Source organism: Ranitomeya variabilis, chromosome 1, assembly GCF_051348905.1.
Source record: "Ranitomeya variabilis isolate aRanVar5 chromosome 1, aRanVar5.hap1, whole genome shotgun sequence".
Lineage (NCBI taxonomy): Eukaryota > Metazoa > Chordata > Amphibia > Anura > Dendrobatidae > Ranitomeya > Ranitomeya variabilis.
The window spans coordinates 245,211,893-245,283,981 of record NC_135232.1 but is presented as its reverse complement, the minus strand read 5'-3'; positions in this window follow the sequence as shown (position 1 = coordinate 245,283,981).

Below are 72,089 nucleotides of genomic sequence, written 5' to 3'. Positions count from 1 at the left end.
GCCGCCGTACAGTGAGAGCAGAGCGCAGCGGTGATGTCACTGCTGTGCTCTCACTTTACGGCGGCTCAGTCAGAGCAGGAAGCGGACGCCAAGGGACCTGACGGGCAACAGATGGTGAGTATGTACTGTTTGGTTTTTTTTACATTTACGCTGGTAACCAGGGTAAACATCGGGTTACTAAGCGTGGCCCTGCGCTTAGTAACCCGATGTTTACCCTGGTTACCAGTGAAGACATCGCTGGATCGGTGTCACACACACCGATTCAGCGATGTCAGCGGGACCTCAACGACCAAAAAAAGGTCCAGGCCATTCCGACACGACCAGCGATCTCGCAGCAGGGGCCTGATCGCTGGTACGTGTCACACATAGCAAGATCGCTACTGAGGTCGCTGTTGCGTCACAAAACTTGTGACTCAGCAGCGATCTCGCTATGTGAGACGGGGCCTTAATACTATAAAGGAAAATCGCAGTCCAGCTACATGCCAGGCTAATTTAATTCTGTTTTCACTGTATGTATTTATGCATAATATTGTACTTGTTGTCCCATGAACTAAATACATTTTATTCACTAGATTTGGAATAAAAAATAAGTTCCACAATTGGATGTGTAAAAAAATGTTCCTGTGCTGAGATAATCTTATAAATGTGCCCCTTCTATATACTGTGTAATGGTTGTGTCTGATGATGCAGGTGCATGGTCTGACCATGCCACAACTCCTGGACGCAAAAGAAAGAATGCAAAAATTACAGCATGGGATCACAGTTAATTCTTTTTGTGAGGTAAAATATTTCACCTCTTGTTTTTAAGCCATGCCACAAAGAATCATCTGCCATCAGGTGGTGTAATATCTGTACACTCCTTTGCATCCTCCCCTGCCCAGGAGCTGTGGTATGTTCAGACCATGTTCTTGTAAGTAAAGTATATACACCAGAGGTTCCCAACCTTTCTGACCTTGAGAGCCACATCCAGCTATGAAAGAGGGTCGCGAGCCACATTCAGCTCTGAGAGAGGGTCGCGAGCCACAACCAGCTCCTTCCCCACTCACAGTAGTGATACCGAGAGCCTCCATTACCGGTATTATGATAACCAAAGCTTTTCCACTGAAATCACACAAAGGCAGTATGCCAAGCTCCACAGTTTCCTATCTCACCCCCATTCAGATCTGCTCTTCCATACAGGGCAACACAAAAAAAGTCACCATTTAGACATCTGCTCTTAGTAGTTCTATATACCTGGTGCTATTGGACCAAGCTGGCAGGCAGCCGCGAGCCACACATCATGGGCCCGCGAGCCACATGTGGCTCCCGAGCTACAGGTTGGGGACCCCTGATATACACGTTCCGATGGCAACATGTAAACATCGCTTGGCTAGGACACGCAGCATCAGCAAGCGCTTTCCCTTCTGCGCATGCGCCGGTGGTGTCGGTCACTTCCGGTCACCTGACCGGCCAGCGCTACATACAGCAGGGTACACCAGCCATTATACCTTCTCCTCCTTTGGGCGCAGCCGTGCCAGCCCTCCCACTCAACCACCAACATCAGCTGTTCCAGCCACGGATTCTCTGACACTGCCGGACGTCCAGATGTAAGCCTTTCTTCGATATAGATAAGCACCAGCCTATAGACCACCACAATACTTACCGTTACTTTTGCCCTACAGTTTGAATAGCGCATATCATTAACAGGACTGCGGTTACTACATTACCCTTATTTAAACGTGGTAAATGTGGATTTCCTTTTTATGCACATCTATGCAGACATCGTTATATTCCCCTTATTTTCCCTCTTAGTCACACTACCACAGAGCATATCTATTGTGCAACTCCAGCACATCCATTGTGGTAAACTTTGCCTCCCTTGCCTTAGATATAACTAAATTATTAATCCCTTTCCTTCCCATCACTGTACAGACTATATAGATTGCTTTACCCTATATGCCATTACCTCACATCCCACCACTGTCAATTTGCCACAATTATTTTCCTGTTTTGCATGTTATGCCTATTTCACCATACCATTCAGTATCCATTATAAATAAAACCATCTACAGGATAGGGGTTTACGATACTCTATTATTTCTAACAGGACATACCTACCACTATATCTCTTCCCAAAGGGGATGTACAAATACGATTCATTGGTGCACCACTAGAATGGTATGTCGACCTCTTTCATCTCTATAGTTCTTATAGTTTGTATCTTTCCATCTCACTACGTTAGACTACCACAACTTCATTGTTACTCAGCCTCTGATTGTTGTCCCTACACCAATGATACGTGGTCCTCTATCCAACTATAGTTAGTCAATAACCCTACTTATTCGTTTTTCTACCTGACATGTTTTCAATTTCCTTTGTAAATATGTAAATATGATTCACTGTATATATTGTACATTATATATATATTTTTTTTCATTTTTTCAGCGACATTGTGATCAAGGCCACATTGTGGCCGAAACGTCAATATTGCCTGTCGCTCATCACCTTTAAATAAAATATTCACTCAAAGCAAATCCACTGGTATGAGTGCAGTGATTATAGACTTTACTTATATGGGGGATCTTTGATTCCGTTCACTAGCACCATACATCCAAGTATTTGTCGTGTGCTAGCCATTTGTTTCTTCTGCATGTTCTTGTAAGGTCATACAACCCATACAGGAGACCCCCGAGGTTGTAATTGCCAATATGCTATGAGCGCCACCATGGATGACGTTCATAGCAGATGATCAAATCTGCTACACATAGCTGGACTGAAGCCTTGATTTGTTTATCACAAGCGATCAGAAGATCACAGCTTCAAGTCTCCTAAGGAGACTATTGAAGCTGGTAAAGCGTAAAAAAATGTTTTTAAAATATTAAAAAATATAAAAGTTCAAATCACACCCCTTTTGCCACATTCAAAATAAAGCAATAAAAAATATGAGATACACATATTTGGTTTCGCTGAGTTCAGAATCACCCGATCTATCAAAATATAAAACAAATAATCCGATCGGTAAACGGAGTAATAAGAAAAAAAAATTTAAACTTCTGAATTACGTTTTGTAGGTCATCGCAACATTGCAATAAAATGCAAAGGCAGGCGATCAAAAGATTGCATCCACCCCAAAATGGTATTGATAAAAAAATAAACCCCAAATCCTGAAAAAAGGAAATGCTAATGGTCTTGGAAAATAGCGCCTTTTTTTGTAGACACTTAAATAGAAAAGAATATATAGTATTGATTATTTGCGCTATGGAAAAATGTGCAGGAATGGTGGATTATAGAAAAGAAGAGGAGGAGGAAGGGTTAACATTAACAGCTCAGGTAATAACACCAAGGTATAAGGCAGGATTGGGAATAAACCTATAGATCGCACTACATTAACCATTAAATTAACCGAGGGTTACCGTGTGTTGTTGTGAGAAAGTCAGTGCCTACTTAAGGATTCTTGTGAAATCATCAATGGTGATTCCTTAGATAAACTGTAAGGTTGAAGAAATAGCAGGCGGGCAGCTACACTGCAAGATAAATAGACTGTAGAAGGTTGGAGTCTGTCCCGGCCGGTGACAAGCGCTCATGCACAAAATCCAGTGGTTCCTGTGTGTAGGCTTCGGTACTTGCAGGACCTGTGTGATCTCTTCAGTCACATGACCCTTGCGGTGTGATAAATAATGCAAACCTGCTAGATATAGAGGGCATTCAATAGTATATTATTGCATGGTGTCAATACTCAGCAGCTGGTGGGTGGGTACGCAGGCTGCCTATGTTACAGAAAGTAACTACAGTCAAATAGTTTGCTGCAAACTCAAAAAATAATAAAGCTTGATATGTTCAAATATTGGCAAAAATCCTCTAGAGCCTCACTTAAGTTTTGCCTGTTGTGCAATTGACAATACACAGTGCCAAGTCTTGGATGGGCATTGTTGCTCTTTGATACTTGTGTTTGTGATATGCTGATCTAGAAACTGTGTTAGCTACAAATTCTTTTCTATATTAAAAAATGAACACTGAACAGTGCTCATGCATCATTGGGCATGAATAATAAAATAACATAGTACTCAGGGAAAAACTGTTCAAAGTTCCACCTTTGCATTCACAAGAATCCATTTCCCTTCATTTACACTTCAAACAGGCTCATGGGACGTCATTAATTCTACATTTCAAATTCTGGATATTTTTGCCAGCAAAACCCATGCTGAACATAAGTGAATTTCCAAAAGGTTTCTATTAGCGCACAATTACAGGGTTAGATGTTTTAATAGGGGTTACATGAACAATAGCAGCTTTTGGGAAAAAAAATCTATTAGAAAATTGGAATATTTTGATATCGGTGAATTAACCTTTCACTTTTTTACAGATGCATTATGAAGACCTAAATACAAATTTAGCTAGGTGCTGTAATTTGGATAATTATAATATATCCAACACCCTACCTAATGACATATTTGATTCAAGAAATACACTTTTGTTATATGTGTATCAAAAAGTTAAGTTCTACATCATAGCAGATAATTTTTAATAGTATCGAGAATACAATTGTCATAAACAGCCGACTTCAAGGCTGCAAGAATAAGCTCATAGCTGCCATAAAATATCTATTTTTTTTCCAGAATTTAGTTAACAAAATATTGTCCAAGGCAATAAAAAGTATTTAGTCACATTCACATTATGTTAGTTGGCTACTTACTGTTAAGTGAACATTGCTGTGAAACTAATTTGATTTTTTGATAGAATGGAGCATAAGGGAGAGAAGCAGCTTGAAACCCTGCCCCTCACCCCAAAATTCTATGTTCAGTTTATAATACCGGTATCTTCTTGGATGGCAGAAGGTCTTTTGCAGTCCCCATGACACCACTGCCAGGGTATAACTAATACCAATGTAAAGAATTAACACCGTAACGTCCAATGACGGATATATCCGACATTGGATGCCTTCCCTTGTTTAGAGCAGGCTCCAGCTTTGAGCCCGCACCTTTTGTGGCCCATGATAGCTGATCTGATTAGCTGACATGTGCCCCTAACAGTCACGGGTGGAGTAACGATCCACCCATGGCTGTTAATATGTTAGTTGCTGCTGACAAACTCTGACAGTGGATTTTTACATGCATGCGCAGGAAGCGCATCATTAACCCCGCCCATCAGCACCGGTGCCACATGACCATGGGCCACCGATGGGTTGGCATGGCAACCAGGGGTCTGCAGGAGACCCCTGTGGCTGTCATTGATGGATTGCAATGAGCGCCACCCAGCGGTTGTTGCTCGTAGCAAGTGAACATTTCTGCTACATAGAGCAGGGCTGCGGATGATCGCAGCTTCTAGTCTCCCCCTGGAGACTATTGAAGCAAGTAAAAAGTAAAAAAAAAGTTTATAAAATATTTAAAAAAATTAAAAAATATAAACGTTCACATGATCCCATCTGCACCATTCAAAATAAAACAATTTAAAAAATTTAAAATACACATATTTGGCATCACCGCGTTCAAAATCGCCCAATCTATCAATAAATAAAAATTATTAATCTGATCGGTAAACGGCTTTGTGAGAAAAAAAATCAAAACACCAGAATAAAATTTTTTTTTGTTGCTGCAACATTGCAATAAAATACAATAACAGATGATCAAAAGATCTTATCTACACCAAAATGGTATAACTAAAAACATCAGATTGGCACATAAAAAATAAGCCCTCGCTACGGGTCTTGAAAAAGTGGTCTTTTCACCACTTAAATAAAACGGAACCTTCACATATTTGGTATCTACAAACTCATAATGACCTGGAGAATCATAATAGCAGGTCAGTTTTTGCATTTAGTGGACATGGCTAAAAAAATCCCCAAAACAATTGTGGAATTGCACTTTTTTGCAATTTCAATGAACTTTCAATTTGTTTCCTGGTTTCCAGTACACGATATGGTAAAATTAATGGTGCTGTCAGTGGCGTATCCAGGGGGGCAGCCGGGGCATGTGCCCTGGGCGCAGCCAACAGGGGGCACCAGCGGGCTGCCTGATGATGCGGCGGTCCAAGGAGGCTCCTCGTTGAGTCATACCCAGGGGTGATTCGGCAGGGGAGGGGGAGCGGGGGCTGTCTAATTATACTCACCTGCTCCTGGCCCTGGCTCCCCGGCGCCCCAGCTTCTTCCTGTACTGAGCGGTCACATGGTACCTCTCATTACAGTAATGAATATGTGGCTCCACCTCCCATAGGGGTGGAGCCGCATATTCATTACTGTAATGAGCGGTAATGGTGACCGCTCAGTACAGGAAGCAGCAGCATCGGGAAGCAGGGACTGCACCGCACCAGGAGCAGGTGAGTATAACGGGGAGGGGAGCGTAGCGCAATATTCACCTGCTCCTCGTTCCAGCCACCACTCGCATGGAGAAGGGGACGTAGAGTCTGACAGCATGGACCTCAAAGGAAGGGAATACAAGTGAGGGTACTTGGGGGATAACTTGGAAGGTACATTTGGGTGAAAGGAGCAGACCAACGCCTCCACCTGCTCTGTTGTCTGATCTTGGGGTATGAGAAAAGTGTAGTCCACCATATGAAAGAGCAGCAGCAGCGGTGGTGTCTGACTGCTGGATCCAGGTTTCAGTAAGAGCCAGGAGATTAAGAGAATTAGAAAGGAAGAAGTCATGAATGAAGGAGAGTTTATTACACACAGAGCGAGAATTCCAAAGGGCACAATTGAAAGAGACAGAAGGCATGCATGGAATATTAATAAGGTTAGAGGGGTTTCTGGGTGTAGCAATTGGGAGGTTTGACTGGCTATAACATGGGGGGCCGGGGTTTGGAGAGATGTCTCCAGCGACTAGAAGAAGGAGGATAGAAAGAGTGAGCAGATGGTTAAGTGATTTGTGAGAGCGTCTCTTGTGTTGGATGGTGGGACTGAATGGATTTGCGCTGTTAAGCAATGTGAACAGAGCATGAGTGCTATACATATTAGAGGCAAGGACAGAGGGGCCGATATGGATGGAGTGTATGGAGTTCATGCAAGGGCGGTGAATGTGAGTGAATGCAGCAGCCAGGATATAGATTATACAATTACATATGGTGAATATTTGTTCTGTTCCAAATGAATAGGGAATAGGTTTAGATTGTCTTACCTGTCTCCTGCCCTGTCTCACTGCCATGTTATAACTGCTGAATACTTAGAAAAAAATACTTTGAATAAAAGTACACGAATAATAGTGCACGAATGCACCCCTGCATGAATGCATCCCCAAGCTATGTCTACATTTATTGAAAGCTAGCTCTTAGATCTCACTTTTTTTTTTTTTTTCGTTACCAATCAATCTAACTCAGTTGAGACAGCAGGACACAATAAATGTAGTGATCAGATAAACAAATGTCCAGGTCTACATGGATCATAAACCCCTTTGAAACAGTTATGTGATCTCTCTACATAGGGACAAGCAAAAGTGAGTTAAATATCTATAAACACAAACAAATGCATAATAAGATGACTAACATATATAGATATATGCAGGATTCAATGCCGAAGATAGAATGACTCAGATACCATTCAAGCCGCTTGCTGTCAGGGAATGGAGCAATAGACATGCAGGATATTTCAGTTCAGGGAATGAATATGTTTACCATTCAAGCCGCTTGCTGTCAGGGAATGGAGCAATAGACATGCAGGATATTTCAGTTCAGGGAATGAATGATATGTTTACCTGTATGAAGAGAAGAGAGATGCTTGTTATATTCTGCCATGTTATAAATGCTGAATACCTAGAAAAAAATACTTTGAATAAAAGTACACGAATAATAGTGCACGAATGCACCCCTGCCCTTAAGGGGTTAATCCTACAGAGGGGTTGTTGCATGGCATAACAATACAAGGGGGAAAATGCCAGAAATACAGTAGCTGTGGACTAACTGTGTATAACAGAAGGAAGTCTTACTGATAATGTTTTATTTTTAGACTAATTTCTGATAATGCAAAAGCATAACAGATTTTCTACATTGCATTCCTTTGTGGAAAATACAATCTACGAACATGCTGTTAAATATATCTGCAGTGTAAATTGATAGGTGCTGCTAATTTGAGATCTGCAGTAGTTACATTTTTGCCTTGGATGTAGCTGCACACTTCAACCTTTGCAATGCAAGGGAGTAAATAAAGTGGCATGTAAATATTTGGGCACCTATGATCAAAATTACTGTTATTATGAACCATTAAGCAAGTCAAAGACGAAATGATCTCTAAAAGGGCTAAAGTTAAAGATTACACATTTCTTTTGTATTTTAGGCAAGATATATTTTTTCATCTTTTACATTTTAAAAATTTAAAAAAGAAGCTAAACAGATGCAAAAGTTTCAGCTGCCTGCATGGTCAGTACCTAGTAGAACCCCCTTTTGAAAGTATCATAGCTTGTAAACACTTTTTGCAGAAAGCCAAGAGTCTTTCGATTTTTGTTTGAAGGATTTTCATCCGACCTTGAGCATCCTTTTGGAAAAGGACTGCTCCAGCATCAACGGATGAGGCATCCACATCCATTATAAATGGCTTATCTACATCGGGGCGATGTAGGATGGGAGCGCTAGCGAAGTGTGACTTAATGGAGTGAAAGGCCTTGGAGACCTCCTCAGACCACAATTTGGGATTTGCTCCCGTCTTGGTGAGGGCAACCAAGGGAGCTACCAAAGTTGAGAAGTGTGGAATGAACTGGTGATAGTAATTAATGAAACCCATAAAGTGCTGCACCGCTTTAAGAGAATGGGTTTCTTGCCAGTCCATCACAGCCTGTAGTTTGGCAGGATCCATAGCTAATCCCTGGGCGGAGATAATATAGCCCAGGAAAGGTAAGGCCTTCTGCTCAAACACACATTTCTCCAACTGTGTGTAGAGGGAATTTGCCCGTAAGAGGTTGAAGACAACGGAGTACTCTGCACCGCATGATCGCCACGCTCCCACAGCGGCGTAGCCCACTCCAATGCCCTGTCCTACAGGAGAAACACAATAAATCCCACTTTAGCCCGCTCTGTGGAGAAACATGCAGCCAGAAGCTCGAGATGTATAGAGCACTGGCTCACGAAACCCCTACAAGATTTACTATCATCAGAAAATTTTTCTGGCAGCGTGAGGCAAGATAGAGTCGGAACAGGGGTGGCAGTGGACAAGGTTGCTGCAGCCATGCTAGCAGCCTGAAGAGGTTACATCCACAGCTAAGGTTGTGCACTCGAGAGCCGCCAACCTACCCTCCAGCTGCTGGATGTACCGCAAGGATTGCTGTTTGTCAGTCATCACTAGCCAGACCCTGGCACTAGAGTAATGTTAGGGCTAGCCGAATGCACCAAATAATTAGAAAGATAGAGTAAGGTGCGTTCGCAGCCCGGGGTCCACCGTGCAGAGATGGAACCTGCTGCTAAGTAATGACGGACTAAATGTAGGTACAATATGGATTCACACACGGGTTAACTTCACCCAGTATGAAGAAAGTGAACCCTGCTGCATCACAGTGCCGCGTTACCGCACAAAGAGCGCAAGCAAGGAGTCTCAGAACTCTACCCCTAGACTCGGGATTAGAGTACAACTAGACCTCTTGCGTTCGACACCGCAACCGGGGTTGTCAGCATAACCAAAATAATAATTTAGATGCATGGGAGTGTGTGCGGTGCCGCTCTGGCGGACACCACTAACCACCCAAGCTTGGGTAAGGAAAGCGCTGTGAGAGCGCATGGCGCCGCACTGGCGGTCACAGCAAATTGATGCTGTTTTGTGTGTCACATAGCTAAGTTGGGTGCTAGATAGCAATCATCCACCTTACGCGAGCAGTCATACACAAGGGAGGGGATAATTAATGAGCAACTTTCACACATCAACATGTACACTAGCGCATGGCTGAGCGGCCATGCGAACCTTTTATAGCGGCAGTGCTACGAGACCTTCCAGATGGACCAATAGGAGCCACAACAGGACCTGAGCATGTGACCCCCGACCTCCAGTGGGAGGTCATCCCGTAGGCATGCTCAGTAAGGGAAAAACAGGACTTAGTCTCAGAAAGACCTGCTCTCTGCTGAACATTGCTGGCTACAAGGACAGAGCCTGGAAAGGAAACAGTTGTCCAGTATCAGCCTGAGCTAGAGGCTGGGACAGACATCTCTGCTGAGCAGACTCCACTGCGGCTGGAGAAGAATGGGAGACCGCAGCAGAGATGGTTCGAGATTCTCCCTGTTCAGAGGCGGGAACTCAACACCTAACATACACTATGCTGTAATGTGGAGTACATTTCTGTAATCTCTAAAACTGAGAAAAAGGTTTTAAAAATTTTACAGGCTTCCATTTTTTTTAACCATACAGTGTTACATGGTCTGTGGGCATTTCTGAAATTAAGAAAAAGCTTTTAAAAAGTTTGAAGGTTTCCTTTTTTTCAGCCATACAGTGTTATGTGGTCTGTGAATATTTATGTGATCTCTTAAACTGATAAAAAGATTTTAAAAAATGTTGCAGGCTTAAATTTCTCACCAATACAGTGTTGTGTGGCTGTTAACATTTCGGTGATCTCTGAAACTGATAAAAAAAACTTTAAAACATTTTGCTGGCTTCCATTTCTCAAAGTGTTAGGTGGTCTGTAAATATATCTGTGATCTCTAAAACTGAGAGAAAATATTGAAACATTTTTGGGGTTGCTGCCATTTTGAGAAAGAATTTTTTCAGAATCAATGTAAATGACTAAATAAAACAATTTAATGCACATTATACATGCGCTCAGGCTGCAGCACAGGCGCCACCACCAGCACCTGCCTGCTGAAAGTGTTTTTTTAATACATACAATAATCAGTATGTAAAATAGGAGGCAGGTCACTGAGAGATCAGTGATCTGTCATAATCCATCAGTATGAATACTTAAGTAGAACATCACATGAAGGCCACCGCGAACCACAAGCATATCATTAACTCAAAACTGAAAATAAAGATTAAACAACAACCACAAGATGGATTTCATCAGCAAACATATCATTTTAATCAGTATAACGGCGCCAACCTGACACTGTCTGTAGGTTTCTCAGCACAACTGACAAGTCCCCATTAAGGTAGACAGATTGTAGTCAGAAAACAGAATGCAAACTCCAAGAGAAAAGGCATGTCTCCTGTTACATATAACACTATTATAGACATGAGAGTAGTGTTGAGCATTCCGATACCGCAAGTATCGGGTATCGGCCGATACTTGCGGTATCGGAATTCCGATACCGAGATCCGATACTTTTGTGGTATCGGGAATCGGAATCGGAAGTTCCCAGTGTATGGTTCCCAGGGTCTGAAGGAGAGGAAACTCTCCTTCAGGCCCTGGGATCCATATCCATGTAAAAAATAAAGAATTAAAATAAAAAATAGGGATATACTCACCCTCTGATGCGCCCTGGTAGTAACCGGCAGCCTGCCTTGCCTAAAATGAGCGCGTTCAGCACCTTCCATGATGTCACGGCTTCTGATTGGTCGCGTGCCGCTCATGTGACCGCCACACGACCAATCACAAGCCGCGACGTCATCCCTCAGGTCCTAAATTCCCTTCTAGGAATTTAGGACCTGAGGGATGACGTCACACCTTCTGATTGGTCGCGTGGCGGTCACATGAGCGGCACGCGACCAATCAGAAGCCGTGACGTCATGGAAGGTACTGAACGTGCTCATTTTAAGCAAAGAAGGCTGCCGGTTCACAGCGGTAAGGTCCAGGCTGCGTCGGAGAGGTGAGTATATCAATTTTTTTTATTTTAATTCTTTATTTTACATATTCATATGGATCCCAGGGCCTGAAGGAGAGTTTCCTCTCCTTCAGACCCTGGGAACCATCAGGGATACCTTCCAATACTTGAGTCCCATTGACTTGTATTGGTATCGGGTATCGGTATCGGCGAGATACGATACTTTGCCGGTATCAGCCGATACTTTCCGATACAGATACTTTCAAGTATCGGACGGTATCGCTCAACACTACATGAGAGTAGAGTAGAAGAATTTATTTTTACACACGGTATTATCACAGACACAGGTGCAGAAGAGTAGAAAAAATTGTTTTACGCACATTACTCACACAGACATAGTTGCAGAGAGAAAACCAATTTATTTATGTACTAATATCACAAGAAGAAAATAAATGTTTTTTACCCACAGTAATTTACTAGACATGCGTGCACAGTTTATATATTTGTTTTTATGCACAGTACTAACAGTACTATCACAGACATGGATGCAGAGTACAAAAAAAAGGTTTTAGACACTCTACTCCCAGAGACAGGGGTGCACAGTTTACACAGAAAAGCTCTTTGAAAAACTGAGCACACACAAAACCCAGTACTGCTCCTCACTCTAGGTGCATCCTTTCACTATGCTAAGCAAAGCAGAATGATGGCGGCACTTGTGATGCGGCATTTATGCAGCCCGAGTCAAGTGGTGTGCTGGCCAATCACAACCATACCAATACTTTACATGGTTGTGATGGTTTTGGAAGTGCCCACAGCCTAAAAGCTTGTTGATTGGCTGCACTGTATCCTTTCAACAAACTTTATATGGCATCCAAACCCAAACAGTAAACTGAACTTCCAGTAAAAAGTCCGTGTTCGGGGTTCAGTACAGGACCCTAGTTGTCTGGTACAAACCCCAAACTTTAACATTCGCAGATTCCTTTTCATGAGTAGTTTAGATGTGTTTGTAGAGCATTTCCACACTGGAAAGACACAAAAAATGCATACGCTTTTTTACCTATGAATATTTTGCATCTAATGCATTTCTATGGAGAAAACCCACACCTAAAACTCAGGGAAGTTTCTGCAGCATAAGGCTATGTTCACACGATGCGGTCTTCGCTGCGGATCCGCAGCGGATTTGCAGCTGCGGATCCGCAGACGTTTTCCATGCAGGGTACAGTACAATGTTACCCTATGGAAAACGAAATCCGCTGTTCCCACGTTCCTTTTTTCAGCAGGAAAATCCACGCTGATTTTCTGCGGAAAAAAAGAAGTACCATGTCAATTCTTTCCGCTGCTGTTTTCCACCTGCACCAATAGGAAAAAGCAGCTGGAAACCCGCAGTGGAATCCGCAGTAGAAAAAGGACTGAAAACCGTAGTGAAAACCACCGCAGGTTTTGCACTGCGGTTTTCACAAATCAGGACCTGAAAAATCCGCAGCGAAAAAAGGATCGTGTGAACAAGCCCTTAAACAGAAAAGTGGGCATGAGATTTCTATTAATCTCTTTCATTTAGCTGGAATGCAGTAAAAATATGCAGTGTCAAAAACTCACCAAAAACCTATTGTGGCAAATTAGCCTAATAGTCGCCATTTGTTGCAGTTTTTATATACCGTATTTTTCCGACTATAAGACGCACTTTTTTCCTCCAAATTTGGGAGGAAAGTGTGGGTGCGTCTTATAGTACGGATATAGCATGTGGGGAGGGGGGCAGCAGCCAGTGGGATCGCAATGATATCCCACTTCAGGATGTCCCCCTGCCGGAATCAGCTGCTGGGGAAACCACATGGCCCCGCTGATTAAGTGCAGTGAATATTCATTAGAGGCTCCCCGCCCACCGATCAGCTGAGTGGGGAGCAGCAAATGAATACTGCACTTAAGCAGCCACACACAGCTTCCCCAGCACTGATTCTGGGGAGAATCTGTGTGTCCGGGGGAGGAGGCAGCAGCAGCAGGGGCCAGGAGATCGTTGCATACCTGCCTGTGCTGGACGCTGAGCTGTCTGTGGTGCACAAGGAGGACCTGTGTGATGTCAGAAGTGGGCGGGCTGGAGAATCACATGGCAGCTCAGAGCCCTCCCTCTTCTGACATCATCATAGGTCCTTCAGACTCCCACCTAGAATCTGCAGCTTCCTCTTATGTCCTGCGCGTGCGCTGTGGGGAAAGGCAACAAGAGGGAGGGCTCTGTGTGTGCAGCCATGGGATGCTCCAGCTTTTACCTCACCACAGGCTGGCTCCCACAATTAAGAGGTGAGTCTTTACAAAACACAATAAAGCACTCTGCCACTCCTTTGGTGAACTATAACTCCCAGCATGTCTTAGGATCTGCAGGACATGCTGGGAGTTATAGTTCTCCCATGGGATTTTAAAGCAGCACTCCAGTGTTATTTTGCAGTGCTGGAGTGGTGCTTTCACTATAAGCCCTGTGCCCCATTCTTATACTCACCCTCCAGTGTCTTCATATAGTACTTTACAGACACCACACTGGTCCCGCAGCTTCCAACATAATAACGTACTATTATATGTAATAACACCACATATAATAGTATGTTATTTATGTTATTAAATATTTTACCACATTTTTTTTGCTTCAAATATTTTTTTCCCAATTTTCCACCTCTAAAACCTGGGTGCGCCTTATAGTCCTATAGTCCGAAAAATACGGTATTTATTATATTAATCTCTTGATAAGTGACTTATGTTGTTTTTCTGTTATGTAGTTGTAATAGTTTCTGTGTTACCTCACAAACATTGAATGTTTGGATGTGACGGTCAGTTTTTTTAAATTTGTATTCATTAGTAGTGTTGAGCGATACCTTCCGATATCGGAAAGTATCGGTATCGGAAAGTATCGGCCGATACCGTCAAAGTATCGGATCTAATCCGATACCGATACCCGATCCCAATGCAAGTCAATGGGACGAAAATATCGGAATTAAAATAAACCCTTTCTTTCCTTGTAGGTTCATTCTACATGAAGGAAAACAACTAAGAATAATGTAGGATGTATTGGGGGAGGTGGCGGAGACATTAAAGGCACAGAGGTTTAGCCAAAACAAATAGAATAGCAGGTTTTTTTGTTTTTTTTTATGATGTTTGGCGTTAGAAAGATTTTGACTATGTTATTTATTTTTTTTTTTTTTCAGATATTGATGTTTCACTACTTCCACGTCCTTCACCTTCTTTTTTACTTCTCCCACACTTTCTTCTTCATTATCCTCATCATCAGCTTCTTTGACATCAACTATCTTCACCTTATTCATCTTCCTCTTCTACCTATATTTTTTTTTTTTACATTGTTCATATTCTTTTTATTTAACTATTATCTTTTTCATATTCAACTTCTTCATCATATTCTTATTTGTGACAGGCATTCCCGTAGTTGTTATCTATAAAAGTTTGAAGATTACACCTTCCGTTCTGCCTGTCACAAAAGAGTTACATTTGTCCGCGTTCAGTTTGGCCTGCAGCATCAGGCTTTATCCAGGGGCACGACGAGGAGGAACGGACTCACCCCCATACACTGCTTAGTCTTCTTCTACTTATAATTTAGATAATATCTTTTGCTCTGATATTTAGTCTTATGCTTAATGTTCTTCTGCTCTTTGTTCTGCAGCCTCTTGTTCTTCTGCTTCTCGGTCTCCCATGTCGTCGTCGTCTCCAGGGTCGTCGTCTCCAGGGTCGTCGTCTCCGGGGTCGTCGTCATCGGGGTGGTCTTCAGGGTCATCGTCTCCAGGGTCGTCGTCATCTCAGTGGTCGTCGTCTCTGGTGTCGTCGTCATCTTAGGGGTGGTCTTCAGGGTCATCGTCTTTAGGGTCTTGAACTTGGAAATGTAGCAGAAGGTACAAGAAGGCTGAGAAAATGCCGAGAAACAGCTGATGGAACTGGAACTCGGATGGCTACCCGAAGGTCCAAGAGCCAATGGAACTACCGAGGACCAGCTGACATTACTGGAACCCGGTTACTAAGCAGGAGGTACCCGTGCCTGAAAGCACTACCAAGGACCACCTGACATTGGTGGAACTCGGATACCCAGAGGGAGGCACCTAAGCCAAAGGCTCTGCCCGGAACCAGCTGACGGTACTGGAACCAGGATGGGGAGCAGAAGGTACAAGAGCAAAAGACACTGCCGAGAACCAGCTGACGGTACTGGAACCCGGATGGGTAGCCGAAGGTCCAAGAGCCAATGGAACTACCGACTACCAGCTGACGTTACTGGAACCCGGTTACTAAGCAGGAGGTACCCGTGCTGAAAGCACTACCAAGGACCACCTGACGTTGGTGGAACTCAGATACCCAGAGGGAGGCACCTAAGCCAAAGGCTCTGCCCGGAACCAGCTGACGGTACTGGAACCAGGATGGGGAGCAGAAGGTACAAGAGCAAAAGACACTGCCGAGAACCAGCTGACGGTACTGGAACCCGGATGGGTAGCCGAAGGTCCAAGAGCCAATGGAACTACCGAGGACCAGCTGACGTTACTGGAACCTGGTTACTAAGCAGGAGGTACCCATGCCTGAAAGCACTACCAAGGACCACCTGACGTTGGTGGAACTCGGATACCCAGAGGGAGGCACCTAAGCCAAAGGCTCTGCCCGGAACCAGCTGACGGTGCTGGAACCAGGATGGGGACCTATTCAAGCTTGTCTTCCTAGAGCCCCAACTAGCGGTGTTGGAGCAAAGGGTCAGCAGGGGGAGAAGAGTGTAGGCTGAAGCCTGAACTGGAGGCATTTGTAGGTCTGTTGTGTCTGCGTGGCTGTTGCAGGACACGTTGCCGGCTACACAGCAGGGGAACAGCTGGCGGTGCTGAACCCCACTGACACATTGGCTGGTGTTTATCTCTGTGCAGCTAGCAGTAGCGGGCCCCAACTGGCGGTGTTAGAGCCCAGGGTCAGCAGGAGGAGGAGAGGGAGCAGAGTGTAGGCCGAAGCCTGCACTGGTGGCAGCTTTCTGTCTGCGTGGCTGTTGCAGGACACATTGCCGGCTACACAGCAGGGGAACAGCTGGCGGTGCTGAACCCCACTGACACATTGGCTGGTGTTTTTCTCTGTGCAGCTAGCAGTACCGGGCCCCAACTGGCGGTGTTAGAGCCCAGGCTCTGCAGGGTGAGCAGAGTGTAGGCCGAAGCCTAATTGAACCAATTTTAAAGGTAACCTTTAACCCCCCTCAGGGGTTACAAACTAGAAGAGCCACACCTTATGCAGCAGTAGTGCTGCACAAGTCAAAGGTTGCTCTTTTAATTTTTCTCCTTGCACACGCTGAATGAAACACGTATAACATTTAGCCCTTTATACAGTCAAACTGTGTTGGAGGTGAGAGTTCCCTTCGTAATGAGACGCAGCACAGATGTCAAAAATCCCACCTTGGTGCTTGGCGCGGCCTCCTGAGCATCGCATTTTGCTGTACAGGAGTCTGTGTTGTTGCGTTATCCCTTGGCCATGCGCTGCCCATCTTCTGACATCATTTCATGTCAGCTGGTGCGGTTCGCGATGCCCATGAATCCCAGCCCCGCAGTGTCTTTACAGTGTTTTACACTGCGGGGCTGGGATTCATGGCCTGGCGCAGTACATATGTTCGCCTCTCGCTCGTGTCCTTACACCTGCTACAGACTGTGCGGCGTCAGCTGATCCCTTATCGCATGCCGCGGCCATGAAGCCGCACCGTCTGAAGAAGGCGGAAGGAGATGAGTGACAGCCTGGCGAAGATATGCACTGCTCATGCCCGTCAATCACACCCTCGCAGTCAAAATAAATAAGACACCGAGGGGCGTTGTGTCGGGCAGGGCGGCTGCAGAGGCGCAGCCAGCCAAACAATGATGTCAGAAGAAGGGCTGTGCTACCAAGGGGGTTGTTGCGTGTCATTACAAAGTAAAGTCACACCTCAGGGACGTTTTAATGGTCTCAGGGGACACATTGTAGACGTGTTCTGTTCCACTTGTGCAAGGAGAATAAGTTTATGAGCCACCTTGCACACATGCAGCATTACCGCTGTACAAGGTGGCTGTAAAACATACAAACGCCTGGGGGAGGGGGGACAGGTTCCCTTCAATTTCAGTTCTTGTGTCTGCGTGGCTTTTGCAGGACATGATGCCAGCTACACATCAGGGGAACAGCTGGCGGTGCTGAACCCCACTGACACATTGGCTGGTGTTTTTCTCTGTGCAGCTAGCAGTAGCGGGCCCCAACTGGCGGTGTTAGAGCCCAGGGTCAGCAGGAGGAGGAGAGGGAGCAGAGTGTAGGCCGAAGCCTGCACTGGTGGCAGCTTTGTGTCTGCGTGGCTGTTGCAGGACACGATGCCGGCTACACAGCAGGGGAAGAGCTGGCGGTGCTGAACCCCACTGACTCATTGGCTGGTGTTTTTCTCTGTGCAGCTAGCAGTACCGGGCCCCAACTGGCGATGTTAGAGCCCAGGCTCTGCAGGGGGAGCAGAGTGTAGGCCGAAGCCTAATTGAACCAAGTTTAAAGGTAACCTTTAACCCCCCCTCAGGGGTTACAAACTAGAAGAGCCACACCTTATGCAGCAGTAGTGCTGCACAAGTCAAAGGTTGCTCTTTTAATTTTTCTCCTTGCACACGCTGAATGAAACACGTATAACATTTAGCCCTTTATACAGTCAAACTGTGTTGGAGGTGAGAGTTCCCTTCGTAATGAGACGCAGCACAGATGTCAAAAATCCCACCTTGTTGCTGGGTGCAGCCTCCTGAGCGTTGTTATTTGCTGTACAGGAGTCTGCGCTGTCGTGTTATCCCTTGGCCTTGCGCTGTTAGCGCTGCCCATCTTCTGACATCATTTCATGTCGGCTGTTGCGGTTTGCGATGACCATGAATCCGAGCCACGCAGTGTCTTTACATAGTTAAAACACTGCGGGGCTGGGATTCATGGCCTGGCGCAGTACATAGGTTCGCCTCTCACACTCGGGTCCTTACACCCGCTTCAGACTGTGCGGCGTCAGCTGATCCCTTATCGCATGCCACGGCCATGAAGCCGCACAGTCTGAAGAAGGCGGAAGGAGATGAGGGACAGGCGAACTTATGCACTGCTCATGCCCATCAATCACACCCTCGCAGTCCAAATAAATAAGACACCGAGGGGCGTTGTGTGGGTCAGGGCGGCCGCAGAGGCACAGGCAGCCAAACAATGATGCCAGAAGACGGGCAGCGCTACCAAGGGGGTTGCAGCGTGTCATTACAAAGGAAAGTCACACCTCCGGGACGGTTAAATGGTCACACAGAGGACACATTTTAGACGCGTTTTCAGTTCCACATGTGCGAGGAGAATAAGTTTATGAGCCACCTTGCACACATGCAGCATTACTGCTGTACAAGGTGGCTGTAAAACATACAAACGCCTGAGGGAGGGGGGACAGGTTCCCTTCAATTTCAGTTCTTGTGTCTGCGTGGCTGTTGCAGGACACGTTGCCGGCTGCACAGCAGGGGAACAGCTGGCGGTGCTGAACCCCACTGACACATTGGCTGGTGTTTTTCTCTGTGCAGCTAGCACATCTGGGCCCCAACTGGCGGTGTTAGAGCCCAGGGTCAGCAGGAGGAGGAGAGGGAGCAGAGTGTAGGCCGAAGCCTGCACTGGCGGCAGCTTTGGGTCTGTTGTGTCTGCGTGGCAGTTGCAGGACACGTTGCCGGCTACACAGCAGGGGAACAGCTGGCGGTGCTGAACCCCACTGACACATTGGCGAGGTGTTTGGCTCTGTGCAGCCAGCACATCTGGGCCCCAACTGGCGGTGTTAGAGCCCAGGGTCAGCAGGAGGAGGAGAGGGAGCAGAGTGTAGGCCGAAGCCTAATTGAACCAATTTCAAAGGTAACCTTTAACCCCCCCTCAGGTGTTACAAACTAGAAGAGCCACAGCTTATGCAGCAGTAATGCTGCACAAGTCAAAGGTTGCTCTTTTAATTTTGCTCCTTGCACACGCTGAAAGGAACACGTATAACATTTAGCCCTTTATACAGTCAAACTGTGTTGGAGGTGAGAGTTCCCTTCGTAATGAGACGCAGCACAGATGTCAAAAATCCCACCTTGTTGCTGGGTGCAGCCTCCTGAGCGTTGTTATTTGCTGTACAGGAGTCTGCGCTGTCGTGTTATCCCTTGGCCTTGCGCTGTTAGCGCTGCCCGTCTCCTGACATCATTTAATGTCGGCCGGTGCGGTTCGCGATGACCATGAATCCCAGCCCCGCAGTGCCTTTACAGTGTTTCACACTGCGGGGCTGGGATTCATGGCCTGGCGCAGTACATATGTTCGCCTCTCGCTCATGTCCTTACACCTGCTACAGACTGTGCGGCGTCAGCTGATCCCTTATCGCATGCCACGGCCATGAAGCCACACAGTCTGAAGAAGACGGAAGGAGATGAGTGACAACAGGCGAAGATATGCACTGCTCATGCCCGTCAATCACACCCTCGCAGTCAAAATAAATAAGACACCGAGGGGCGTTGTGTCGGGCAGGGCGGCCGCAGAGGCGCAGCCAGCCAAACAATGATGTCAGAAGACGGGCAGCGCTACCAAGGGGGTTGCAGCGTGTCATTACAAAGGAAAGTAACACCTCAGGGACGTTTTAATGGTCTCAGGGGACACATTGTAAACGTGTTCTGTTCCACGTGTGCAAGGAGAATAAGTTTATGAGCCACCTTGCACACATGCAGCATTACCGCTGTACAAGGTGGCTGTAAAACATACAAACGCCTGGGGGAGGGGGGACAGGTTCCCTTCAATTTCAGTTCTTGTGTCTGCGTGGCTGTTGCAGGACACGTTGCCGGCTGCACAGCAGGGGAACAGCTGGCAGTGCTGAACCCCACTGACACATTGGCTGGTGTTTTTCTCTGTGCAGCTAGCAGTACCGGGCACCAACTGGCGGTGTTAGAGCCCAGGGACAGCAGGAGGAGGAGAGGGAGCAGAGTGTAGGCCGAAGCCTGCACTGGTGGCAGCTTTGTGTCTGCGTGGCTGTTGCAGGACACGATGCCGGCTACACAGCAGGGGAACAGCTGGCGGTGCTGAACCCCACTGACACATTGGCTGGTGTTTTTCTCTGTGCAGCTAGCAGTACTGGGCACCAACTGGCAGTGTTAGAGCCCAGGGTCAGCAGGAGGAGGAGAGGGAGCAGAGTGTAGGCCGAAGCCTGCACTGGCGGCAGCTTTGGGTCTGTTGTGTCTGCGTGGCTGTTGCAGGACACGTTGCCGGCTGCACAGCAGGGGAACAGCTGGCGTTGCTGAACCCCACTGACACTTTGGCTGGTGTTTTTCTCTGTGCAGCTAGCAGTACCAGGCACCAACTGGCGGTGTTAGAGCCCAGGCTCTGCAGGGGGAGCAGAGTGTAGGCCGAAGCCTAATTGAACTAATTTTAAAGGTAACCTTTAACCCCCCCTCAGGTGTTACAAAGTAGAAGAGCCACGCCTTATGCAGCAGTAGTGCTGCACAAGTCAAAGGTTGCTCTTTTAATTTTGTTCCTTGCACAAGCTGAATGAAACACGTATAACATTTAGGCCCTTACACAGTCAAACTGTGTTGGAGGCGAGAGTTCCCTTCGTAATGAGACGCAGCACAGATGTCAAGAATCCCACCTTGGTGCTCGGCGCAGCCTCCTGAGCATTGTTATTTGCTGTACAGGAGTCTGCGCTGTCGTGTTATCCCTTGGCCATGCGCTGTTAGCGCTGCCCATCTTCTGACATCATTTCATGTCGGCTGTTGCGGTTTGCGATGACCATGAATCCGAGCCACGCAGTGTCTTTACATAGTTAAAACACTGCGGGGCTGGGATTCATGGCCTGGCGCAGTACATAGGTTCGCCTCTCACACTCGGGTCCTTACACCCACTTCAGACTGTGCGGCGTCAGCTGATCTCTTATCGCATGCCACGGCCATGAAGCCGCACAGTCTGAAGAAGGCGGAAGGAGATGAGGGACAGGCGAACTTATGCACTGCTCATGCCCATCAATCACACCCTCGCAGTCCAAATAAATAAGACACCGAGGGGCGTTGTGTGGGTCAGGGTGGCCGCAGAGGCGCAGGCAGCCAAACAATGATGCCAGAAGACGGGCAGCGCTACCAAGGGGGTTGCAGCGTGTCATTACAAAGGAAAGTCACACCTCCGGGACGGTTAAATGGTCACACAGAGGACACATTTTAGACGTGTTTTCAGTTCCACATGTGCGAGGAGAATAAGTTTATGAGCCACCTTGCACACATGCAGCATTACTGCTGTACAAGGTGGCTGTAAAACATACAAACGCCTGGGGGAGGGGGGACAGGTTCCCTTCAATTTCAGTTCTTGTGTCTGCGTGGCTGTTGCAGGACACATTGCCGGCTGCACAGCAGGGGAACAGCTGGCGGTGCTGAACCCCACTGACACATTGGCTGGTGTTTTTCTCTGTGCAGCTAGCACATCTGGGCCCCAACTGGCGGTGTTAGAGCCCAGGGTCAGCAGGAGGAGGAGAGGGAGCAGAGTGTAGGCCGAAGCCTGCACTGGCGGCAGCTTTGGGTCTGTTGTGTCTGCGTGGCAGTTGCAGGACACGTTGCCGGCTACACAGCAGGGGAACAGCTGGCGGTGCTGAACCCCACTGACACATTGGCGAGGTGTTTGGCTCTGTGCAGCCAGCACATCTGGGCCCCAACTGGCGGTGTTAGAGCCCAGGGTCAGCAGGAGGAGGAGAGGGAGCAGAGTGTAGGCCGAAGCCTAATTGAACCAATTTCAAAGGTAACCTTTAACCCCCCCTCAGGTGTTACAAACTAGAAGAGCCACAGCTTATGCAGCAGTAATGCTGCACAAGTCAAAGGTTGCTCTTTTAATTTTGCTCCTTGCACACGCTGAAAGGAACACGTATAACATTTAGGCCCTTACACAGTCAAACTGATTTTGAGGCGCGAGTTCCCTTCGTAAAGAGACGCAGTACAGCTGGCAAAAATGCCACCTTGGTGCTTTGCGCGGCCTCCTGAGCATCGTTATTTGTTGCACAGGAGTTTGCGCTTTCGTGTTATCCCTTGGCCTTGCGCTGTTAGCGCTGCCCATCCTCTGACATCATGTAATGTCGGCCGTTGCGGTTTGCGATGACCATGAATCCCAGCCCCGCAGTGTCTTAACATTGTTAAAACACTGCGGGGCTGGGATTCATGGCCTGGCGCAGTAAATATGTTCGCCTCTCGCTTGGGTTCTTACACCCGCTTCAGACTATGCGGCGTCAGCTGATCCCTTATCGCATGCCACGGCCATGAAGATGCACAGTCCGAAGAAGGCGGAAGGAGATGAGGGACAGGCGAAGAAATGCACCGTTCATGCCCATCAATCACATCCTCGCAGTCCAAATAAATAAGACACCGAGGGGCGTTGTGTGGGGCAAGGCGGACGCAGAGGCGCAGGCAGCCAAACAATGATGCCAGAAGACGGGCAGCGCTACCAAGGAGCTTGTTGCGTGTCAATACAAAGGAAAAATCACACCTGAGGGACGTTTCAATGGTCGCAGAGGGCTCATTTTAGACGTGTTCAGTTCAACATGGGCAAGGAGAATAAGTTTCTGAGCCACCTTGCACACATGCAGCATTACTGTCGTACAAGGTGGCTGTAAAACGTAGAAACGCCTGGGGGAGGGGGGACAGGTTTCCTTCAATTTCAGTTCTTGTGTCTGCGTGGCTGTTGCAGGACACGTTGCCGGCTACACAGCAGGGGAACAGCTGGCGGTGCTGAACCCCACTGACACATTGGCTGGTGTTTGGCTCTGTGCAGCTAGCACATCTGGGCCCCAACTGGCGGTGTTAGAGCCCAGGGTCAGCAGGAGGAGGAGAGGGAGCAGAGTGTAGGCCGAAGCCTGCACTGGAGCAAGTTGAAAGGGAAACTTTAACCCCCCCCAGGCGTTTGTAGCTGAAAGAGCCATCGTGTACAGCACTAATGCTGGAAAAGGTAAACTTAGCTCTTTTAATTATGGTCCTTGCACATGCTGAACCTAACACTTATGAAAAGTGTCCCCTCCTACCGTGATCCCGTCCGGTTGGTGGAACTTTCCTTTGTGATGTGACGCAGCACAGCCGTCATTCTTACCCCCTTGGTGCCATGCGCCGCCTCCTCAGCGTTGTTTGAATCAGTCCCGGAGCCTGCGCTGTTAGGTTAGCCCTTGGCCATGCACACATTTTGCGCTGCCCGTCTTCTGACATCATTTGGTGTCAGACTGGCTGCGCCTGTGCGGCTGCACTGGCCGAGATCCCGCCTCGCAGTGTCGTCTAATGTAATCCCACCGTGGGCCTGGGATCCGTGGCCATGCGCAGTGCATATCCTCACCTCTCACTCCCCTCCCTACGGCTTCTTCAGACTGTGCGGTGTCACGGCCGTGGCATGCTATTAGGGATCAGCTGACACCACACAGTCTGAAGAAGCCGTAGGGAGATGAGTGAGAGGTGGAGGTTCAGATATGCACTGCGCATGTCCATGGATCTCAGGCCCCCAGTGGGATTAAATCAGAAGACACTACGAGGCGGGATCTCGTCCAGCGCGGCCGCACAGGCGCAGCCAGCCTGACACCAAATTATGTCAGAAGATGGGCAGCGCAAAATGTGTGCATGGCCAAGGGCTAACCTAACAGCGCAGGCTCCGGGACTGATTCAAACAATGCTGAGGAGGCGGCGCACGGCGCCAAGGGGGTAAGAATGACGGCTGTGCTGCGTCACATCACAAAGGAAAGTTCCACCTACCGGACGGTATCACGGTAGGAGGGGACACATTTCATAAGTGTTAGGTTCAGCATGTGCAAGGAGCACCACGAAAAGAGGCACTTTTTCCCTTTGCATCATTACTGCTGCACAAGGTGGCTCCTTCAGTAACAAACACCTGGGGGGGGGACAGGTTCCCTTAAATTTAACTTGTTGTGCCTGCGTGGCGGTCGCAGTACACGTTGCCGTATACACAGCAGGGGAACAGCTGGCGGTGCTGAACCCCACTAACACATTGGCGAGGTGTTTGGCTCTGTGCGGACAGCACTTCTGGACAGCAACTAGCGGTGTTGGAGCCCAGGGACAAGAGGAGGAGGAGGAGGTGGAGGAGATAGGAGGGATTGCCACACACACAGCTGGGGAACAGCTGACGTTACTGAACCCCAATAACAGAGGAGGGACTGTTGGGACTGTGCGTACAGCACTACCAGGCAACAACTAGCGGTGTTGGAGCCCAGGGACAGGAGGAGGAGGAGGAGGTGGAGGAGATAGGAGGGATTGCCACACACACAGCTGGGGAACAGCTGACGTTACTGAACCCCAATAACAGAGGAGGGACTGTTGGGACTGTGCGGACAGCACTACCAGGCAACAACCAGCGGTGTTGGAGCCCAGGGACAGGAGGAGGAGGAGGAGGTGGAGGAGATAGGAGGGATTGCCACACACACAGATGGGGAACAGCTGACGTTACTGAACCCCAATAACAGAGGAGGGACTGTTGGGACTGTGAGTACAGCACTACCAGGCAACAACTAGCGGTGTTGGAGCCCAGGGACAGGAGGAGGAGGAGGAGGTGGAGGAGATAGGAGGGATTGCCACACACACAGCTGGGGAACAGCTGACGTTACTGAACCCCAATAACAGAGGAGGGACTGTTGGGACTGTGCGTACAGCACTACCAGGCAACAACTAGTGGTGTTGGAGCCCAGGGACAGGAGGAGGAGGAGGAGGTGGAGGAGATAGGAGGGATTGCCACACACACAGCTGGGGAACAGCTGGCGTTACTGAACCCCAATAACAGAGGAGCGACTGTTAACTGTGCGTACCGCACTACCAGGCAACAACTAGCGGTGTTGGAGCCCAGGGACAGGAGGAGGAGGAGGAGGTAGTGGAGGAGATAGGAGGGATTGCCACACACACAGCAGGGGAACAGCTGACGTTACTGAACTCCAATAACAGAGGAGGGACTGTTGGGACTGTGCGTACAGCACTACCAGGCAACAACTAGCGGTGTTGGAGCCCAGGGACAGGAGGAGGAGGAGGAGGTGGAGGAGATAGGAGGGATTGCCACACACACAGCTGGGGAACAGCTGACGTTACTGAACCCCAATAACAGAGGAGGGACTGTTGGGACTGTGCGTACAGCACTACCAGGCAACAACTAGCGGTGTTGGAGCCCAGGGACAGGAGGAGGAGGTGGTGGAGGAGATAGGAGGGATTGCCACACACACAGCAGGGGAACAGCTGACGTTACTGAACCCCAATAACAGAGGAGCGACTGTTAACTGTGCGTACAGCACTACCAGGCAACAACTAGCGGTGTTGGAGCCCAGGGACAGGAGGAGGAGGAGGAGGTGGTGGAGGAGATAGGAGGGATTGCCACACACACAGCAGGGGAACAGCTGACGTTACTGAACCCCAATAACAGAGGAGGGACTGTTGGGACTGTGCGTACAGCACTACCAGGCAACAACTAGCGGTGTTGGAGCCCAGGGACAGGAGGAGGAGGTGGTGGAGGAGATAGGAGGGATTGCCACACACACAGCAGGGGAACAGCTGACGTTACTGAACCCCAATAACAGAGGAGCGACTGTTAACTGTGCGTACAGCACTACCAGGCAACAACTAGCGGTGTTGGAGCCCAGGGACAGGAGGAGGAGGAGGAGGTGGTGGAGGAGATAGGAGGGATTGCCACACACACAGCAGGGGAACAGCTGACGTTACTGAACCGCAATAACAGAGGAGGGACTGTTGGGACTGTGTGTACAGCACTACCAGGCAACAACTAGCGGTGTTGGAGCCCAGGGACAGGAGGAGGAGGAGGAGGTGGAGGAGATAGGAGGGATTGCCACACACACAGCTGGGGAACAGCTGACGTTACTGAACCCCAATAACAGAGGAGCGACTGTTGAGTGTGCGTACAGCACTACCAGGCAACAACTAGCGGTGTTGGAGCCCAGGGACAGGAGGAGGAGGATGAGGTGGAGGAGATAGGAACGATTGCCACACACACAGCTGGGGAACAGCTGACGTTACTGAACCCCAATAACAGAGGAGGGACTGTTGGGACTGTGCGTACAGCACTACCAGGCAACAACTAGCGGTGTTGGAGCCCAGGGACAGGAGGAGGAGGAGAGGAACACAGTGTAGGCCGAAGCCTGATTGGAGAAAGTCTAAAGGGAACCTTTAACCCCCCCAAGGCATTTGTAGCTGAAAGAGCCAGCTTGTGCAGCACAAAGGATGCAAAAGGAAAAGGTGGCTCTTTTCATTATGCTCCTTGCAAACACAGAACTGAACACTTATAAAATGTGTCCCTTGATACCGTGAGACCGTCCCGGAGGTGGGACTTTCCTTCGTAATATGACACAGCACAGCCGTCATTCCTACCCCCTTGGCGCCGTTCCCCTGCTCCTCAGCGTTGTTTGATTCCTTCTCGGAGCCTGCACTGTTATGTTATCCCTTGGCCAGGCACACTTAGCGCTGCCCATCTTCTGGCATCATTTGGTGTCAGGCTGGCTGTGCCTGTGCGGACGTGCTGGCCGAGAGCCCACCTCGCAGTGTCGTCTAATGTAATCCCACCGCGGGCCTGCGATCCATGGCCATGCGCAGTGCATATCCTCGCCTCTCACTCCCCTCCCTACGGCTTCTTCAGACTGTGCGGTGTCACGGCCGTGGCATGCTATTAGGGACCAGCTGACACCGCACAGTCTGAAGAAGCCGTAGGGAGATGAGTGAGAGGTGGAGGTTCAGATATGCACTGCGCATGTCCACGGATCTCAGGCCCCCAGTGGGATTAAATCAGAAGACACTGCGAGGCGGGCTCTCGGCCAGCGCGGCCGCACAGGCGCAGCCAGCCTGACACAAATGATGTCAGAAGATGGGCAGCGCTAAGTGTGCCTGGCCAAGGGATAACATAACAGCGCAGGCTCTGGGACGGAATCAAACAACGCTGAGCAGCCGGCGCACCGCGCCGGGGGGGTAAGAATGACGGCTGTGCTGCGTCACATTACGAAGGAAAGTCCCACCTCCGGGACGGTTTTACGGTATCAGTGGACACATTTTATAAGTGTTAAGTTCTGCGTGTGCAAGGAGCTAAACAAAAATAGCTACCTTTTCCTTGTGCAGCATTACTGCTGCACAAGGTGGCTCCTTCAGTAACAAATGCCTTGGGGGGGGACAGGTTCCCTTACATTTCAGTTGTTGTGTCAGCGTGGCGGTCGCAGGACACATTGCCGGCTACACAGCTGACGTTACTGAAACCCAATAACACTGGGTCGTATGTTTTGACTGTGCAGACGGCACTTCTGAGCCTCAACTGGCGGTGTTGGAGCCCAGGAATTTTAGTTCAGGTGGTAGAAAGATGAACACAACAGGAGACCTGGATAACGTAGACAGTCACCTAATTATTTAATCAGGAAGAGGAGTGGCAAATTCCGGCGAGATCCAGGCCTTGTTCATTTTCAGGAAAGTAAGCCGGTCAACGTTATCGGAGGATAGTCGCATGCGACGGTCAGTTAGTACACCACCTGCAGCACTAAAGACGCGTTCCGATAATACACTAGCCGCAGGGCAAGCCAGCACCTCCAATGCATACTGGCTTAGCTCTGGCCATGTATCCAGCTTTGAGACCCAAAACTTGAAAGGTGAAGAGCCGTCTGGGAGTACAGCAAGAGGGCAAGACATGTAGTCTGTCACCATCTGACGGAACCGTTGCCTCCTGCTGACTGGAGCCGTCTGTGATGGTGTTGACTTTTGTGGCGGGCACAGAAAACTGTGCCACAGTTGGGCCATACTGCTCTTGCCTTGGGCAGAGGCACTGCTTCTGCTCCCTCTTTGTGCAGAGCCTCCACCACTGCCTGGATGCACTGAGCTGCTTTGTAATGCACTAGCAGCATTTCTCTCACTTGGAATGGAGAAGATGATGGAATTCACCAGTGTGTCTTGGTACTCCCGCATTTTTCGCTCCCGGTTCAACGGTGTGATGAGGCTTTCTACGTTGTCCCGGTAGCGAGGATCGAGGAGGGTGAACACCCAATATTCAGACATGTTGAGAATGTGGGCGATGCGGCGGTCGTTTCTCAGGCACTGCAGCATGTAATCCACCATGTGCTGCAGGCTGCCAACTGCCCAAGAAACGCTGTCCCCTGCTGGAGGCGTGATCTCTGCCCGCTCATCATCACCCCACCCTCACTGTACACACTGAGTACTGGACAATTGTGTAACTTCCTCCTCTGGACGGATGTCTTCCTCCTCCATTGACTCCTCCTCATCCTCCTCACAAACTGTCCCCTGCCTATGCATTTGTGAGGAACCACGTGGCGCTGACTGTCCAGAAGATGATGGAAATGTTGAATCCTCATCCTCCACCTCTTCCACAACATCATCCCTTAGCGCTTGCAGTGATTTTTCAAGCAGGCAGATAAGGGGGACAGTCATGCTGACTAGTGCATCATCTGCACTCGCCATCCGCGTGGAATAATCGAAGGGACGCAAAACCTGGCAGACGTCATTCATAGTGGCCCACTCTGTGGTTGTGAAGTCTGAACTGCGCGGAGTGCGACTTCTTTGCACCTGATGCAGCTGGTACTCCATTACAGCTTGCTGCTGCTCACACAACCGCTCCAACATATGTAACGTGGAATTCCACCTGGTAGGTAGGTCACATATGATGCGATGTTCCGGCAGGTGGTGTCGGCGCTGCAGAGCCGCAATGCGCGCTTTTGCTGTGCTGGAACGCCGCAAGTGAGCACACTCTAGGCGGACCTTGTGCAGCAGTGCATCAAGATCCACATAGTCCCTCAAAAAACTCTGCACGACCAAATTGAGCACATGTGCCAGACATGGGATGTGAGTGAGGTTGCCGAGGCCCAGCGCTGCCACCAGATTTCGGCCATTATCACACACTACCATGCCTGGCTGGAGATTCGCTGGCACAAACCACACATCGCTCTCCTGCTTGATGGCATTCCAGAGCTCCTGCGCTGTGTGGCTTCGATTCCCCAAAGAAATTAATTTCAAGACGGCCTGTTGACGTTTGGCCACGGCTGTGCTCATGTCGGTCGTAACAGGTAAACGTTCATCACGGGTCCATGTGGAGGTGGACTGTGACGGCTCCTGCAGCGATGATTCTGAGGAACTGGTGTAAGAGGAGGAGTCAATGCGTACAGAATGGATTCCTGCAATCCTTGGAGTGGGCAGGACACGTCCTGCGCCACTCGCACGATCTGTACCCGGCTCAACGACATTAACCCAATGGGCAGTGAGGGAAAGGTATCGCCCCTGTCCATGTTGACTGGTCCACGCATCGGTGATGAGGTGGACCTTGCTACTGACGGCATTCAGTAGCGCGTGTTTTATGTGTCCCTCCACATGCTTGTGCAGGGCAGGGACGGCTTGCCTGCTGAAGTAAATGCGGCTGGGCACATTGTACTGTGGGACTGCCAATGACATCAAGTCACGGAAGCTGTCAGTCTCCACCAGCCTGAATGACAGCATTTCCAGTGACAGAAGTTTGGCAATGCCTGCAGTCAGAGCCTGTGCTCGTGGGTGGTTTGACGAGAAAGGCCACCTTTTCTCCCATGCCTGTACTACCGATGTCTGTACACTGGGCTGGGAGTGTGTGGATGACTGGGAACGTGGTGCTGCGGGTTGAATTACAGCGGGTCTCTGGACAACAGGGCCAGAGGTTCTTCCACGGCGATCCTGGGAGGAAGCCGAACCAGCTGCGTGTGAGCTGGAGGAAGAGGCAACACGAGCTGAAGAGGTGGTAGCTGCCGCTGTTGTTTGGCCTAGCTCTTCAGTGTGTTTTTGTAACTCCGCCGCGTGCCTGTTGCGCACATGTTTCCACATGTTGGAGGTATTGAGGTTGCTGACATTTCGACCTCTTTTTACTTTGTGATGACACACCTTGCATTTGACATAGCAAATGTCATCTGCAACTGTGTCAAAAAAGGACCAGGCACTGCAAGTCTTGGGAACACCCTTTTTGGCTTTTGGAAGAGACATGCTCCTAACGGGTGCCAAAGCGGAGGCTGCAGGATCCGCAGTCTTCCCCCTCCCTCTCCCTCTTTGGGCCGTACGGGGAATCTCTTCCTCAGAGCTGCTCCCACCACCTTCCTGTCCCTCACGCCAAGATGGGTCAAGGACCTCATCATCTACACTACCCTCTGCCCCCAACTGCTCCTCCTGGGTAGTCTCAGCAGCAGAGCACACACCAGAAAGTGGCACCTGAGTGTCATCATCAGCGGATGCGGCCTGCGATGTGGTGACCGGAAGCACTGGTCCACCCGCCTCTTCAGAGGAAGAGAGAAAAAGCTGTTGGGCATCACTGCACCCTGCCTCTTCTTCCATTTCTCCAATGCTGCTTGGCTGGCCCCCTGTTTCCAAGCCAAGAGATTCAGAGAACAGAAGTAGAGACGGCTCCTGTCCTGGGCTCTCTGTCTGCCTGGGCAATTTGGCAGGTGGTGAAGAGACAGATGGCTGCTCTCCAGTGCTCTGTGTCTGAGAGGATGTGGAACTAATTGAAGTTGATGCATTAGCTGCCATCCATCCGACAACGGCTTCAATTTGTTCTTCACGCAGCAGCGGTGTACGGCGCTCTGCGACAAAGCTGCGCATGAAGGACTGTTCCCTGGTGAAAGTGGGTGCTGATGAGTCACCGGTGCCCGCAGCAGGCACAGAATCCCCACGTCCTCTCCCTGCTCCGCGCCCACGCCCACGTGCCTTACTCACTGCCTTCTTCATCTTGGTTGACTGATAAAGATAAGCAGAAAAGTACTAAAGGCTTTGTGTGCTTATTCCTGAACAACTCCTAACAGGTATAAGAAACACTAATTTTCTAAAGTGTGGACTAGACTTTAATATGAGCTAATGTGGCCTACACAAATGTTAAGTGGTGTCACTGGTGTGTTTGGTGAACTTTATTATTTATTTATTTTTTGGGGACTGAACTGACAACAGAGAGAGCTGCAGTCACACGGAGACCGTGCAGACAGCCGTAAACGGCGCTGCAAGGCCCAAAAACCCTCCTCTACGTTATCCTATGTAGTGTTTTTCCACAAGTTAGCTGGAGACGGGTGGAAAGACACTAATAGGAATTTTTTGAAAAAATGTGCAGCAGCCTGCACTACTTAAAACAAAAGGAAAATTGATTTTACGGTATGACGCAGTGAAGAACCCTGAGCTGGAGACAACCAGGCTATGGCTGCTCACAGACTACAGGGCGAGCTGCAGTCACACGGAGACCGTGCAGACAGCCGTAAACGGCGCTGCAAGGCCCAAAAACCCTCCTCCACGTTATCCTTTGTAGTGTTTTTCCACAAGTTAGCTGGAGACGGGTGGAAAGACACTAATAGGAATTTTTTGAAAAAATGTGCAGCAGCCTGCACTACTTAAAACAAAAGGAAAATTGATTTTACGGTATGACGCAGTGAAGAACCCTGAGCTGGAGACAACCAGGCTATGGCTGCTCACAGACTACAGGGCGAGCTGCAGTCACACGGAGACCGTGCAGACAGCCGTAAACGGCGCTGCAAGGCCCAAAAACCCTCCTCTACGTTATCCTATGTAGTGTTTTTCCACAAGTTAGCTGGAGACGGGTGGAAAGACACTAATAGGAATTTTGTGAAAAAATGTGCAGCAGCCTGCACTACTTAAAACAAAAGGAAAATTGATTTTACGGTATGACGCAGTGAAGAACCCTGAGCTGGAGACAACCAGGCTATGGCTGCTCACAGACTACAGGGCGAGCTGCAGTCACACGGAGGCCATGCAGACAGCTGTAAACGGTGCTGCAAGGCCCAAAAACCCTCCTCTACTTTATCCTATGTACTGTTTTTCCACAAGTTAGCTGGAGACGGGTGGAAAGACACTAATAGGAATTTTTTGAAAAAATGAGCAGCAGACTACACTACTTGAAAAAAAAAAAAAAAAAACAGTATGAGGCAATGAACCACCCTCCCTGAACTGAATACAACCAGCTATGGATGGCCTATGGCTGCAATCAGACTAGAGAGTGGGCTGCACTCACACACACACACACACACAGACCTTGCAGATCGCTGTGAAAACAGCGCTACAAGGCAAAAGCAAGGTGAATAGTAGGTGAACACAGCGGTTGCTAAATTAGCCTTTGAAAAGCACAAAGAAGCAAATCGCTATCTCTAAACTGGCCCTCAGTCAGCAAACAGCATCCTGTCACTAACTGAATTCACAGCAGAGTGAGCGCAAAATGGCGCCAGCGACTTTTAAACTGCATCATGACATCATTTCAGCAGCCAATCACAGCCATGCCAGTAGTTTCATGCCCTCCATGCTGAACAGGATGTGCCCACACTTGGAATCATTCTCATTGGCTGAATTTGTGCAGTTTGAATCTGGGAACTTCCGATTCCGGTATCCGATACGCGGCAAGTATCGGAATCCCGGTATCGGAATTCCGATACCGCAAGTATCGGCCGATACCCGATACTTGCGGTATCGGAATGCTCAACACTATTCATTAGCCTTCTGACTGAGCCACAGGTGTTTTAATCGCAGCAGGTCCATTACCCCTCCACAGAGAGAGAGAAATTCAGTCTAAGGCCGGAGTCACACACAACGTATAGAAATATGGTCCGTTTTTGATGTCCGAGATACGCAGAAAATTTCCTGAACAGTGATCCGTATTCAATGCGAGGATGCGATTTTTTTCCCCAAAAATTATCCGTGTGTCATCCGTATGGCATCCGTATGGCATCCGTACGGTGGCTTGCAAAATGGACATAGAATGGATCCATGGCCTCAAATATTCGTAAACATATATACAGTCTAAACATATAATCATTGAGTCACATATATATACATATATTTATATTTCATACAGAGCTAGATAGCAGAAAAGTCGTTAATTCAATTGCTGGCTTTTGCTATCTCTTTCCCAAACCCGACAGGATATGAGACATGGATTACATACAGTAAACCATTTCATATCCTTATTTTTCTTACATATTCCTCACTACTAATGTTAGAAGTGTGTGTGTGAAAAATTTGGGGGCTCTAGCTGTTAAAATAAAGGGTTAATTCACGGAAAAAATTGGTGTGGGCTCCCACGCAATTTTCTCTGCCAGAGTGGTAAAGCCAGTGACTGAGGGCAGATATTAATAGCCTAGAGAGGGACCATGGTTATAGGACCACCCCTGGCTAAAAACATCTGCCCCAGCCTCCCCAGAAAAGGCACATCTGTAAGATGCGCCTATTCTGGCACTTGGCCACTCTCTTCCCACTCCCCTGTAGCGGTGGGATATGGGGTAATAAAGGGTTAATGTCACCTTTCTATTGTAAGGTGACATTAAGCCAGGTTAATAATGGAGAGGTGTCAATAAGACACCTATCCATTATTAATCCTATATTAATAAAGGGTTAAAAACACACACACATTAGGAAAAAAGTATTTTAATGAAATAAAGACACATGGTGTTGTAATAGTTGATTAAACGCTCAATCCAATTGAAGACCCTTGTTACCTGAAAAAAAGTTAAAATAAAAAAACAACAATATCCCATACCTCCCCGGCATTACAGTCAAGTCCCACAATGTAAATCCATCAGAAGGGGTTAAATAGTTTTACAAGCAGGAGCCTGCTCTTGCAGCTGTGCTCCTGCCTGTAAAATTCGGGGGGAATGGGAAGCAGGGGAATGTGACATCGTAGATTTGCGGTGCTGCGCCCCCTGCTGGTATAAACTCATATGAACTCCAGCGTGGGAATTTTTCTGAATCTTTTCTCACGCTGGAGTTCATATGAGTTTATGCCAGCAGGGGGCATGGCACCGCAAGTCTACGATGCTACATTCCCCTGCTTCCCATTAATTCCCCAGATTTTATAGGCAGGAGCACGGCTGCATTGGCAGGCTCCTGCCTGTAAAATGATTTAACCCCTTCTGATGGATTTACATCGTGGGACTTGACTATAATGCCGGAGAGGTACGCGATATTGTTGATTTTTTATTTTAACTTTGTTTCAGGTGACAAGGGTCTTCAATTGGATTGAGCGTTTAATAAACTATTACAACACCATGTGTCTTTATTTCATTAAAATACTTTTTTCCTAATGTGTGTGTGTGTTTTTAACCCTTTATTAATACAGGATTAATAATGGATAGGTGTCTTATTGACACCTCTCCATTATTAACCTGGTTTAATGTCACCTTACAATAGCAAGGTGACATTAACCCTTTATTACCCCATATCCCACCGCTACAGGGGAGTGGGAAGAGAGTAGCCAAGTGCCAGAATAGGCGCATCTTACAGATATGCCTTTTCTGGGGTGGCTGGGGGCAGATGTTTTTAGCCAGGGGTGGTTCTATAACCATGGTCCCTCTCTAGGCTATTAATTTCTGTCCTCAGTCACTGGCTTTACCACTCTGGTGGAGAAAATTGCGCGGGAGCATACGCCATTTTTTTCCGTGAATTAACCCTTTATTTTAACAGCTAGAGCCCCCAAATTTTACAGAAAGACACTTCTAACATTAGTAGTGAGGAATATGTTAAAAAAATAAGGGATATGAAATGGTTTACTGTATGTAATCCATGTCTCATATCCTGTCGGGTTTGGGAAGGAGATAACAAAAGCTGGCAATTGAATTACCGGCTTTTCTGCTATCTAGCGCTATATGAAATATAAATATATATATATATGTGTCTCACTGACATATATATATATATATATATATATATATATATATATATATACCTATACTATGTGTAGAGACATTAATTTTATCTGTTCTATTCTAACATGTCAGTGTGATTTTACTGTACACTGCACTGAATTGCTGGCTTTTCTATAGAACACCGGTGCGTATTTCTCGCAAGTCACACTGATGGTCCGTGTGCAATCCAATTTTTTCTCGCCCCCATAGACTTGCATTGGTGATTCTTGGGCGAGATATGCTGACAATCGCAGCATGCTGCGATTTCATTCGGATATTGAATACAGCCGAGAAAACAACGGATAATAGGAGCTGCCCCATAGATTAACATTGGGCCGAGTGCTATGCGATTTTTTATCACATTGCACTCGTCCGTATTATGGTCTAGTGTGACTCCGGCCTAAGAAGAGGTTTCACAGGTACCCATTCAGATGAAGACGTTTATTCTCAGCAAGGAAAGGCAAGTGTAGGATCTGGAATACGAGAGATGCCTTAATGTGGCAACCCAGTACACATGAATTGGCCAATTTATCCGCTAAACGCTCTCATTTTTTCATATTTCTAGTGCAGTAATGCAGTTCAATTTTCATGTTTCATGTTTCCATGTTTTAGCGCCGCAGTGTGCTGCCTTATTTATTTGACTGTATGCGAGTTGGTGACTCTAGGTTCAGCACCTGTTCACACTTGATCTATGTTTGGATGTGACGGTCAGTTTTTTGAAAACAGAAAAGTGGGCATGAGATTTCTATTCATCTCTTTCATTTAGCTGGAACGCAGTAAAAATATGCAGTGTCAAAAACTCACCAAAAACCTATTGTGGCAAATTAGCCTAATAGTCACCATTTGTTGCAATTTTTATATATTTATTATATTAATCTCTTGATAACTGACTTATGTTGTTTTTCTGTTATGTAGTTTTAATAGTTTCTGTGTTACCTCACAAACATTGAAGGTGATTACTCACAGCACAAGGGATGTGGCTCTGACATTTTGTTCCCTCTATATCCATGCCCATTTTCAGTAATAAACATGTTAATGTATTCAGATCTGCCAAATCTCACAGTGTGTGGCAATTATCATAGAAATTTTGAGATTAAATAACTGTTAAAGAGACTCTGTCAGCACAGAATGACTGTTTAAACCAAGTACAGGCGTTTGGTGCATTATGGCGGGGCCAATGATTTAATTGCACCTTCCCACCTCCATGTTTCTTTCATTATCTGGTCCCTTTCTTCTTTAATTGACAACTTTGGCTTTATGGAGTTAGAGAAAGGAAGAGATAAAAGGAAACCAAGCACGGGGGAAATGTAGTTAAATGATTGGCCCTGCCATGAAGCACCAAGTGCCTGGACTTGGATTGGACAGGCATTCTGCACTGCCAGAGTCCCTTTAGTCTCTTCACCCCTGAGCCTGTGTTCACCTTCCTGACCAAGCCAAAATTTACAAATCTTGACAAATGTCACCTTATGAGGTAATAACTCTGCAATGCTTTATCAGATCCTAGTGATTCATGTTTTTTCATGATGCATTAAATTTGTTGGTGGTAAATTTAGGCTCATATTTTTGCTCCTATTTGTGAAAATATTGGAATTTTGTCAAACATGTTGAACATTTTGCAATTTTCAAACTTTTAATTTTTATGCCCCTAAGCCAGAAAGTTATATCACAGAAAATGATTAATAAATAATATTTACCACATATGTACTTTACATCACTATTATTTTTGAAAAATATATTTTTTTTGTTAGTAAGTGTTAAAAGTTTATCAGCAATTTCTAATTTTTCCAACAAAATTTACAAAACCATTTTTTTTAGAGACCACATCACATTTGAAAAAATGCACCTAAGCACTAATAGGCAGGTAAATGCAACTTTCCTGCCTTTTGTGCACAGCGCCATTCTTCCTCGGCACAGAGTGGTCATATACGCTCCTGCCGGGGTATCCAGCTGCCCCTGGTAACGCGATGGGGCGGGACTTCTGAGGTCATTCTGATATGCAGCCGGCTCCCCATCTTAAGCAGTAGGAATCCAGCTGTCAATCAGAATGACCTCGGAAGTCCTGCCCGTTTATAGAGCGGACCGGAAAAGAAGCATCCACTCTGTAGAAGTGACATCAGCAGAGGCTTCTGAATCTCCGGCAGGAGCGTCTGTGACCGGTCTTTGCTGGGTAAGAACGGCGCTGTGCACAACAGGCAGGTAAGTAGCAACTACCTGCCTGCTAATGCTTAGGTACATTTTTTATTTTTTGGAAAGTTCCAGATATACCCTTTAACTTATTATGCAGTAATGCATTCTGCATTTGCTAACCTGTATGAATCGCCTACATTTATTTACAGAATACCTTTATTCATGAAGAGTATAAAATAATGGACACTTGGGCAAGTCCTTTAGTTTTTTAGAAATCTCAGGCTGGTGTATTTTTTCTGTTCTCAAAGATTGAATCCTAGAAAGTCTAAATTGGAGCTAGGGCTGCTCTAAGAAGACCATGCTTCAACCAACCATGTAACTTTTTGCCTTTTCCATGCTTCTTGAATGCTCATTTAGATGCCAGGGCCCTATAATCAGTAGGACCATTGTGACATTACTTTTTTGGTCGCACTGGGTATATTCTCCTTTTTTCATGAGTTTCCGCAGATATTCAAGGGCTTTTGGCAAGTATACTCCTCAGTGATTTTTAGCCGAACTGCTCTGTTGCCATTGCTTGCTCAGGCTTCTGTGGCAGCCACAGAGAGAACAGTAGGACAACTCCAGTTCAGAGAAAAGAAGGGTTCCCTAAGTTTCTCCAAAATCTGTATTTTCACACTTTTGTCTTGAGATAATGAAGGCTTTATTATTAAAATTACAATATTAGAAAGGCTGAAATTAGTATTTGAAAATACGTCTTGTATAATAGAAAAGTGATTTGTATTCCAACTAAAGTTGTGAAGTCTTAGGATACATACAACATGTAAATATTTTCAGGAGTCATTAACTCAGAAGAGTGGCAAAATTAGTACTGATTTAAATACAATGATTCTATAGTCATGCATAATGCTTAATAACAGTTCATGGCAGAGTGACAAGATCTTATCAAGTACTAATTCCATGATAGCACCAACATGTGTGTTATTAGCTGTGTTATTAGCTGCACATCCTAATTATCATAAATTAACAGTTACTAATTTGTGAGATTTTGATAAATGGGTCTTATACTCTGTTAACTGCTTTTGACAAGATGAAAGATGGATTCTCTCTGCAAGGAGCAGAAGGGATTACTGAGAAGGAAAATCCTAAGAGCAAGGGCAATTATAGTAATAAGTATCCATGAAGTAAACAGCAAGAGGATCATCCAAGCAAAGCCTGCAAACTAATGAAAAGATTTAGAAGCCAAACATGCTATAAATCAGAAAACAAATGATATTGTTTATTAGAGGATGAGTCCTGGTACATGCAGATAATAGTGGACTGGGAAGCTGATGATAAATGGGACTAAGCATGTTTGCACAAATGCTGCTGTTTGGATTCAAAGGCAGTTTAATGTATTTCATTTATAAGCTGGGCAATTACCAGTGCTTACGATTTGTACCTGAAGGACTACAAAGTTATTTCTCCCAAAAAATTATTGAAATTGCACATGTTTTGCTATATACATGTTTATTTCCTTTGTGTGTAGTGGAACAACACAAGAACAGAGAAGAAGGGCAAATTGGATAACATTCTACACAAAATCCTGAAAATGGGCTCAACAAAATTGTTGCCATCTACAACTTAATATTTGATTGCACATACTTAGGAATAAATAACTGCAATCAATCGCTTCCTATAACCACCAACACGCTTCTTACACATCTCAACTGGAATTTTGGACAACTGTTCTTTTGCAACCTGCTCCAGGTTTAAAGGTGCCTTCTCTGAACAGCAATTTTAAGATTTCTCCAAACGTGTTCAATGGGAAATGCATCTGGACACTTCAGAACTCTCCAGTGCTTTGTTGCCATCCATTTCTGGGTGCTTCTTGGGGTATGTTTGGGGTCATTGTTCAGTTCGAAGACCCATGACCTAGGACACAAACTAAACTTTCTGACACTGGTCACTACATTGCGACCCAAAATTGTTTGGATTTCTTCAGATTTCATGATGCCTTGCACACAGTCAAGGCAACCAGTGCCAGAGGACGGAAAATAATCCCAAAACATCTTCGAACTTCCACCATATTTGACTGTAGGAATTGTGTTCTTCACTTTGTAGGCCTCATTCCATTTTTGGTAAACAGTAGAATATTATGCTTCACGAAAAAGATCAATCTTGGTCTCATCTGTCCACAAGGCGCTTTTCCAGAAGGATTTTAACTTACATACATTTTGACTCTATTCTCATCATACAGTTGAGTGCCAAGTTCATTTTACTTATATACTGTAACATCCCTGACAGCATCACTGCATGGCTTCCGATCTCCCCTCTTACTCACCATTTTGGGCCATGCTGTGAGTTCTGTCCTCTGCCTGCTCCATGATCTGGGCTGTATGCTTAGGGCGGTGGACCTGGCACTTTCTATTTCTTATAGTGACTGTGTGCACCTTCCTAAGTTGTCACCTGCCAAAAGGCATCAGATATTTAAGGCATTCCCACACCTAGGGCGATGCCTGAGCAATGTATTTTCTCAGTTAGTGTCTTGCTGCTGAGTTGCCAGGTCCTGACTTACTGTGTCTCTCGTTTCAGCCACCCAGGGGGGCTTCTTACCTTGGCCTGTACCTGTGTCCTGTGTCTCTCATTTCTGCCTTCCCAGGGGGCTGCATACCCTGGTCTGAATCCATGATCCTGTACCTTATCCCATACTTGACCCTGTCTGAACTAAATCCTATACCTGTGTCTGTATCCCTGTCTGTAGACTTTCCTATCCTGCTGTGTGTTTCCTTGTGTTCACTCCTTCTGCTTTTTGCCCGGCCTCCTGCGGCTCTACTCTTTGCTCTGCCTCCTGCGGTTTTGCTCTTTGCTCCACCTCCTGCAATTCTGTTCTTTGTCTTTGCTCCACCTCCTGTGGTTCTGCTATTTGCTCCGCCTCCTGTGGTTCTGCTCTGCTCTGCCTCCTGCGGCTCTCCACTTTGCTCTGCCTCCTGCGGTTCTGCTCTTTGCTCCACGTCCTACAGTTCTGCTCTTTGCCCTGCCTCCTGCTGTTCTGCTCTGCTCCACATCTTGCAGGTCAGCTTTGCTCTGCCTCCTGTAGTTCTGCTCTGCCTCCTGTGGTTCTGGTCTACTCCTGTCTTGCCTCCTGTGACTCTATCCTGCTCTCCACATCGTATGGGTTTGCTCTACTCTAGCTCAGCACCCTGTGTGTCCTTATCCCTTCAGTTTGTGCTGGTTCCTTCCTGCTCCCTTATCCTACTCATTCCAGCATGTGTTCCCATGTCTCCTGAAACAGTTCCTGTCACTCCAGTCTGAACTGGTTCCTAACAGTTCCTGTCACTCCAGTCAGAACTGGTTCCTATCTGTTCCCTACTCATACCTGCCTATGTTCCTGTCCTACCTGAATTCCTGTCCTACCTGAACCAGTTTCAGTCCCGCTAGCCATGCCTGCCTACCTGCCTAGAGTGCCATGCCAGCCATGCCCACCTGCCTGCCTAGAGTGCCAGCTGTGCCCACCTGCCTGCTTAGAGTTCCAGCCATGCCCACCTGTCTGCCAAGAGTGTTAGTCATGCCTGCAAGAGTGCCAGCCATGCCCACCTGCCTGCCAGAGTGCCAGCCATGCCCACCTGCCTGCCAGAGTGCCAGCCATGCTTGCCTGCCTGCCAGAGTGCCAGAAAGTGCCCACCAGAGTACCAATCGTGCCTATCTGTACTTACTCACATCTATCACTTGTGTTTTGTCCCTCAGTGGGATCAGCTGCCACAGCCAGACACCACCCTGGAGTTGTACCTGGCAGCTACCTGCCGCACAAGCCTGACCTCACCATCAGAGGCTCCAGTGAACACCAAGGTAGCTGCATAGTCATGTCCCTTCCAGGGTAGTCTGGTTTGTGGCACAGTGGGGCCACAATCCCCTCGGTCACACCACCCAGTCATGGCATGAGCGTGACATTTACCACAGTTTGAGACCCTACTTGAGCACCAAATACAGTAGTGCCATGTTTTACTGTAGTACATTTTGACAAACTGCAGTCTAGCTTTTTTATGTCTCTGTGTTAGCAGTGGGGTCCTTCTGGGTCTCCTGCCATAGCGTTTTATTTAATTCAAATATCGCTGGATAGTTCATGCTGACACTGATGCACCCTGAGCCTACAGGACAGCTTGAATTTCTTTGAAACCTCATTAAGGGTGCTTATACACCTTCCAGACTATCCTGTGTTGCAAACTTTGATCAATTTTTCTTTGCCATCTGCGTCCAAGTAGATTAGCTACAGTTCCATGGGTTGTAAACTTCTTGATTTAAAAACACATCATAGAGAAAGAAACATTAAAGTCTCTGGAGATGGGCTTGTAACCTTGAGGTTGTTGATACTGTTCAATTAATTTAATTCTCAAGTTTTCATACAGTTCTATTCTCCTCTTTCTGTTTCCCATGCTTAGTGTGGCACACAGACACACTATGCAAATATTAAATTAACTTCTCCCCTTTTTATCTGGTTTAGGGTGTTATTTTCATTTTGCCTTGCCTCCTCAGGTGAGTTTGAACAAGTATCACATGCTCGAAACTAAGTTGTTTACTCACAATTTTGGAAAGGTGCCGACAATTTTGTCCAGACCATTTTGGGGTCTTGTGTGAAATATGTCCAATTTACTTTTTTTTTCTCTGTTCTTTGGTGTTCTACCAAAACACTCAAAGGAAATATACATGTTTATTGTTAGGACTGGTGGAATGCATCACATAATGATAATAGAGAATATAAGGTGCGTTCGCAGTCCGGGGTCCACCGTGCAGAGATGACACCTGCTGCTGAGTAATGGCGGATGGACACTTGCTCACACGTGGGTTTAGACCTCACCCAGTGTGAATGGAAGTGAACTCTGTTGCATCTCAGAGTCGCCAATATATGCTGCGCCCTGTTAGCAGTCACAGGATGCAGCTGAAAGACACTAGTGGGATCCCTATGAATCACCCACACTAAACTGGTGATTGGACTCGTCCAAGCGGGAATTCCCACCCTACACTGACAGGCAGTCAGTAAAGCGCACTGATTGCGCACAGTGCCATATAAGCGGGCACTGCAAAAGGCACTGTAATGAGTGCTAGGTGTGCAGGTAGCACTGTCGTGCGTTAGATAGCATCCACCATTCGTGAGCAGTCAACAACACTAGGAAGGGGAATGATTACGGAGTGACAGTCATACATCTACACACACACGTTATCAGGTTTACACTAGCGCATGGCCAGAGCGGCCATGCAAACCTTTTATAGCAGTAATGCTACGGGACCTTCCTGATGGTCCAATAAGAGCCTCAACAGGACCTGAGAATGTGACCCCCGACCTCCAATGGGAGGTCGTCCCATGGGCATGCTCAGTATGGGAAAAGCAGGACTTAGTCCCAGAAAGGCTGCTGATCAGTGCTGGCTACAAAGGCAGAGCCTGGAAAGGCAGCATCAACCAGTCGCACAGTATCAGCTTGAGCCAGACGCTGGGACTGACGTCTCCGCTGAGCAGGTTCCACTGCGGCTGGAGAAGAATAGGCGACCACAGTGGAAATGGTTCAAGATTCCCCCTGTGCGGAGGCGGGAACTTGACACCTAACAACAAACACCCACATCTTCTGCTCGACCTTCCTCTCCTAATTAATAGGGGACTGCAGCACACCACTATTGAACCCAGAGCAGTGTCAAAAGGTTGTTGGTTGGATAGCAGATAATGCTTCCAGTCACTTTGCCACCACCACCACCCTGTCTTCCACATGGTCAAGTCTCAGTAGCCATGAGTCTGGACCGCATATTCCTCACCCTGATCCTTCTCCCACCCACCATGCCGAGTGCCCAGAGACAGCTTATCCCACACTTAGACACTCCGAAGAGCTGTTCACTTTTCCATGTATAGATTCAGGTCTCTGGCCCAATCCATTGAAGCAGGGCAAGATGAGATCGCATGTATCAATGCCCAAATATTTGAGCAGCCAAGGTCACATAAAGGCGACAATGGGAAAGTGCACAAGAGGTGGACGATGATAAGACACAATTGCCAGAAAGTCAAAAGCAGGATCAGGGTGTGGAAGTGAAAGATGAGGTGGTGGATGATATAGTAACTGACCCAACCTGGCAGGAGGACATGCAGAGCAAGGACAGCAGCACACAGGGGGAGGGAGGAATAGCATCCCAACAGACAGGAAGAAGTAGTGTGATGGCGTGATGGCCACAGACAGAAAGCAAGCAAACGTTCCCCGTAACACCAACATGACAGAAGTTGCCATTCCAACTGTTAGGTCTTCCCGAGTCTGGTTGTTTTTTAAAGACTCTGCCGATAACCCCAAAAAGGCTATTTGCACTACCTGCAAGGCCAGCATCAACAGGGGAAGCAAAACTACCAGCCTGACCACCACCAGCATGATCAAGCACATGGCTCGGGGAGATCAAAAACATCCAACACCGCGGAGACACCATCACGTGTGTTGGCAGTGTTCTGGATCACTGCGTTGAGAAACACGTGATGGTGTCTCTGCGGTGTTGGATGTTTTTGATCTCCCCGAGGTCATTCATCCTTATGTTTATATCCTCTTGGTGAGGACAGGGCCGGTTTTAGACAAAGTGGGGCCCTAGGCAAAATTCAAAGTGGGCCCCCAAATTCTGAAACATTGCACTAACAACCACACTACAGTCAATTCAGTGCTTTCAAGTGAGTTTTTAACTAGTAGCAACAGCTTTAACCCCCAAGAAACCACTAAATAACAAAGACAAAATTTCTGTCCAAGGAGTAAAACAGCGATAGAGTAACTGAACCTGCGTCTCAGAGGCAGGTTCAGTTACTGCACAGGCAGAAACCTGCCACTGGGGCCGGGAGCAGAAGAGATGGGGCCCAATGTGGTGTCATTAGGATAATCATCGCAATTATCTTGCATGAGAGAATATACACTACTGTGAGCGACCCCTATTAGGATATATGCACAAGTTGTGGATTTGGCTGCGGATCTGCAGCGGACTTGGCCCTGCGGATTCGCAGCAGTTTTCCATGTGGTGTACAGTACCATGTAAACCTATGGAAAACCAAATCCGCTGTGCCCATGCTGTGGAAAATTCCACACGGAAACGCTGCGGTTTATTTTCCGCAGCATGTCAATTCTTTGTGCGGATTCTGCAGCGTTTTACATGTATTCCATAATAGGAATACAAAGGTGTAAAAACGCAGGTGGAATCCGCATAAAATCCGCAGATAATCCGCTGTGAATCTGCAGATAAAACGCAGGGGTTTTACCTGCTGATTCTTCAGAATCCACGCGGAAAAATCCGCAATGGAATCTGCAAAGTGTGCACATATAGCCTCACAGAACAAAGTGGTCCCGTGGCTAGCGATCAGTGACATCATCACTCCTGGTGCCAGCGCACACTGCAGAGCGGCCTGTGCAGGATGCTGACAAGTGACAGTAGGTATCATTCATTATTTTATATCACTTTTTTTTTTCATTTCTTTTTTACGTTAATTACATTGTAGTTTTGGTTGCGTTGCTGAAAGCGCAGACTGCAGTGTGTGACTGGTGTGGTAGTGCAGACAGTTGAAAAAAACTCACCAGTAAGCAGTGAAGTGTCTTCTATATGATATGGGAACACTTGTCTTCTGGGTGGCAGCACAGCTCCTGCATTTTTGTGTCCCTGACAGGGGCTGCTGAATGCTGTGCAGCGTCAGGACAACGTCAGTGGTCAGGTGACCGTGTCACATAGGAAGGTCCTGCCGCTGAACAGCAGCTGCAATGCCAGCCCAGGACACAGTATAAATTATAACCTGGAGCCTGCTGCACAGTGAGGATGGACGGCCACAGCGGAAGTACAGGAGAACATGCAGAGCGCAGGTCAGGTCAGTATAACACGCCTGACTGCTTCTGCCTCAGGGATTGCAGCCGCTGAGCCGACATAGATAACACAGACAAGGCAGTGCAGCGCCGCCGCCCGCCAGGAAACACTCACAATTGCAGAACAGATAAGAGACAGATGCACTTATGTCTGCCTCTTCTGCAAAGCAAAGCACTGCCTTGTGCTATTTTAATTGTAAGCAAGCTCCATTGTGGTCATGGAACCAGCAGGGGGCCCTTGGAGGAGCGGGGGCCCCAGGCAGCTGCCTGGTCTGCCTGTGCTTAACGCCGGCCCTGGGTGAGGACACGGAAGTCTTGCCTGTTAGCAGTCTGGCATGCATGGCTGAGTTTATGTTACGCTGCCTTTCCCATGACCCTTGCTTTCTCAAAATTTTGGGTGACAGTCTTTACTGGTTGGTGACACTTCTAGACCCCCACTACAAGGAGAACTTTCTATCTCTTATTCCTGAGGCACACAGATCTGCTAAAATGGGGCAGTACCAGAAGGTCCTTGTTGAGGAATCATTAAAAAAATTCTCATATGAAAACACTGGCGGCAGAGGTCACAGTTTATTGGACAAACAAGGACTACAGGCGATAGAGACACAACTCCAAACCAGCAGGGGAACACTGTCAAAGTTCTGGGAGAGTTTTCTCAGACCCTCCCATCGCACAGGCCCTAAGGTGTGGGGCATTGGAGTGCCTACAAATTTTTGTCAGCCCTTGCATTCACTGCATAGGCAAACAGCATTGGAGACCCACTTCCTATTAATGGGAACATTGTTTTCAGGAGGCCCTCCTGTACCTCTCTTCAAAGGGGTATTGGGATGCATCCAAATTTTCAGCAGCCCTGCCACTCACTGCATACGCAATAACAATATAGGAGACCCACTGTTTAATAATGGGAACAACAAAGAATAGCAGGCTGAGAGCTCTCTAAGAATAGTGAGGGCCAACTGCTGGCCCATTAAGAATAGTAAAGGCCGCCCGATGGCCCTATAAAAATAGGCTTTGTGACTTTCAGAGTCCCTCCTTCATAAATGAAACTGGATGTGTCTAGTGATGTGTCGCATACCACATGGCCAGATAAGGTTATAAAATGTTAAAATGACATTTCCCAGTGAATGAATTTGTATTCAAAAATGCATAAAAAATGCTATGTGTGAACATAACCCATTGTGTGGAGGAGCATTTTTGGTTTTGGTTATTTATTTTGCCTTATATACAAGTAATTATCCTGGAAAGGATGTTCCTTAACATATTTACCAGGAAAATCCATTTTGGTTTTGTTTTTGTATGTTTTATTGTGAGTCTGTAAAAGTGTCGTAAGACTTTGACAACATTGTTCACAGCAGTGACCTGGGAGTCAGAAATGCTTCCAGGGGTCTTCCCCAAGCTGTTCCCATGTAATTTGAGTACCTGTTCCCATCGATTTCCGCAATTTCTAGGCCCTCTGCAGACCGCCGGGGATGGCCGCCGGAAAAATGCTTGAGTTTCCCATAGACTTACATTGGGCTCGTTGCTCTGGTCGAGCACCCGAGCATTCCAATTTGCTCGACCCGAGCAATGAGCAACCGAGCATTTTAGCGCTGCTCACCCATCACTAGTTAGAGCCCTACATCAGACAAGAATGAGAAAACATTCCTCTCATAAAATTCAGCAGTTGATCTATTGACATTCCTGATGGTTACAGACTATTGCAAAAAGTGAAGGGAATGGTTCACAATTCTAGACATGGTTCTATCTCAACTTTTTTTTAAATGTGTCACTGTTATCAATTTCTAAATAAGTTAATATTTCCAAAGGAAATGGAAACATGTCTAACTTTCAACTTCTGATCTGTGTTCTATGTTCTGTTGTGAATAAAATATGGCAATAAGCGATTACCAAGCATTCTTATTTTCTTCACATTTTATACATCATTTCAACTTTTCAGGAATTAGAGTTTAAATGTTTTGCTAACTTTTCCTGGGCTAATGATATTTTCTTTAGCTACCACTTTGGAACAAAAGCTGTCTTTTCATCCACTGTCTTGGTTGTCTGTTTGTGGCTGAACAGTGTTGCTAAGATAGATTAATAACTATAAGTGCAATTTTATCACATAATTGTAATGATTACGTTGATCCCTTGAAATGCTGTCATCTTCAAGTCTTTAAAACTTTTAAATTATAGTAATACAACTCAAGAGTAAGTAAAGTAAAAACTGTATAAGAAAATAATGACAAAGCAGCCAGAGGAAGAAAGTGCACATGAGAAATAAATCACATATAGAAATAAACACTGTCTAAAGAATATCTGTAATTTGACTTTATAAACACTGAAGCTTAATAGTTTCTCTATTCCTATTCTGCTAAGATCTCCCTGTAAATTTCTATTGCCAACTTTTGTGTTGGCTTTTGGAAGCTGAAGTTGACATTTGATTTAATAGACAATAATTATTTACCACTTGTCAGGAAAGACAAGGATATACTTGAACCAGAAGCGTGGCTACTGGGGAAGGGGGGTGGGGGCAGCAGAGGGTGGCGGTCACCTTGGACCCTGCGCTCTATAGGGGTGCACCCAGCGCTATGCTACTGTAGCAGTATCGGCATGCAGAGCGCACTGATACAGTTACACTCTGCGTCAGAGCAGCACTATAAACCGGCCGCTATGGGACCCCTGAGCAGGCAAAGGGCCCGGTGCCAGAAGTGGGCACCCCCATAATCGCAAGTTCAACTGTATCAACTGGATGCCAATACAGTTGACTGCATTGATCACAGAGGAAGCGTTATGCTCCCCATCCCATCATTTCCCCTGTCAGCATCTGACATCACTGATGCAGATACTGACAGAGTGGTGTGATCACGTGATGATGCCTGCTGTCCAGAGATGTGCAGGCACTTAGACCAGCGGAGGTACCAGGAGGAGAGGTGAGTATTTATTTATTGTTTTTATGGGGTGAAATATAGAGTCTGCCTATGGGGGCTGTATTATACTATAGAGTCTGCCTATGGGGAGTGCATTATACTATAGAGTCTGCCTATTGGGGGATGCATAATACTATAAAGTCTGCCTATGGGGGTGCATTATATTATAGAGTCTACCTATGAGGAGAGCAGTATACTATAGAGTCTGCCTATTGGCAGTGCAGTATACTATAGAGTCTGCCTATGGGGGTGCATTATACTACAGAGTCTGTCTATGGAGGGTGCATTATACTATATAGAATCTGCCTATGGTTGGTTGTATTACACTATATAGAGTCTCCCTATGGGGTGTATTATACTATATAGAAAGGGTGCAATATACTATAGAGTCTGCCTATGGAGGGGTGTATTATACTATAAAGTCTGCCTATGTGCGGTTGCATTATGCTATGTAGAGTCTGCCTATGGAGTTGTGCATTATACTATAGAGTTTGCCTAAGGGGGGGTTGAATTGTACTGAAAAGAGTCTGTCAATTGGGGGTGCATTATACTATAGAGTCTGCCTATAGGGAGTGCAGTATACTATGTAATCTGCCTATGGGGAGTGCATTGTACTGTAGAGTCTGCCTTTATGGGTGCCTTATACTATAGAGTCTGCCTATTGGGGGGTGCATTATACAATATGGAGTCTGCATATGAGGGTGCAATATACTATAGAGTCTGCCTATGGGAAGTGGAGTATACTATAAAGTCTGCCTATGGGGAGTGCAGCATACTATAGAGTCTGCCTATGGGGGGTGCATAATACTATAAATTCTGCCTATGGGGTGGATTATTTTATAGAGTCTACCTATGGGGAGTGCAATATACTATAGAGTCTGCCTATGGGGGTGCATTATACTATATAGAGTCTGACTGTAGAGGGATGCATTATACTACTGAATTTTCCTAAGGGGGTGCATTATACTATATAGAGTCTGCCTATGGCGTTGTTTTATACTATATAGAGTCTCTCTATGGGGGTGTATTATATTAAGTAGAGTCTGCCTATGAAAGGGTGCAATATACTATACGTAGAGTCTGTCTATGGCAGGCGGTGTATTATACTATAGATTCTGCCTATGGGGGGTGCATTATATTATAGAGTCTGCCTATGGGGTTGTGCATTATACTATAGAGTCTGCCTATGGGGGTGCATTATATTATAGAGTCTACCTATGGGGAGTGCAGTATACTATAGTGTCTGCCAATGGGGGGTGCATTATACTATTGAGTCTGCCTATGGGGGTGCATTTTACTATAGAGTCTGCATATGGGGGTGTATGATACTATAAAGTTTGCCTATGGAGGGGAGGTGTATTATACAATATAGAGTCAGCCAATGGGGGTGTGCAATTATACTATATAGGGTCTACCTATTGGGGGGTGCATTATTCTATAGAGTCTGCATTTGGGGGTGCTTTTTACTATAGAGTCTGCCTATTGAGGGGTGCATTATACTATATAGAGTCTGCCTATGGGGGTGCATTATATTATAGAGTCTACCTATGGGAAGTGGAGTATACTATAACGTCTGCCTATGGAGAGTGCAGCATACTATAGAGTCTGCATATGGAGGGTGCATTATACTATAGCGTGTTAAGTGTCGAGTTCCCGCCTCTGCACAGGGGAAATCTCGAACCATCTCTGCTGCAGTCTCCCATTCTTCTCCAGTCGCAGTGGAGTCTGCTCAGCGGAGACATCAGTCCCAGCATCTAGTCATGCTGATACTGGATGACTGGTTACTACTGCCCATCCAGGCTCTGTCCTTGTAGCCAGCAATGTTCAGCAGTGAGCAGATCTTTCTGGGACTAAGTTCTGCTTTTCACATACAGAGCATGCTCACGGGACGACCTCCCATTGGAGGTCGGGGGTCACATGCTCAGGTCCTGTTGTGGCTCCTATTGGTCCATCTGGAAGATCTTGTAGCACTGCCACTATAAAAGGTTTGCATGGCCGCTCGGCCATGCACTAGTGTACACTTGTAAACGTGTGTGTGTTGACGTGTGAAAGTCGTTCATTAATTATCCCCTCCCTTGTGAATGACTGCTCGCGTAAGGTGGATGATTGCTATCTAGCACCCGACTTAGCTATCAGCATGTGACACACAAAACAGTGTCTAATTGCTTTGACCGCCAGTCCAGCGCCGTGCGCTTTCATAGCGCTTTCCTTACCCAAGCCTGGGTGGTTAGTGGCGTCCTCCAGAGCGGCACCGCACGCACTCTCGTGCATCTAAATAATCATTATTTTATTCTCTCTGACACTCCAGTTGCAATGTTGAGCACAAGAGGTCCAGTTGAACTCTAATCCAGAGTCTCGGGATTGAGCTCTGTGACTCCTTAATTGCGCTCTTTTGTGCGGTACCGCGGCCCTGTGACGAAACAGGGTTTGCTTTCTTCACACAGGGTGAAGTTAACCCATGTGTGAATCCATTTTGTACCACCATATAGTCCGTCATTACTCAGCAGCAGGTTCCATCTCTGCACGATGGACGCCGGGCTACGAACGCACCTTAATCTATCTATCAAATTTTTGGGTGCGATCCGCTAGCCCTAACTTTACACTAGCGCCAGGGTCTGGCTAGTAATGACGGACAAACAGCAATCCTTGCAGTACATCCAGCAGCTGGAGGGTGGGTTGGCGGCTCTTGAGCGCACAACCTCAGCTGTGGATGTTACCACAGTAGCTGTTCAGGCTGCTTGCGTGGCTGCAGCAACCTTGTCCACTGCCACCCCTGATCTGACCCTATCTTGCCTCCCGCTGCCAGAAAAAATTTCTGGTGATGGTAAATCTTGTAGGGGTTTCGTGTGCCAGTGCTCTATACATCTTGAGCTTCTGGCCGCACGTTTCCCCACAGAGCAGGCTAAGGTGGGATTTATTGTGTCTCTCCTGTCGGACAGGGCAATGGAGTGGGCTACGCCGCTGTGGGTGCTTGGCGATCATGTGGTGCAGAGTGCTCCATTGTTCCTGAGCAGTCTGAAACAGGTCTTTTTAGGACCTCGTGTCACCCATGATACGGCACTCCAATTGTTGGCATTGACTCAGAGCTCGTCCTTGGTCAGCCATTTTGCCATCCATTTTCACACCCTAGCATCTGAGCTGGAGTGGTCAGGTAAAGCCCTTATTCCAATATTTTGGAGGGGGCTGGCTGAACACATGAAGGACGCTATGATCAATAGGGAGATTCCCACCTTCGCCAAACCTTTGGAATCTCCAGTCCAGGCCCCTGAGTCACATGAGGCCATGGTAGTATCACGAGCGGGATCTAAGTCCCGGACCTCTCGTGCACTCCAGGTTTGTCATGTTTGCCAGCAGTCAGGACATCTTGCCACCAGATGTCCCCAGCGGTCGAGGAAACTTCAGCGTCTAGTGGTAGTAGGTGGAGATACTCTAGACATGGCGATGTTTAACTCCAAATTGTCCTTTAAGGGGACTATTACTATAGGCTCATTTACCCACTCGGTAGAGCTCTGCGTGGATTCTGGGGCGGAGGGCAACTTTATGTCTTCTGCTTTCGCCCAACATCACGCAATTCCCCTGGTAATGTTAGCTCAACCAGTAACCGTACGAGTGGTAAATGGGTCGACACTGCCTTCACAGATAACACACCAGACCATCCCTTTTTCTCTGTCCATGTCACCATCTCATCAGGAAATTATATCTCTGCTCGTCATTATTGAGGAACTTGATGAGGTCCTGTTAGGGATACCTTGGCTATGGTACCACTCTCCTCATATTGAGTGGTCCACAGGCAGAATTTTGGGATGGGGTGAATCTTGTGGGGGTAGATGTCAGAGGGAATGTGTTCAGGTTGCTACTACTGAGGTACTACTCACTACTACTACTGAGGTACCGCAGATTTATCCTCTCTCCCCAAGCAATATTGGCCCTATGCGGACGTGTTCTCTAAAAGAGCTGTGGAGACCCTTCCGCCTCACCGCCCCTATGACTGTCCTATTGACCACTTTCATGGTGCTGAGCCTCCCTGGGGTCGAGTCTATCCGTTATCTCTCCCGGAGATGGAGGCAATGTCACAGTACATCCAGGAAAATCTGGCAACAGGATTCATTAGGAAGTCAGTGTCACTTGCAGTTGCTGGGTTCTTCTTTGTGCAGAAGAAGAATGGGGAACTACGTCCATGCATAGATTACAGGGGTCTTAACGCCATCACCGTTAAGAATAAGTATCCTCTGCCCCTGATATCTGAGCTCTTTGATAGGCTTCGGGGAGCAAGGGTATTTACAAAATTAGATCTGTGTGGTGCTTACAACCTGATTTGCATCCTTGAGGGGGATGAATGGAAGAAGGCTTTTAATAACAGGGATGGGCACTATGAATATCTGGTGATGCCTTTCGGGCTCTGTAATGCCCCAGCCATTGTCCGAGACTTTGTGTATGACATCTTCCGGGATATGCTCTCCACCTCGGTCATAGTCTATCTGGATGATATTCTCATCTACTCTCCAGATATTGACTCCCACCGGAGAGATGTTTGCAGAGTCTTTACCTCTTATGGGCAAATTCCCTCTACGCAAAGTTGGAAAAATGTGTGTTTGAGCAGGAGTCCTTACCTTTCCTGGGTTATATCATCTCCGCCCAGGGATTGGCTATGGATCCTGCAAAACTACAGGCTGTGATGGACTGGCAGGAACCCTATTCTCTTAAAGCTGTGCACCGCTTTATGGGGTTCATTAATTACTATCACCAGTTCATTCCACACTTCTCAACTTTGGTAGCTCCCTTGGTTGCCCTCACCAAGAAGGGAGCAAATCCCAAATTGTGGTCTGAGGAGGTCTCCAAGGGCTTTCTCTCCATTAAGTCACACTTCGCTAGCGCTCCCTTTCTACATCGCCCTGATGTAGATAAGCCATTTATAATGGAGGTGGATGCCTCATCTGTTGGTGCTGTAGCAGTCCTCTTCCAAAAGGATGCTCAAGGTCGGAAGCATCCTTGCTTCTTCTTTTCCAAGACCTTCTCACCAGTGGAGAGGAATTATTCCGTCGGGGACAGGGAGTTGCTAGCCATGAAGTTGGCATTCTCAGAGTGGAGACATCTCTTGGAGGGGGATCATTTTCCCTTCCAAGTCTTCACAGACCACAAGAATTTGGTGTACTTGCAGACAGCCCAGCGGTAAATTCTCACCAGGCCAGATGGTCCTTGTTCTTCTCCATGTTTCATTTTACCCTCCATTTTCTTTCCAGGGAGAAGAACATTCATGCCGACGCTCTCTCTCGCTCCATTGTATCATCATCTGAGGAGGAAGAGAAGCCTCAGCTTATTGTCCCCACTGAGAGCCTGAGAACTGTGGCCTGTTTCGCTAGAGTCTGTGCCTCCGGGCAAGACTTTTGTACCATCCAGTCTGCGTCCGGAGGTTCTCTCTTGGGCTCATTCGTCTAGGGTGGGTGGACATTTTGGGTCCAAAAGGACATCTGAGCTACTGGCGAGGACATACTGGTAGCCGCATATGGCTCGTGACGTCGCAGACTATGTTCGGGCGTGTGTCTCTTGTGCCAAGAACAAGCCCCCTTGACAATGGCCAGCTGGGTTGCTTTACCCCTGCCGGTGGCAGACAGGTCCTGGGAGATGGTGGGGATGGATTTTGTGGTGGGCTTACCCAAGTCTCGTAGCTGCACCATTATTTGGGTGATCACCGACCATTTTTCCAAAATGGTGCACTCTTTAATGGCTACCTTCTGCACGGGCTCTGGCAGCGTTGTTTATTAAGCATATATTTTGCCTACACTGTATGCCGGACAAAATTGTCAGTGACCGGGGTCCCCATTTTGCATCTCGGTTCTGGAGAGAGCTTTGTCATCTACTCAGCATTGAGTTGAATTTCTCTTCAGCATATCATTTCGAGATGAATGGCTTGGTAGAGAGGGCCAACCAGACCCTGGTCACATATCTGCAACATTTTGTTTCAGCCAGGCAGGATGACTGGGCATCCTTGCTTCTGTGGGTGGAATTTGTGCTAAACATCATCATAGCCTTCTCCACTGGTCAGACACCATTCCTCCTTAATTACGGCCAGCATCCACGGGTTCCTGTGCCTATGCCTGTGTCTTCCACCAACTCCAGGGTGGCCAACTGGGTTGTGGAGGCACGGGACATTTGGGACCGCACTCAGGATGCCATCCGGGCCTCCAAGGAGAGAATGAGGTCCTCCGCCAATGCACATCGGCGCCCCGCTCTGACCTTTGCTCCTTGTGACTTGGTGTGGCTCTCCGCCCGTAACATCAGGCTGCGAGTTGAGTCCACTAAGTTTGCAACTCGCTACTTGGGTCCCTTCAAGGTCGTTGAACAGGTTAACCCTGTGGTCTACCGTCTGGCCCTTCCTCCACACCTAGGTATCACCGACACCTTTCATGTCTCCCTCTTGAAGCCCGAATACTTGTTCTGATTTTCCGAGTCATCTGCCGGGACATTGGGTTCGTCTATGAATGATTACGAGGTGAATGCTATCTTGGGGTGTAAGGTGGTACGTGGTAAAAAATTTTATTTGGTGGATTGGAAGGGTTATGGCCCAGAGGACAGGTCCTGGGAGCCTGCTGAGCACATTCGAGCTCCACAGCTCATTGCTACCCTCGAGCGCAGCAAGGTCCATGGAGGGGGGGCTCTAGGTGGGGTAATGTTAGGTGTCGAGTTCCCACCTCTGAACAGGGGGAATCTCGAACCATCTCCGCTGCGGTCTCCCATTCTTCTGCGGCTCCTATTGGTCCATCTGGAAGGTCTTGTAGCACTGCCACTTTAAAAGGTTTGCATGGTTTGCTCGGCCATCCGCTAGTGTACACTTGTAAACGTGTGTGTGTTGACGTGTAAAAGTCGTTCAGTAATTATCCCCTCCCTTGTGTATGACTGCTCGCGTAAGGTGGATGATTGCTATCTAGCGCCCAACTTAGCTATCAGCACATGACACACAAAACAGCGTCTAATTGCTGTGACCACCAGTGCGGCGCCGTGCGCTTTCATAGTGCTTTCCTTACCGAAGCCTGGGTGGTTAGTGGCTTCCGCCAGAGCGGCACCGCACGCACTCTCGTGCATATAAATGATTATTATTATTTTATTCTCTCTGACACTCCAGTTGCGGTGTCGAGCACAAGAGGTCTAGTTGAACTCTAGTCCAGAGTCTTGGGATTGAGCTCTGTGACTCCTTGCTTGCGCTCTTTTGTGCAGTACCGCGGCAAAGTGACACAATAAGGTTTGCTTTCTTCATACAGGGTGAAGTTAACTCGTGTGTGAACCCATTTTGTACTGCCATATAGTCTGTCATTACCTAGCAGCAGGTTCCATCTCTGCATGTTGGACCCCGGGCTGCGAATGCACCTTTATCTATCTAATTATTTGGTGCATTCCGCTAGCCCTAACAATAAAGTCTGCTTATAAGGGGTGCATTATACTATATAGAGTCTGACTATAGAGGCATGCATTATACTGTAGAATTTGCCTAAGGGGGTGCATTATACTATATAGAGTCTGCCTATGGGGGTTGTATTATACTATATAGAGTCTGCCTATGAAAGGGTGCAATATACTATAGAGTATGTCTATGGAGGGGGTGTATTATACTATAGAGTCTGCCTATGGGTGTTGCATTATTCAATATAAAGTCTGCCAATGGGGGTGTGCATTATACTATATAGAGTCTGCCTATGGGTGGTGCATTATACTATAGTGTCTGCTTATAAGGGGTGGATTATACCATATAGAGTCTGACTCTAGAGGCATGCATTATACTGTAGAATTTGCCTAAGGGGTGCATTATACTCTATAGAGTCTGCCTATGGGGGTTGTATTATACTATATAGAGTCTCCCTATGGGGGTGTATTATACTATATAGAGTCTGCCTATGAAAGGGTGCAATATACTATAGTCTATGTCTATGGAGGGGGTGTATTATACTATACAGTAGAGTCTGCCTATGGGGGGGTGAATTTTGCCTTAGAGTTTGCCTAAGGGGGTTGCATTATACTATATAGAGTCTGCATGTGGGAGGTGCATTATGTTATAGAGTCTGTCTATTCGGTTGTGCATTATACTGTAGAGTCTACCTATGGGAAGTGCAGTATACTATAGAGTCTGCCTATGGGGGTGCATTATACTATAGATTCTGCCTATATCATCTGGTCAGTGTAACACCTGCACCACCAACTTCAGCACAGCCAATGGGAATTGATAGCAGGCTGTTTTGAAACTCATCTGTTTGGGGGAAAATCCAACACCACTCAGGAACTATGGACAGTAATCAAACAACAGACCATTGAGTGACCATTTAGTGGTTGGTGATGCTGGATCTCAAGCCATGCCTTGTTGTGTGTGATAACGAACAAAATATTGAAGCAGCTCTGGGTCCAGCCAGTTTGATGTTCATCCCTTGCCTGAAGCATGTACCAAATTTGGTGGTACATAGCTTCCTGAAAAATTATTCTGAGATTTCAAAGCTGCTGCAGAAAAAGCAGACAGTCTCTGTGTGCTTTCAGCATTTTCACTCTGCTGTTGCTCGCCTGTCTGCACTGCAGCATCACTTCTGCTTTTCCGCTCTCCGCCTTATATTCAAGATACCAACATGGTGGAACTCCACCTTAAATATGCTGGAGAGACTGTGCATTACTATCTTACATCTTTGCCTCCTTGAAAAAATGCTTCAGGAGATGATGGATAAGGTAGTCGTACAGGAGGAAGAGGGGGAGGAACAGGGACCATTCACACAATTATCAGGCCAGTCGTCACACGTGGCTCGGAGGGAAGGTCCCTGTACTAACACCATCCAGGTACACAACTGTTCAGCCAGGGGGACAGTTTTAGAGGATGAGGAGGAATGGTGTTCACAGCAGGTTGACACTCAAAGCAGCTCAAAGGCATCACTGGAATGTGGATGGGAACATATAGATGACACAGATGATACACCTCCCACCAAGGACAGTTTGCCTTTGACTCTGGCTTTGGTTGAATCTGTTTAGCACAGCAGGTGGTGTTATCACACACAGGCACATCCGCCAATGTTGGCAAGCTCACTTTCATGAAAATGAACAAGGTGTAGATCCCACAGGACTTGTCCATACCTTTGGCTGAATAGTGAACTATACCAGCCGCACCCAGCCATTGTTATATTCCACCGCAGTTTGTTCATTCTATTTGCCATATTCCAATGTTTTAGGGCCTCCCCAAATTAAATTAAAAACAAAACAAAAAAACAAGGCTGTTTAGCTGAGTACCCCCACACAGGCTTTATGGTAGAGTACTCCAACAGAGATGGGGCAGAGTGCACACACGGAGGCTTTTTGGCAGAGTACACATACAGAACCTAACACTGTTCCTCACTCGAAATGCGTCCCCTCCCTACGGTAATCAGAGCAGAATGGCGGCACCGCTCATGATCCAGCAGTTTGACAGGCCGGGTCACATGGTGTGCCAGCCAATCATAGCCATGCCAATACTTGGTTGTGATGACTCCAGAAGTGCCCACAGCCTTAAAGCTTTTTGATTGGATATGTTACAGCATTTCAACAAACTTTATTTGGCATCTGAACAAAAACAATACAACATACTTACCGAAAAAGTCTGTGTTCGGAGTTCAGCATTGGAAAAGTCCGGTAGAAACCCCAAACTTTATACTTTGGGTTCACTCATCTCTAGTGTTGAGTGATACCTTCCGATACTTGACAGTATCGGTATCGGATAGTATTGGCCGATAACCGAAAAATATCGGATATCGCCGCTACCGATACCCGATACCAATACAAGTCAATGGGACACAAGTATCGGAAGCTATCCTGGATGGTTCCCAGGGTCTGAAGGAGAGGAAACTCTCCTTCAGGCCCTGGGAGCCATGTTCATGTAAAAAATAATGAATAAAAATAAAAAATATGGATATACTCACCCCTCTGGCGGACCATGGACCTAGCGGTGTTAACCGGCAGCCTCCGTTCCTAAGAATGAGCGAGTGAAGGACCTTCGATGACGTGGCGGCTTGTGATTGGTCGCGTGACCGTTCATGTGACCACTCACGCGACCAATCACAAGACCGCGACGTCATCGCAGGTCCTTCACTCGCTCATTCTTAGGAACGGAGGCTGCCGGTTATAGCGGTTACAACCAGGGCACATCAGAGGGTGAGTATATCCCTATTTTTTATTTTTATTCTTTATTTTACACATGAATATGCATTCCGATTCCCGATATCGCAAAAATATCGGAACTCGGTATCAGAATTCCGATACCTCAAATATCGGCCGATACCCGATACTTGCGGTATCGGAATGCTCAACACTACTCATCTCTTCTCATTTCCATCAGATGATACTGACATTTGACAAGAAATACAACAAGATGGGACAAAGCAAGAACTTAAAGTAAGGCCCTCTCCAATGACTACTGCGTACACATGGTACAGTGAAACTGTGAATGGTCTTTAAATCAGTACCTTCTGTGATTTTCTGTCTACAGATGACCATGAAAAGCTTGAATCTGTCAATTAATAAATAGAAAGAACTATCATGTTGGGGATTGTGGAAGAGATGTATGTGACCAGAAGAACACTAATTTCCAGCAGATGACACTCATATGAGACAACTAGAAACAGAACCAGATAGCAAAAAGCAAGAACTTAACTTGGCCTCTGAAAAAAAATTGGGACGAATTTTAACAGATTGTGTAGTTGATTCATTTGAAAAAGTTCAGAAGACGAGGCCCTCTCCCACAACTATCACGTACACACAGATGGTACAATGAAACTGCCAATGGTCATGAAATCAGTTAATTTTACATTTTTTTGTGAATTTCTGCTTCAGATCACCATAAACAGCCCGAGTCTTTCAGTGAATGCATGGAAATAAGCTATCATGTTGTGGACTGTTGAAGAGATGTATTTCAGGAACGCTGCACTAGCTTGTATTATGGGCACTCTGCACCAAGCTGTATTATGGACACGCTACACCAGGATGTATTATGGACACGCTGCACCAGGCTGTATTACGGGCATACTACTCCAGCTTGTGTTACGGGCACTGTACACCAGCCTGCATTATGAGGCACACTACACCAGGCTGCATTATGAATACACTGCACCAGGCTGAATTATAGACACACTACACCAGGATGAATTATGAACACTCTACATCAGTCTGTGTTAAAGGCACGCTACACCAGGCTGTATTATGGGCACCCTACTCCAGCCTGTATTATGGACACGTTACACCATGCTGTATTATGGACACGCTGCACCAGGCTGTATTACAGGCATACTACTCCAGCTTGTATTCCAAGCATGCTACACCAGCCTGCATTATGAGACACACTACATCAGGCTGCATTAAGGGCAAGCTACACCAGCCTGTATTAAGGCACATTACAGCATCCTGTATTACAGACACACTGCACCAGACTGTTATAGCACTCTACATAGGGCTGTTGCGGCACACCACGCAAGGCTGTTAGGACACTCTACACAAAGCAGAGAGGGCACGCTGCTCTTATGGGACTTTATACAGACCAGGTCACAGGGTGTGCTGGCTAAACGCAGTCATGCCAATAAATGTATCATGAGCGTTTTGCACATGTTTGATGAAGGGAGGGGGTTTGCTCAGAGGCGCAGCATTTTTGTAAACAGTCATTTTTTTCCTAACTTTATGTGTGCACATTGTGGCTAGCCAATCAGGGAGCGGGAAACACCCACAATGTCCTGACACAACAGTTTGTGTCATTGGCTGCTGAAACCACATGTCTCTCTCCATATAAATAGCGGACATCTTGTTTTAGCACCATTTTGACACTGTAACAGTGCAAAGAGGCTGCTCCTTGTGCTAGGCGGTTGTATATCAGTCAGATAGTATCGTTAGCTAGTGTTTAGTGTGGCTGTTAAATTTACCTTCCAGCACTTTTTTTTGGCCATTACTGAGGTCCACAGACAAAGCCAGCAGGGCAAGTGTGTTGTGCACTGCTTCTATTGTGCTCCATGCACAAGTATTTCATTCTATTTAATATTTTTTTCACTAGCTAAATGAGAAACAGCCTGCTGTACCCCACCTTGTCATTTAGTGTTGTAGTGATATGAAACTGTCTGCAGAACTAAGGCACATTTATAAAAAATATATCATTTTTCAGTTGCAAAAAGTTAGACAGCCCACTGTAACACACTTTGTCATTTTGTTGGGTTGAAATTAAGCTGTAGAGGCCTGATCCAGAGGCCACAAAAAATATTCTGTTCCTAGTGTCATACAGTAGAGGACCTGACTTTAAAATAGTTTGTATCATTTAGTGTGTTATAGAGGCCTGATCCATAGGCCACCAAAAAATTATTCAGTCCCTAATGTCATACAGTACGGGACCTGACTTTAAAAATGTTTGTAGCATCTAGTGTGTTATAGAGGCCTGATCTATAGGCCACAAAAAATTTCTTCAGTTCCTAGTGTCATACAGTAGGGGACCTGACTTTAAAGTAGTTTGTAGCATCTAGTGTGTTATAGAGGCCTGATCCATAGACCACCAAAAAATCCTTCTGTTTCTATTGTCATACAGTAGGAAACCTGATTTTAAAATAGTTTGTAGCATCTAGTGTGTTATAGACACCTGACAATCCTTCTGCTCCTAGTGTCATACTGTAGGGGACCTGACTTTAGCCTGACCCTAACTTTAACCTGAGGCTAACTTTAGCCCTACCCTAACCCTAGCCCAATCCTCACTTTTGCACAACCCTAACTTTAGCCTAACCCTAATCCTAGCCCCTACCCTAACCCTAGCCCCAAACCTAGCTTAACCCTAACCCTAGCCCAACTCTAACTCTAGCCCAACCCTAACAGAAAAATGGAAATACTTTTTTTTATTTTATTATTTTTACCTAACTAAGGGGATGATAAAGAGGGATTTGATTTACATTTTTTTAATTTTGATCACTGTGATAAGGTGTATCACAGTGATCAAAATGAACCAAAAGGAAAAATTTCTTATTGTTTCTGGGTGCCGGACGGCAGATCTCGGAGGTCGCACTGTGTCAACCGGGGGACATCATGGGGAGGATGCAGGAGGACCCAGGAACACCGGAGGTAGCGGGGAAGATCGGGGGACCCCATTTCTCTCTCCTCTGATGTGCATACACATCAGAGGAGAGAGAAATTAAATGGGAAATCTGACTTTTTTTTTTTGCTGTCGACGTTATTCCGTTAATAACAGCGATCACAACACTGGGGTCGGTAAAAAGCAACCCGAATCATGTTCTCTGGAGTCTCAGCTACCCCTGATAGTCGAGACCCCAGAGAAATACACTTATTTCTCAGCTCCGTTAAAAAGCGGCTCTGAGGCATAAGTACCCTTAACTGCCGCCCTTAAAAAGCATATCCAAGGTTATTAAGGGGATAAAAAGAGAAAACACAGTAGTTTGACAATAAATTGCTTCACCCAACCACTAACCATGAGTGGAAAAAAAGTTTTGGTGTTATCAGTCATATTCTCTAAAAAAAAGGCCATAAAAGCAAAAATTCCGCCTGGGTATGTAAACTTTTGAGCAGAACTGTAGTTATTTGGTTGTTTCTAATCTGCCTCTTGAGGGATTATATTCTATTTATAAGTGGACAATTGAAGAAACTTTGGAGCGGATGCCATTTTGCTGAATTCGCAAGGCAGCGAATTACAAAAAGTTCTGCATTTTGGCAAATACAGATTTATGAAATATATTAAAATTCAATTCCAATCGAATAGATTCTCTCATCCCTATAGAATAGTTTTGCTATTTCATGTTTGTGTTATGTCACACATACTGTAATTTTAACTCATCAATAGAGATGAGCCACCTCGCTAGTGTTCGGGTTCGGTTCGGTTCGTCAAACAGGGAGATGTTCGACGAACTGTTGGTCGATTGTTCAACGAACACCGTCGGACCCCAGGCAAACACAAACACATACAAACACATGGAAAACACATAGAAAACACCTTAAAAGGTGTCCAAAAGCTGACAAACTGCTCAGAAGACACAACAAACACATGGAAAGTCACAACTAAATATAGTCATGCGAAAAGAAAAGAGGTGGAGGAGTAAAAGGAGGAGGGGACACAGATATAGGCATGTCATGCCCTTCTAAAATCAAGAAAGGCTGGAGTAAAAATCTAAACTCACTCTACCAACACCCAGACTTCTTGACAAAAAAAATAAAAAATAAATATCTTTAGGTAGAATGGCGGCGGGTCCATTCAGAACACTTTCCTTAGAAGACGTAGTGGTACCCCCATTGGGAGTTGTGCCAAAAAATGAACCCAATACATTCAGACTAATCCACCATTTGTCATATCCAAGGGGCAGGTAAGTAAACGACAACATCGATGCAGAACCAAGTACAGTACTATGTACTGTACCTCCTTTGACGAAGCAATCAGGCGGGTCAAGAAGTTGGTAAGGGGCACCCTAATGGCCAAAACAGACATTGAGGGGGCGTTCCGGTTACTACCTGTGCCTCCGAATAGTGTCCCCCCATTGGGCTGCTTCTGTGAAGGAGCATACTACATAGATCGCTGTTTGCCCATGGGGTGCTCCATATCCTGCTCACTATTTGAGGCGTTTTGTTGCTTCCTCAAATGTGTCGTCATGGACATTTGTAAGGCGGCACATATTATCCATTACCTCGACGACTTCTTATGCCTGGGCCCAAAAGATTCGCCACAGTGTGAAAACACGCTGTTGTCCACCTGTGAGAAGGAGAGAGCTGGAGGGAGAGTGGACACCCCAGAGCCGAGGGGTTAGATTGAGAAAGAAAGAAGATGGTGTAGCTTGCTTCATGGGTGGGGTACGCTGCTGAGTAGCAGAAATTGCTACTAGGCCCAAAAGTATTTCCTGGGCCAGATGCCATAACAAAATAGTAGTTAGGTAAACAGGTGGTGTAGCTTGCTTCATGGGTGGGGTACGCTGCTGAGTAGCACTAAATTCTATTAGGCCCAAAAGGATTTCCTGGGCTAGATGCCTTTAAAAAATAGTACTTAGGTAAACAGGCGGTGTAGCATGCTTCATGGGTGGGGTACGCTGCTGAGTAGCACTAAATTCTACTAGGCCCAAAAGGATTTCCTGAGCTAGATGCCATTAAAAAATAGTACTTAGGTAAACAGGCGGTGTAGCTTGCTTCATGGGTGGGGTACGCTGCTGAGTAGCTCTAAATTCTACTAGGCCCAAAAGGATTTCCTGGGCTAGATGCCATTAAAAAATAGTACTTAGGTAAACAGGCGGTGGGTGGCTGGACTACTCTGCTGACTAGCAGAAAATGAAGCTTTGGAGCAGACCTCTGAATCCCAGGCCATAGTATGAGTAAAAAACTCTGCAGATGACCCCACCCACCTGGAATTGATGATGGCAACATCATGTAAAACTCAGCAAGGGGACTAAATAAAAGAGTCTCCATTTTTTCAAAAAATTCGGCCACAGACACCACTTAAGTGGCATCAATTTTGCCAGAGTTTTTTAAAACGGTTGGTGAGGTGATTTTCAAAAATCATCAAGCTTTTAGTTTCCCCAAGATGACACAGGGGTAGAAAAGTCCTTGTGGATGCAGGATTTGTTCATCTTGATGAACGTTAGTCTGTCTACATTGTCACTGGACAGCTGCGTGCGCTTATTTGTCAGCAGCACACCACCAGCAGCGCTGAACACACATTCAGAGAGAACGCAGGCTGCGGGGCACGACAAGATCTCCAAGGCGTGAGTGGCGAGCTCAGGCCATTTTTCAAGATTGGAAGCCCAAAATGAGCAAGGGTCCAGTTCCACAGTCATGGCATCGATGTTAACTTGGAGATACTCTTGTACCATCCTCTCTAGGCCTTGGCTGTGCATCAAACTTCTTGTCTCCTGTGGCCTTTGTGATGCAGTGACCCCTGTTTCAGCTAGGTAGTGCTGCATGTGCTCCTCAGGATATGCATGGAGGCATATCTGTAGTTGTAATGGTTGAACTAGCCATCTTTCACCTATGGGAGTGGTTACAAGTATATAATGTGACCATGTGGGTCACATGGAAGAAAGATGGATGGACCTGAGTGATCTGTGTGCCAGGTCCTGGAGGTCCTCTGTGTTGGGAGGTCCTGGGAGTAGGACTAGATCCCTGAAGAGCACATGGGGGAGGACTTGGACCTGGGGTCTGTGTGTTGGACGGTGCCAGATGGGGATGGACGTCCTGAATAGCGCACAGAGAGAATGCGTGTGCAGAGTCCATGATGGCACTGCGTTTGGGGAAGCTACAGCCTGTCTGAGGATCTGGACTGTCAGGTGGCCTGGTGAGCAAGGCATTGCCCAGGACTGTGATCCCAATTCGGCAACTTCCCTGAGAGAGAGAGTACAGACAGGAGTCAGCGTATGGAGCAGGAGCTCCTGGAAAGTAACCCAGCATATGGGGAACCGTGCAGTCACCCATGGTAACTGGACAGAGTAAGGTCCAGCATGAATAGACTGCAACCGTAATGTCGTATGTTGGTGCCTGTTGTGCTCCATGGACATTAATGAACTGTGTGGCATGCGGTCACCCACGATAACTGGACACAGAGGTTCGGCATGTTTAGTGACTGTGTTTCAAAGCAGTATACTATGATGTGAAGATTGATGTAAAGACTGTTTTTCTTGTCGTTCATATTTCTGTGGCTTATAACTCCATAATAAACCGCATGGACTGTTAAAGTGAAAACCCGTGCCTGACTACGTTAATCCGCTGCCAAATGAGTGTCCCCCAATACACTCAGTAAGTTCAATCTTACACCTTGCAAAGGATGGTCTAAAAAAATCTTGAAACGATTGGAAAAAATTGCTGTAACCACCAGATACGATGTTACTGTTACGGTTAGAGTGATGACTCGATAGTCCCACGGTTGGCAAGTTAGAACTCAGAGATTGACTACGTGCACCACTGGGGTTTTGTGGAAAAGCAGATGTTAGACTCTGTAACAGTCTCTGCTGATACTCCTGCATGCGTGAATCCCTTTCTATGGCAGGAATTATTTCGCCAAATTTTCTTTTGTATCGGGGATCTAAGAGTGTGGCAACCCAGTAGTCAGCATTACTTCAGATTCTGACAATCCGAGGGTCATGTTGCAGGTAGTGCAGCAAGAAGGCACTCATGTGTCTTGCGCATCCAGGAGGACCAAGTCCTTGTTGTCTTGGTGGTGGCGAGGTGAGAATCATGCTTCCTTCGTCTGCCCTCTCTCTCCAACTTCGCACAACAGAAATTTGATCAAGGTCTCCCTCATCTGATGAGTCTTCCATGCCCAGCGCCAGTTCGTACAGAAATTACCGTATTTCAAAACTGTGCAGAAGGGTGCATAGGTCCCTGATCTGAGACCACTCCTGCAGCGTGATTTGCCCCACCTCTTGATCTTGTTGGCCCAGGCTATACATCATAATGTATTGCACCAGGGCTCGTCGGTGCTGCCACAGTTGCTTCAACATGTGCAGACTTGAATTCCACCGTGTGGGCACATTGCATTTCAGCCGATGAACTGGCAGGCCCAATGACTTCTGTAGAGATGCAAGTCGATGAGCTGCGGGATGCGAACGGCAGAAGTGAGCACACAGCAACCGTGCCCTCTGCAGAAGCCCATCTAGTCCGGGATAGTGGGATAAAAATTGCTGGACAACCAGGTTCAAAACGTGAGCCATACAAGGCACGTGTGTGACATTGCCCCAGCGAAGGGCCGCACCCAGGTTTGCAGCATTGTCACACACAGCCTTCCCTGGCTGCAGGTTGAGTGGAGACAACCATTGATGGAACTCGGTCTCCAGAGCTGACCACAACTCCTCAGCTGTGTGACTCACATTTCCCAGACATTTCAATGTAAACACTGCCTGGTGCCGTTGAGCCCTGGTGACAGCATAGTGAGGAGGTGAGCAGGATTCCTTCTGCGCAGTTACAACGTGGGTGGCATTACCAGACAGGCTTTGGGTGCAGGTGGAGGACCGAGAGGAACTTGAGGAGGCAGAAGCAGTGGAGGAACTTCTAGATGCAGAGGATCGATGAGCAACTCGTGGGGACAGCAAGACTTGGACAGCAGCCCCTTCTCCTGATCTTGCCGTAGTTACCCAGTGCCCCAGTCACCGACATGTAATGCCCCGTCCATGTCTACTCATCCAAGTGTCTGTGGTGAAATGCACCCTGTCACACACAGAGTTTCTCAAGGAAGCGGTCATGTTGTGTGCGACATGCTGTTGTAGCACAGGCACAGCTTTCTTTGAGAAGTAGTGGCGACTGGGCATCTGGTACTGGGGCACTGCGATGGACATAAGGTCTCAAAAATCCTCTGTGTCCACCAGGCGGAAAGGCAGCATTCTGTAGCCAACAGCTTGCAGATGGAGAAATTCAACCTCTTTGCTTTGTCATGGCTAGGAGGAAATGGTCTTTTTCTTGTCCGCATCTGAGGGACTGAGGGCTGGCTGCCGTGCTTAGATGGAGTTGAGTAGGGTGTCCCTGGCAAACTGCTGGTCTGTGAGGAAGGTGCAGGCGGAGATGTTATGTTGCCTTGATCAAAATGTGGTGTCGATGTCAGAGAGCGCTCAACACCAGCAGGTGTTTCCACTTGCAAATGTCCTGATGACCTGCCAACCTGCCAATCACACTGGCTATTGCGAGTAAAGAGGTGGAAGGTCTGCATCCAAAACCAAGTGCAACTGCTGTCCCCACAGTCACAGAGGATGAAGTGGATGCAGATGCACTTGATGGGGCAGACGGTGGTTGACCCAGCCTACTAGGCCGCATTGTAGCACAGTGAGCTTCCCACTGCAACTTATGCCTCATATCCATGTGACGGTTCATGCATGAAGTACTCAAGCTTGTGATTTTTTTGCCTCTACTGAGATTATGTTGACAAATCTTACAGACAACATGAGTTGGGTCATCCTTTGCAATGTCAAAAAATGCCCAGGCTATGCAAGGATTAGAGCCCGTGCGACCTGAAGATCCACCATGACTTCTGGTCTGAGGCACAGTTGGGGTTGAGGATTCAGTTGATGACGTGCTTCCAGTACTCCGTCTCTGTCCAGGAAGGCGCACCGTTACCTCGTCGTCAGACTCGTCACTAGCATCCTCCTCCACCTCCTCTGCTGACCTAATGGACTGGCGGACTGGGGGTTGACAGTAAGTGGGGTCTACAACCTCATCATCATCATCCTGTGTGTTCTCACACCCGTCATCCTTGGAGCCAACCTCTTCCTGCCCCGACCGAAAAGTCAAGTTTTCGTTCCAATCAGGTATCTCAGTCTCATCATCATCTTCCTCATTGTCTCCACCAACAGGAGTTACAGTTTGGGAACGAGGGTCTACATTATGCTCAGAACCTTCTTCATCTGGGCCTGGATCTGACTCACAAAGATTCTGGGCATCAATGCAGATCATTTCCTCATCTGGATTCACAGAAGCTCTGGAGCAGACCTCTGATTCCCAGGCTATAGTATGCGTAAACAGCTCTACAGACTCAACCATGTGTGTTACCCCATGCTCAGACGGGCAGCTGGAGACTTGGGAGCTGTGAGGAAGCAAGTGCGATAGGGGTGACAACTCTGAGGACTGGAGTAGTTGTGATGTTGAAGTTGACATGGAGGAGAGCCCACTTGAACGAGCACTTGATATCCGTTCAAGCACCTGCTGTTTTTGTGCCTCATCTGGAATTTTTGGCGATGCTTGTAGCGATGGTCGTAAGAAAGGGATCATATCAGATTGTCCACGAAAAGAAGTAGATGTCATGATATGTACTTTTTTCCCTGTCCTGTATTTTGTATAATATGTCATGATGTGGTGCGACTTCTCTTTGGTTGTATTTACTGTACACTTTGCATTGTCATGGGATGTATGTAACTGAACCTGTCTCCTTCCCCCAATACTTGCAGCCCTAAGCTATAATGTAATTAAGCTTTGTCAACACCACTAGTGAAGGAATAGCCATTCTTCCTCACAGCAGGTGGCTAGTCAAATGCACATACTGGATAGACTAAGCGGAGCCCACCAGTCTAGAATCTTCTTTTGGACCCAACCATTGAATAGAAGGTGAGAACCCTACCCCCTTCATGGGCTGATCCCAGGAGCTCAGACAATCCATTCTTATTTTTGAGATCAGATGTGAGTTGACCCTTGAAGGAGAAGGAGTGGGGATTCTTAGCCGAGGCAAGACCCCACATCCATCTGTGACTGCGGAAGGGAACGGGGCGAGACTTGAGCTGAGGACATATCTCGTCGTTCGTGGGATTGTTTTGGAATCCCTTGGACTCGTGTGGACTAATGCTTTGTTAGCTGGCACATGGATTATCGGATGGTGCCCCGAACCTGTTCCGTTGGACTAATTGTGGACTCTGTAGATCTACCTGCATGTGTTGTTCCAGCATTCTTGATAATAAATCTGTTGAATCATCCCTTGGCCTGTTGTCCCTTCTTGCTCTGCCGTACACACCGTCACAAACTGGTGGCAAGCAGTGGGATCAGAGCAGAAGGAATGGAGGACAAAGGCCCATCAACATCGGGAACCAGCACCGCAGAGTACAAGAACTGGACGGCAATGAACCTACAAACAAACGCCCGTGAACTGGGAGTCAGCTACAAGGGACTCTCCAAGGAGCAGCTAATTGAGGCTTTGGAAGGAGTTCGCCTGCAAGATTACGCTGAGGAGGGATCCCCACAGCAAATGGAGGAAAGACGGCAGCCGGAGGTAAATACCCAAAAAAGTCAGTGGGTTGTGTGGTACGAGGAGGAGTTGGCATTGCTGGGAGAAGAGGCCACCATAGACGATAAGAGGGAGGCCATTCACAGAGCTCAGGAGATGGTATTGCTGGAGAGGCAGATCACTTTGGAAGCAGCTAGAAGCTCCAGACAGACTGTAACCCCAGCACCCACCATGAGGGAACTCCCCAGAGTGTCCCGCAAAGACTTCAATCCGTTTAATGAGGCTGCAGGCGACATTGAGGGCTTCTTCCAGGACTTTGACCATTAGTGTCGATTAATGGAAGTCCCGGAAAGGGAGCGAGTCCGACATCTGGTGGGGCTCTTAGAGGGTGGAGCTGCCGCAGCCTATAGAGCTATGGACCCTCGGGGGAACTGTGAGTATGCGGAGATTAAACAGACTATTCTAGAACATTATGCTGTTACCCCAGACTTACAGGACTCAGTTCCGTACTTTAGCCTGTGATGAGGAAGTGTCTTTCAAGATGTATGCCCACAGACTCAAACAAATATGTCATCGCTGGCTGGAGGCAGAGGAGGCCTTAACCTGGGAGACCTTCCTCCAGGTTATCCTAAAAGAGCAGTTTTACTTCAAGTGCCCTGCTGAGATCCGGGAATGGGTGCGTGAGAGGAGACCAGCCACTGTGGAGGAAGCTGCAGCTCTAGCTGATGAGGCTCTCACCATCCAGCCTCAGTGGAAAAAACTACTACTCAGTGAGAAAAAAAACTACCAGCCCCCCAACGCTGGCAGCCCCTGGTCCTTCGGCCTCCAATATTCACCATCCCACTAGACCATCAACTCATGGTGACTTTCGTGTGACTGTGCCTCGCACTACTCCTGCTCCACCTTTGGGAATACGACATGGAAGAATCCCAGAGCGCAGATGTTATGGATGTGGGCAGCCTGGGCATCTGCAATTCCAATGTCCAGGTGTTCAGAGGCAGAACAGCTACAGACCGCCTTTGCCTGTTCATTATCTACAGACTCCCTCACCAGGAGAAGAGCTGGATTCAGTCCCTGATGACTTGCCAAGTGACTCTGATATCCTGGCTCCCCTACCAGGAGTCTATGGGGTGCGAGCCCCAGCCACCTGTTCTTCTGATCTTCAGCACAAACATCTACAGGAGGTCGTGCTGGATGGCCAAAAAGTTGTTGGCTTCCGTGACACTGGGGCTTTCCTCACCATAGCCGATCCCCGAGTAATTCAACCAGAAGCAATTCAAAAGGGACCAGGAATTGCCATTGAATTGGCTGGAGGCACCCAGAGATATATTCCAAGAGCGAGTGTGACCCTGGATTATGGCTTTGGGGCCAAACAATGCATGGTCGGTGTGAGTGGCCTCCCTGCAGATGTTCTTCTAGGAAATTATGTGGGAAATCTTCATTGCCACTTTGTCAGTGCGGTAACCAGAAGTCAAGCCAAGAGAGCAGCGGATGTGGACGTGTACAACCCATCTATGGAAATGAGGCCACCAGAACTGCCGTCACAGCCGGTGAGTGATTCTTCTTGTGGGGATAATATGAATGTTACTTGGGATAAAGTTCAGTTTAGACAAGAGGTAGAGACTGACCCCACCCTTGCTAGTTTTAGAGCTCGAGCTGAGATAGGGCAGCTAGGGGAGAACGGGGAGAGAATTATCAGAGAAAATGGACTTCTATATCGGGTTACCAATGCTGACTCCCTAGATAAGCCCTGGACTTATAGCAAACAGCTGATTGTTCCTCAGAAGTACAGAATTCCCCTATTACACCTTGCTCATGACATTCCTATGGCTGGCCATCAAGGCAAAACTCGCACGGAGAGACGATTGACTCAAACTTTCTGTTGGCCGGGGATTTCCCAAGCCGTAGCGCATTTCTGCCGAACTTGTGACATATGTCAGCATAGAGGGCGACCTGGAGATCACCCAAAGGCACCCCTGCAACTGCTCCCTATAATAGAAGAACCCTTTAAAAGAGTAGCTGTCGATATCATTGGACCTCTGGCTAAACTAAGTAAATCTGGAAAGCAGTACATTCTCACTGTCGTGGACTATGCCACCCGATATCCAGAAGCTGTGGCCTTGTCAAGTATCTCTGCAGCCAAGGTGACTGAGGCCTTGGTTACCATTTTTACCAAAGTAGGATTCCCCAGTGAGATCTTGTCAGACCAAGGCTCCCAGTTCATGTCAGAGCTGGTCCAGTGCCTGTGGCGCACTTGTGGAGTACGAGCGATCCGAACGACCCCGTATCATCCCCAAACAATTGAACTTTGTGAACGATTCAATGGCACTCTGAAGAATATGCTAAGGGCCTTCACTGACAAAGATTCAGACTGGGAAAAGTACCTACCCCATCTCTTGTTTGCCTATCGGGAAGTTCCCCAGGAGTCCACTGGGTTTTCCTCCTTTGAACTACTCTATGGAAGAAAGGTCCGAGGACCCTTAACCCTGTTCAAGGAATACTGGGAGGGGCAAGTTGAGGATACCGGAGCCCCTGTTGTCCCTTATGTCCTAAAGCTGCGAGAAACCCTGGCTCAACTTGCTAGTTTTGGCCAGAGTCATGTGCGGATGGCTCAAACCAGAAAGAAGACATGGTATGACTGTAAAGCATGCTATCGGGAGTTTGTAGAAGGACAACAGGTCTTAATGATTGTTCCCCATCGGCAGAATAAACTGCAGACCACATGGGAGGGTCCCTTCTGGGTTCTCAGAAAACTAAATGACACCAATTATCTTCTTGCTTTAGATGATCAGGGGCTAAGACAAAAGACTGTCCATGTGAATATGATTAAGGAGTACCATGACCGGAACATTCCAATGATAGCAAGCTGCCGGCTGGCTTCAGAAGATGGTCAAGAGGATGAGGACTCCCTTCCTGATCTCGTGGAAGCAGCAAGAGCCCCATCCACTGTGGAACAGGTTCCACTGGGAGATCACCTGGATTCCTTACAGAAAAAACAGATGCTGGGAGTGCTTCAACAGAGACGGGCTGCTTTATCATCCCAACTAGATCGAACCACCGTCACCCAACATCATGTGGACACTCAGGGTATCCGTCCCATACAACAGGCTCCTTACCGGGTACCTGAATCAGTTTGACACACCATGCAGCATGAACTGGAGGAGATGTTACAGCTTGGGGTAATCCAGGCCTCCCATAGCCCTTGGGCCTCTCCTGTGGTGTTAGTACCCAAGAAGGATGGGAGTACTCGGTTTTGTGTGGACTATCGATGACTAAACGACCATACCGTCAGTGATCCTTACCCA